The 72,089-nt window shown below is 44.3% G+C and overlaps 2 protein-coding genes across 7 annotated transcripts; one reads left to right on the top strand and one right to left on the bottom strand.

Moving 5' to 3' along the window:
* Positions 1-36,542: 36,542 nt before the first annotated feature.
* LOC142776150 (uncharacterized) lies at positions 36,543-48,225 on the bottom strand. Its single transcript, XM_075879265.1, has 4 exons — positions 46,606-48,225; positions 44,538-44,801; positions 42,369-42,629; positions 36,543-39,936 (listed from the first exon to the last, which is right to left on the bottom strand). The coding sequence occupies exons 1-2, from the start codon at positions 48,058-48,060 to the stop codon at positions 44,793-44,795; spliced, it is 1,464 nt and encodes a 487-aa protein (XP_075735380.1). The 5' UTR covers positions 48,061-48,225; the 3' UTR covers positions 36,543-39,936; positions 42,369-42,629; positions 44,538-44,792.
* Positions 48,226-50,740: 2,515 nt separating this feature from the next.
* On the top strand, positions 50,741-66,986 carry LOC142776149 (BEN domain-containing protein 5-like). Of its 6 annotated transcripts, none has more exons than XM_075879263.1 (8): positions 50,982-51,019; positions 52,434-52,534; positions 55,462-55,682; positions 59,703-59,803; positions 61,262-61,530; positions 65,238-65,288; positions 66,526-66,751; positions 66,862-66,986. In XM_075879263.1, exons 5-8 carry the CDS (start codon positions 61,342-61,344, stop codon positions 66,969-66,971), a joined length of 576 nt encoding a protein of 191 aa, XP_075735378.1. In that variant the 5' UTR covers positions 50,982-51,019; positions 52,434-52,534; positions 55,462-55,682; positions 59,703-59,803; positions 61,262-61,341; the 3' UTR covers positions 66,972-66,986. The 6 variants fall into 6 exon arrangements, with proteins under 6 accessions (XP_075735375.1, XP_075735376.1, XP_075735378.1 ...); XM_075879264.1 differs by having other exon boundaries at positions 59,703-59,841; XM_075879262.1 differs by having other exon boundaries at positions 59,703-61,530.
* The last annotated feature ends 5,103 nt before the right edge of the window (positions 66,987-72,089 follow it).

The raw sequence follows: 72,089 nt of genomic DNA, 5'->3' as shown, positions 1-72,089 counted from the left end.
ACACAGATTCTGCCAAATCAAACAGTAAAAAATATCCACATAGCAGGAGATCGTACAGCACTGAAACCTAGCAATCTGTTATTATTGTTCCTTCAAATACTGGTAAAGTGCAGGTCTCTAAGAATTGATACAGTGATCGATTCAATACTTATACCCTGCCGTTACAAATACATCTTTATCACCTAGCCAGGCAAGGTAGACTCAAGTAACAGCGTGAGAAACACTTCCAAACACCTGCCAGTGACATTCAACACTTTTCAGGGAAGGATACTGCTCAATGAAATTCGATAGCATCCTTGACGCAGAGCAGTAAATCCTTTGCGCTGGCAGGTTAATTATTGCATTGATATTTAATGACTTGTACTTGGCCTGTGCTGAAAAGAAAAAAAATATTAATTAAGTATTGATGACTTCTAGTGCTGTAAGATCCTCCTGCTCTGTGGATGATTTTTTGGTGTTTCACTTGGCAGAACTAGTAGGCTGGAAGTAGAATGTCGTGCCCACTTTGAAGCTCTCTTAAGATGTGCTCCAACTTCTTGAAATGGCATTGCTGCTTCTTGAATGAGGCAGGAATGAATTCTTGAACTCAAGGCGGTTTCTCAGAGAATAACTCATATTGGTGGTATGAACCTTGTGCTTGGAAGCCATTGCTGATTTTGTGTCGCGGTATTCAGAAGTGGCTAAAAGGCGGAACATGCACTTGCCTTTGCAGAATGCTCTGTGGCAATCGTCTCATTACAAACAAGGTGGATGATACATTCTCCGAGAAAACATCCCATTTTAAGATTGCGGGTTTCACTCAAGATGTGTTGTTGTTGGTAGCTGTGAGTTTGCGTACGAATGGGATGAATCCTAGGCGTGAAGAGGAGTGGCTGGCCACATCGAAGGCCCAAGAAAGGAATAAGGCAACTTTGTACATTGAATATACAGTGTCTCTCACAGACTCAAGTAGGTAGGAGGGAAAGTGTTGAAGTCCAGGCAGTATTCTTTCTTACCTTTGCATACCCAGCTCTTGAATGAACTAAAAAGGCTGCAGCTCTTACGACAGGCAGAAGTGTATAACATGTTTTAAACACATGGTGAACACAATCTCTTTAAAAAGAAAAATGAGCCTCTAAAATTTCCTTTTGTTCATTCATAGCGAGGGTCTCGTTCCTGTAGACTTAATGCCTTTAGGTAGTGAAGGAGGGCTTATTGTCAGCTACTAACACGTAAAAAGGTCACGTGCTAGGAACCGTGCCCACTAACATTCCCAGGTTTACGTGCTCGGTAACACTCGATAATGTCGGCAAGAGGACAGCCGCCACATTAGCTCAATTGATAAGGGCATCGAATGCATTATCTGAAGGTTGTAGGTTCAGTTTTTGCCGATGGAAAGTTGTCTGGTTGTCCGCCCTAATTTCTCAACATTTTAATCGTATTTGCTGTAATACAGTCAAAAAGCTACTAATAACGTCGCCCCGCCGTGGTGGCCTAGTGGCTAAGGTACTCGGCTGCAGACCCACAGGTCGCGGGTTCAAATCCCGGCTGCAGCGGCTGCATTCGATGGAGGCGGAAATGTTGTAGGTCCGTGTGGTCAAATTTGGGTGCACGTTAAAGAACCCCAGGTGGTCGAAATTTCCGGAGCCCTCCACTACGGCGTCTCTCATAATCATATGGGGGTTTTGGGACGTTAAACCCCACATATCAATCAATCAATCTTCGATTGGAGTAATTCATTGCTATCAAAAGTCACATTGCAACTGTAATGTCAATCAAGGTTCCGAGAAAGTCTGTCCGAAAAATAACGCGTGTGAAATCATGTTGTCAACGTGCAGCATAGCTTGAAAAAAGAAAAAGAAAATTCACCTATTGCGTACTGCAAGCATGCTCGGATGCGCGCAGTAACGTAAAAAATGTTGACTAAAAGCTATCACTGCTTTAAGGCCTGCTTGACATATGAAATTTAACATAAAAAAACTCATTCTATTAGGCATGCAGTCACAAACATTGAAAGTAGGAAATTCGCTCAGCATAGTAAGCAAAGCCGAAATGTAATTATGAATGGACAAAATCATGCTGCGTGTACTTCTCACTTCACGATGTAAGTGGAGCCGTGCTTTACAGTGAAATGCACGGTACTGGACCAGGGCTACTTCATCTAGGCTTTATTAATGATGTCTTCTCTGACCGGGCGGGTCATCGCAATGTTGCCTTTTAGAAGACTAGTCCATTCAAAGGTGCGACGAGAAGCCGTTGCTCGAAACGGCCACTCTACCTGTCGTTCACTGTACTTCACTGCGACTACCCTCTCTTTACAAGCATGCCCATGGCAAGGGGGGGGGGGGGGGGTCTCTTGACCTTCATATACACGTACACGTTCTGCTCAAACTACCGCCGATAGTGACTTCAGAGAAGAAAACTGCTGCCTGTGACCCCCCCCCCCCCCCATCCATACCGGTCGGGTTGGTGTGAGCCCCCCCCCCCCTTCCGAAAAAAAAAATTGCTGGCTACGCCCCTGTTGAGTGCTTAGATAGGCAGCAATGGAGACCCTGACGTAGTACAATCGTTAGCACATTGACCTGGACTATTTTGACTGATGCTATGATGCTATCCTTGAAGTGCCTGTGCTGTTACGGATGGAATACCTTGGTATGCTTGGATAGTATGTCAGCATCCATGAGGGAAACCTCGGCTACATAACCGAAAGCTACGCGGCGCTAGCGTCAATCAAATTGTTTCAGGAGACGCGGCGGAGCGTTCGTATACGTGACAATTTTACTGACGACTGCACATCCAAACAAGTTCGAATAAATGGCGTATACTCTTACTAGAGTACATAAATCAATGCTAATGCATGATTAATCAGCTGTCAAAGAGCCCGCGTGGTTGCGGACAAAATATAATCCGCTTACGTTCCAGTGGTGTTTCCGTTACTGTGTGCGGTTTGATTTAATGTGGGTTATTATTGCACGTCTTGTTTGTGCCTTGTCAAGAAAGGGTCGAATGAATCGCGTACTCGCTGCTGTTGTCTCAAACAGCTCGCTGCCCTCGCCACAGACTCGTATTGTCTCTTCGCATAGCGGAAGCGGCAGCTCTATGCCGACGCTTGGCTTCCGCGTTCCGCACCTCGGGGTTTACAACTCGACACCGATGCTTGGCTTGCGCTTCCATGGCCTGGAGTTCGGAATGGCGAGCATTGCGCTGCTGCTGTTCCGCGACGATCTTTGCCGACGTTGGAGTTCAACTGGCGCCGACGTTTACGGTACAAGTCATCTAAACGGGAGCGAAGCGAGAATGAAGGAAACCGACCGAACGCTCTTGTTTACATAAAATATGTGAGGTAGAGGAAGGGAGAGGAGGCTTATAGTCTGCAGCACCGGGGGTGGGGAGGGGGGAGAGTCACAAGGCGATTGAACTCCTACGTAAGGGAGGGGAATGGGACAGGGAGTTGGTGCATGCACAGTGGAGCGCGGACACCACAGGATAAAGCTTGCTCATAAAAAATGCGACGGATCTCCACGAAGTGAATAGAGACGAGTGGGCGAAGCTATATGTTCGAAGGTCCATAATGTGTACGTTGAGGTCGCCGACTAATACAAAAGACGAACAGATGAATGGACAGAAGGAAGGCGCAGTTGATCATGTACTTGCTCTCAAACTTGATTGATGCAATCATTAGGTTATTTTTTTACAAAGTTGTTTTCGTCTTTCGTTGTGCAGGTGTTCAGTTTCTCTTTTGTGTAGTGCGATGGACGCCGTCAAGGCTTCACCTAAATGACCATCGCTACTAAAAAAAAAAATAGTAGGGACTCCTATGCCGTTCTTTATCTAACAGCCTCGGTGTCACGCTTTCACAAATACGAAGTGAGATTCGGAACGAATGCCGACAAAGACAACGTGAACGTGCACCTCGCGGCACGTGATACTTGTGTGTCTTTTGTCGCCGACGGTTTATTACACTTCCATTTTAGCCACTTGAAGCATACACCGAAACACAATGCGGATATGCGTAAATATAAAACATCCCTATTTTAATGAGAATAGCGATTTCGCCGTAGGACGTACAAAACGACCACATTGTGATTGAGCCGAAAACAAAATTACGAGGGTTATTCAAAAAGTAAGCGCCGTTTGCTCCCCAGCAATAAATTATCACAGGGAAATTTTCTATTGCCGGTCAAGTTTCATACAATACCCGTCCACTTTACATAATCCCCGTAAACATCTAAACACTTTTCGTATACCACTGCACCAGCTTCTTCAGTCCCTCTGCGTAGAATTTCACCGCCTGTGTTGGCAACCAGCTTGCACACACTAAGTGAATTCTGAGCTTTCCAGATACAATCGTTGAAACTGTAGAGAGTCGCACAAAAGAAAATCCATCTCACAAACTACAAAACGTTTGTCGTCAATTTATTCAGAATACACGGTCAATTTGTCGAGCAATTTTACTGGTCTCCCCCCCCCCCCCAACTCTTCTTCGTGCAAGCTGTGCGACTATTTCTTAAGCATCAGCACCATTTTCTGAATCTTTTCTTCACTAATTACTGTAGGTCCATAAACTACGCACACCTCCCGATGAATTTGAGAAGTGGATGACCCTTTTATATTCAAAACTCGGATTACAGCCCGAACTTGCTAATTGGTGGAAATCAACGATTCTCTGGCTCAGTGCCATCTCTGCTGCGTCAAACAGACGACTACTGATCCAGAACAATAACTTCAGCACCTTGCTGCAGAATGAACGGATTACCTTGCATAAGTGAATCTTCATTCTGACGTGTGTATATTTAAATAATAGCAAACGGCCCTAACCTTTTGAGTCACCTTCGTACAAAGCACGTGTGATGAGTGTTTGCCGTCAAGAAGACACAGGTTCTTTGATATCATGCGAGGTTTTTTGAAACAAAAAGAAATAATAAAACTAGCAACAATATGAGAACTTGTGTGCAACTCAGCTCTTTCGAGTGCCTTGTAGCTTTGCATCTTGGAATTGGATGAACCTCCCATGTGTCAGGGAAAAGTAAAAATAAGATAAACATGATATCACGCTCGAGGTATCGAAAAGAAGAGGAAGTAGTGACTTAGAACAATTGTTCCTGTTTGGACTGGCTAAATCTGCCTGTGCCGTATGAGGCATCGCCGGCAAAGGCTTACTGCAGCTGCGCAAACTCTCTCCCATGACCCGCCATTCAACCCGGTGTTCCTGCTGCCCCTGGTGTTACTCCTGCGAGCTTTTTAATCCCATGCACCTAACTTTCTAATTGCTAACAGAGTAAAGAAAACATTAAAATTCAATCAAACAAAGGAACATGCAGGATTTTGAACAGGCTACTCAACAATCGACCACATTCATACTATCAATCAGGTAATAGAGAAATGCTGAGAATGTAACCAACCACTATACATAGCCTTCATAGATTACGAGAAGGCGTTTGATTCAGTAGAAATATCAGCCGTCATGCAGACTGCGGAATCAGGGTGTCGATGAAGCATATATAAACATCCTGGAAGAAATCTACAGGGGATCAACTGCTACCATAGTGCTTCTTAAAGAAAGCAACAGAATACTAATCAAGAAGGCTGTAAGGCAAGGGGACACATTTTCTCCAATGCTATTTACCGCGTGCTTCAGGAGGTTTTCAGAAGCCTAGAATGGGAACGGTTAGGGATAAGAGTTAATGAAGAGTACCTTAGTAACCTGCGCTTCGCCGATGACATTGCATTGCTGAGTAACTCAGGGGACGAATCGCAACTCATGATTACGGAGTTAGACAAGGAGAGAAGAAAGGTGGGTCTTAAAATTAACCTGCAGAGGACGAAAGTAATGTACAACAACCTCGGAAAAAACAGCGCTTCGAGATAGGTAATAGTGCACTTCAAGTTGTAAAAGGCTGCCTATTGAGGGCAGGTAATAACCGCGGAGCCTAACCACGAGACTGAAGTAACTAGAAGAATAATAATAGGGTGGAGCACATTTGGCAAGCACTCTCAAATTATGACAGGTATATAGATTGCCACTATGCCTCAAGAAGAAGGTATATAACAGCTGTATCTTGCCGGTACTTAGCTATAGAGCAGAAACCTGGAGACTTACAAAGAGGGTTCAGCTTAAATTGAGGACGACGCAGCGAGCAATGGAAAGAAAAATGGTAGGTGTAACCTCAAGAGACAAGAAAGGAGCAGAGTGGATTAGGGAACAAACGGGGGTTAAGGATATCATAGCTGAAATCAAGGAGAAGAAATGGACATGGGCCGGGCATGTAGCGCGTAGACAGGATAACCGCTGGTCATTAAGGGTAACTAATTGGATTCCCAGAGAAAGCAAGCGGGTTAGGGGGGACAGAAGGTTAGGTGGGCAGATGAGATTAAGAAGTTTGCGGGTAGAAATTGGCAGCAGCAACCACAGGACCGGGTTAACTGGCGGAACATGGGAGAGGCCTTCATCCTGCAGTGGACGTAGTCAGGCTGATGATGCTGATGACATAACTTTCAGTTTCCCCCTCGTACGCTTGCCGTCTCTGGGAATCCAGTCAGTCACCAGTCCAGCGGTTATCCTGCATACGTGCTACATGCCCGGCCCATGGACAAGGGACAACCAAAGACAGCGCCCATTCGTTAAAAAGCAATAGGCAGCGCTCTCGATGGACAGTGGGTTTATATTCACGTACATATGCTTTCTATCGCAATTACTATCCTTCTTCACTTCACACATGGACAATATTTAATGTTTTAAAGGAAAACTAGTGTAAGATGAAGCACTTTGGTTCGAATAAAAACTTGGACGCTCGAGCGTTGAGCAGTAGCGTAATCGGGTCCTGCGTGCATCTCCTTCAACCATGCCGCAAGGAAAAGAACATTCGGGTGCACAACATTGCCCATTTCAAGTACATGCAATTAGGATGTGCCCACTATACGCATCCGCAAAGTAACAACACGCGCAGCCGGACCCTTTTTAATCGCGCGATTCGCGTGTTCTGACAGATGCTGAGATGAAAATAACTTTTTTTTACGAAGCTGGTTTAAACACGAGCGCTCTGTGGTAGAACACATGATTGCCACAAGACTTGGGTTCGATTCTGACTCGAAATGAAGCTTCAAGATTTGTTTATTTGCAGCTAATAAAGGGCCACTCACCAGGCCCCATACCAAATTTTAGTTATTGGAAGTTGTTGGGTGTCCGATGAGGACCATTGTGCCACAAAAATTTTTTGAATCGGTTCATCACGAGCGGAGAAAACAGGTTCGTTGAAGCGGCGCGAGAGGAGGATGAGAGGAGGCGAGCTCGAAAGCCTTGCCGTTCGTCCGCGTAGCCATCGCAAGCGAAATCTCTTTCCCACCCTCTTCGGCATCCGACCATGAGGTGACATGCGCATGACGTGCCCAGACAAGTCCAACCTCCGCGCACGCAAGCGGCTTTGCTTTGTTGAACAGAGTTATTCTGTGGTCTTCTGCCTGTTTCTGCGGGATCATTTGAAACGCTGGCATAGACGCGGCAGAATAGATTAGCACAATGAGTGCGCGAACGCATAGGAGCGTTCCACGGAGGTCGTCTGCTCCTTGTGCTGACCACGGGGACACGAACACATGCGAAACGCCGACACATTAGCCCCGCATTTCGTTGAATTTGCGGGAGAAAAATGGAAAAAAAGGCACTCACATTCCCTTATTGCGCCTCAGTATTTATCTAGAGTTTTATTGATCTTTTCAAGCAACAAATTACATAAACATCGCATGCCGTGTTAAATAATTTTCGCCATATCGCGTGCCACTGTCTGCAACGTCAGAGCAAGAGTCGTCTACGTAGAGGACCAACGTCACTGCAACGCCGTGTACGTAGCGCCATTCATACGCGCACGTCATACCCTCATTCTCTAGGCGCGTGCCGGCAGAGGGGAGGGGGATCAGTGTTCATCTCGAAATTTGACCCATTTCCGCGGCGCGTACCATTGCAAATTTTGGCAGACGTGATCATGAACGCCTCGTCTACGCTTTACGCTTGTCAGCTCAAAATTGTATAACCTGGTGAGTGGCCCTTTAAGAATTTCCGATCACGGACGGCACCGCAATTTTTCGCTCACAATCAACACCACCAACATTAAAATTTCAGTGAAACAATGTCTTTAACATAATGGTCTTAACAGAAAAAAAGCGCATTACTTTGAAATTACCCTCATTCACAGCTCATGTTGGCATGATCCTGTCATGGGACAACCTACAGACTTTACAGAGGCTTTACAGACTTTACTTCATGTTACAGGAATGTACCTGAACCAGGGTAATAGCTGTTTAAAAAATCGCAAAGTACCAAGACTGTATCAGTCCATTGCTGTTCCCATTCTTTCTTACAGAAAAAAATTTTCCCCGTATCTGCATGTTAATTTTACATATTTCGTCGAAACACGATAGTATTGCGTATGGGGCGAGTGAACAAAACATTTATTTGATGTTCAGCGCAAGAATATCGGTGAATGGTATTCTGGAGGTGCTGCGTTAGAGTGGCTTGAGCGTGTGGTGGAGGCGAACGAGCGCATCAAATCATGTCACACGTGAGACAGGAGCGTCATCTGGTGGTTTTCTTGGAAAACGAACGCGTGGCTCTGAGACGGGTGTGCGCGCCCGACTCAGAGCTGATAAGGTGTAGAACGCAAGGCGACGGGTAGGTGCCACCACCGTCGCGTCTCAGCAAAGCGTTGAAAACACTCGCTTTTTCGTGCAAGCGTTGCATGGTCAGCGCAGCGTGAAAAGCGCTACGGTCCTTAAATTTACCTATGTATGCATTTCTAGTAAGAGAGGCATATGCATAATATATGCATGTTGTTATGGTGCCCCAGACATGCGCAATAATTGCTTTTCAATTGACAATTGCACAAGTATGAACGCTGAATCTTGAGCAACATTACCGAGCGACGCAGATGGGGTCGGCCGTTTAAAGTACCTGATGCCGTTAAGAGTGGACAAACGAAAATGTACAGACAGACAGACAGACAGACAGACAGACAGACAGACAGACAGACAGACAGACAGACAGACAGACAGACAGACAGACAGACAGACAGACAGACAGACAGACCAAAATTTTTGCGTCGAAGGTGCCCAAGAAAGACTATCGTTTTTAAAACTACGCTCTCAGACGCACACTTCTTCGATATGTACGTATACATCGCAGAATTGGAACCTTCGCGAATTGAAGTTTGCGTGTCTGCTGCAATACCGATAGAGTTCCATCTGCGATTGCATGGTTCTTGCCGAGCAGCTTGATGCAGGCTGGACAACAGGCGCAGAATGTGGCGTTGGGTTTCACGAATCCGTCGCAGGCTGCTGCTTCGCCAGGCTTGCACGGGCTCTGTTTTTCGCAGTAGTCTGTACCGAACAAGATGCCCTCGGTGTCAACGACAAACAACGCGAGCAATGTCGCTAGTGTCACAAATAAATAGTGGTGATCTTAGTGTCATGACTAACCGCCGCACAATATAAAGCTTTGCTATACGGGTCGCTCGCACTATTAAGGAACGTTGATCTGACGCGCTTGCTGGACTATATGGCACAACCTAGAATGAACGCTGCGCTCTATACTAAGAGACCTATATGTTAACGAGTCTATCGGGTGGCTCACCCACGCGCGTCCTATAGCTGATGCTGCTGTACATCTATACATTGTCTGTCATCAGTGCTTTTGGTCACGCTCACGTTCGGATATGTAAGAGCCCGTATGTGACATTGCCTAAAATTGTCGTTACAAGCGTTTAAGTCTTCAGGTGACACTCGGGGGTTCGTGATGTCGTATACAGTCTAGAGGGAATATTCAAAGAGAATTAGAGTGCGTGCCAGCCGATCAACAGCAACAAAAAAAGAAGACGTACGCAGTTGTTACAATAGCATAAAAACCGAAGCAGAAATCACGGTATACCTATTTGAAATTGCTGCTATATACTTCATGCTGTGTGTGATATGAATGCAAAAATGATTTTATCTAGTTAATAAAACCACAATAGTTCCAGCACTTGACAAGGCCTCCTTTTGCATTCGGCCCGAGTATAGCAAATCTCTACTCGACCAACCACGCAAACGAAGTGTCGCATTGTTTTAATCGGCGAAGTTGCAGTGAAAGTGTTATACACTTTTGTACTTTAAAGGGTTACCGCAAAATTGTGATGCCACTTGTACCTCACGGAACACGTGGAATTTAAAGGGCGAGAAAAATGTTCATACTGTGTCAAAAAAGAAACATTCGCAGAGAAAGAGTGGTATACATCATAATTATTTCGTCTATATATATCACGCTGTAAAAATTCCTAATCATTATATATATATATATATATATATATATATATATATATATATATATATATATATATATATATATATATATATATATATATATATATATAAGATCTAACAGACAATAATGCCAAGAAATGTATAGTGGAAGTGATTAGACCAACTGTAATGTAAATGTGAAGAAGAAAAAGTGGGCGAAAAGATAACTCACCGTGAGCAGGAATCGAAATCGCGACCTTCGAATAACGCGGTCGATGCTCTACCACTGAGCTACCACAGCGGCTATCTCCCCAGACACTTTATATCGTTTATATGTGAATTTAAACAGGGGAGTGTCAGTCAGCGTCATCTCTAGCCATTGCGGCGAATGTGACACAATCTTTATGAGCCTGTTTTGCTTCACGTAGCACGGGAACTTATTACGAGCTGGCAGCTGACCAATAGTCTTTCGTATACAGTCTAAGGGCACCAAGTCTGCCAGTAGGGTTACTGCTCACGGCAAATTATCTTTTCACCCACTTTTTTCTTCACATTTACATTACAATTGGTCAGATCAATTTCCCTATACATTCCTTGGCATTATTGTCTGTGACATCTCATTATTATTGTGTCAAAACACGGATATATTATTATCTTGAATTAGAACCGTTTTCCACCTCCGCACACTCTTGACGTTCTGCATGATGCCCAATACATTAGACAGCGCTCACATCTCGGGCTCCACCCGAAGGCCGTGGGATTGCGTCCCTGATAGTTATCGTGGTTGTGTATTTTAAGCCCTTATTATTATTATTATTATTATTATTATTATTATTATTATTATTATTTTATTATTAGGCTCAGTCCGTCTGTACGGATGATTGAAGATGTGCCGTTGTGCTGAGTTAAGACAGCGAAGAGGTGAAACCTTGTGGAGTACGAAGGCGCAACTTCCTTTCATTCTAACCGGTAGGAAAACTCTAAATGTTACTGAACTACCCGCAGATGCGTGTACCGATTATCTGTTTGAGGTCCAGTATGTTGCTATGCAAGCTCGCATGCGTGACCTCAAGGACTACGTCTCGTCACTCCGCAATTATTGTGCATTATTGATGGCTTCCACAATATCTAACAGACACATGGATAAAAAGTGCGGGCCTCTTAATTACTTCCTCTTCCTCCTCGTCTCTGCTATGCGTTTCGCGGGATTCCGCAAACCTCGGCCACGCTGCATGTCTCCGGTGTGTCTTGTCGACCATCGTGGGCGCCGAAAAGACCTCCGATTTTGGTGCTTCGAAAAACTGATTGGGCAAGTTGTCATGCTATCGCAAATGCGCACATTTGATCTCACGCGTGTTCGATGGAAAGACTTTGGTCGAGGCACTCTAATGCTTCTATATAAAGTACCTTTGAAATTCTCGCGAAATAGACATTTTCAATCCCTCATCTCTACATTCTCTGGCTTTGCGCGTTTGAAAAAGATGTTTTCCAATTCAGAGTACAATTTACTCTGCTAAGCTAGAGCCTCGTGCCATCCCGCTTTTTATACTAAGCGGGAAAAGAGTCGTTTAGAAAACGGGGTAACGAGAGCACTACGTACTCTACTATGGGAGAGCTGAATGCCGTCCCAATACTGTGCATTAGATTCATATGGATTCGGCACTTTGCATGTAAACGCTTATACCCGAATTTTTCACACCCACATTCATACGCGACCACGTTACATGGTCTAGGTTACGGTCTAAAAGAGCAACAAATTTAGTCGCTTAAAAAAATGCTTTAACGGCTTTTTCACATTAATACCAAGTTTGCTTCTTTCTAGAAAATGAATCGTTCATTAAAATTTGTAAGGGCAATGTCAATAATGCAGATATTGCAATATATTTTTCTTCGTTTGAACGCAAATGCTTGGTAACCGAAGAGCGCGCTTCTATTCGGGCACGAATTCTTGCAGTTTTCTGGAGATGGCGCCACGTGGCGTGCCGCGAAATGCACAGCGGCCTGTTGGTGTGTCGGGGTTTCATCGGTCTCATACGCTAAGCATATTTCAAGGCTTATCTGGCTCATGACATCAAGCAATGGCGTTTGTATTTGAGTGATTACGTACACAATGTGCTGTGGTGTAGTTTGGTGGATTGTATCCTGCAAACATTGTAGCTAGCACAATATCTAATCAATCTACTATCCTGGGGGAATGGTTAAGCTTAAATGTAATCTAGAGTACGAGAGGGTCAGACAATTTTCATATAAGGCACCATTTCCTTATCAAGAGCTTTTGGCAGCAAAAACTTCAGCATGATTTTGTCTTGTGATGCGCAAAGCCGTGTTGCGTCGCAGTGTGTGTGTGTGCGTGTGTGTGCGCGTGCGTGCGTGTGTGTCACCGTGTGTGTGTGTTTGCGTGTGTGTGTGTGTGTGTGTTTGCGTGTGTGTGTGTGTGCGCGCATGTGTGTGTGCGCGCGTGTGTGTTTGTGTGTGTGCGCGCGTGTGTGTGTGCGCGCGTGTGTGTTGCACGCGCGCGCGTGTGTGTGTGTGAGTGCGCGCGCGCGTGTGTGTGCGTGTGTGCTTTGCGTGTGTGTGTGTGTGTGCACGTGTGTGTGTGCGCGCGTGTGTGTGTGTGAGTGCGCGCGTGTGTGTGTTCGTGTGTGTGTGCGTGTGCGTGTGTGTTCGTGTGTGTGTGTGCGTGTTAGTGTGTGTGTGTGCGTGTGAGTGTGTGTATGTGTGTGTCTGTGCGTGTTAGTGTGTGCGTGTGAGTGTGTGTATGTGTGTGTGCCTGCGTGTGTGTGCGTGTGAGTGTGTGTATGTGTGTGCGTGTGTGTGTGTGTGTTCTTGTGTGTGTGTGAGTGTGTGCGTGTGAGTGTGTGTATGTGTGTGTGTGCGCGTGTGTGCGTGCATGTGCATGTGTGTGCGTGTGAGTGTGTGTATGTGTGTGTGTGCGTGTGAGTGTGTGGATGTGTGTTCGTGTGTGTGTGTTCGTGTGTGTGTGTGCGTGTGTGTGTGTGTGTGAGTGTTTGTGTGTGCGTGTTCGTGTGTGTGTGTGAGTGTGTGTGTGAGTGTGTGTGTGCGTGTGTGTGTGAGTGTGTGTGTATGTGTGCGTGTTCGTGTGTGCGTGTGAGTGTGTGTATGTGTGTGTGCGTGTGTGTGCGTGCGCGTGTGTGTTTGTGAGGTTGTGGAGAAGAAGGGGAGGGGCCTATGTAGTTTCTGCAGGGTGTAAGTGCAGGTGGGGCTTGAGTGCGCGCGAGGGCCGCTTTCGCGTCTGCCAAATATTTTTACTCAGTTATGGCCGAACTAGGTTTCGAACGACGATGGCGGCCTAAGGCCCCTGATGTTGCATATGAAGGACTATTTACTGTGGATTACATGAGTGATGAACATGCGTCCCTATCCGACACATTTTCTTAAATGCGAAGCATTTCTTAGCGAACTTCGGCTACATCTATCTATCTATCTATCTATCTATCTATCTATCTATCTATCTATCTATCTATCTATCTATCTATCTATCTATCTATCTATCTATCTATCTATCTATCTATCCGCCTACAACTTTGAGCTCTACTGGCCGTTTCGATAACGTTACCTACACTGAAATTGGTATGGAAGAACATGATGGATCTCTGTGACGAAAGAAAGCGAGTAATCATAACATAAAAATCAGGACATGTATGTCTTAAATGTCATGATTTACATTTCATGCTCTTGCTGCTGTTGCAGTGGTTTCATTTACATATTGCGAAAATGCCATGCTATGACATGACTTCATGGCGAACATAGGTGACAGACCCTAACGTGTAAATCATGACATGGGCACCATTCAAAGCATGACGACATGCTACGCTCATACTGTGCTCGTGGCCGTTTCGCCAGTTTCCCATATACCAAAATTAGGTGTTACGTGACGTGAATGGATGGCCAAGGTATATGACTGGTGCAAGCATGATGATCATGACGTGCACATCATGTAAAGCATAAATACATGCTACGCTCATAGTGTGCTCACAGCCGTTTCGCTATCTTCACATATACCAAGTTTGTAATTATGTGACGCGAATGAACGACAAAGGTATATGACTGGTGCAATCATGATAATCATGACATGCGTATCACGTGAAACATGACTACACGTGATACGCTCCTAGCGTGCCCGTGGCCGTTTCGCTGGCTTGATTTATGCCAAATTTGGTATTACCAGAGTCCTTGCATTACGTGACGTGAATGGATGACGAAGGTGTATGACTGGTGAAAACTCAATAATCATCACATGCGTGCCATGTAAGAACATGAAAACATACCACGCTCATGATGTACTCGAGGCTGTTTTGATAGCTTCACATATACCTAATTTGGTATTACGTGACATGAATGAACGATGAAAATAAATGACAGGTCCAAACATGATAATCATGATATGCATGTCATGTAAATGACGACTACATGCTATGCATGCCCATAGTGGGTTTGCAGTCGCTTTCTTACGTTCACTAATACAAAATTTGATATTACGTGACGTGAATGGACGACGAACACAAATGCCACGCGCATACATGATAATCATGACTTGAAAGCGGTGTACGTCATAATTTTAATGCCTACCACTGCTGGTGTTGTGTTGCAAACATTAGTGGTGCCGCCGTCACGTGACTATAAACAATATACCCGCATTTCATCTAGATACCTGAGGTCGCTTGACATTTCTGTTTGTGTTTGCTTTAAACGATATACGTACGCATCGTAATGTTATGCTGATATTAAAGTGACAGTGGCGGGAGGGGTCCGCGACGGCGTGCGCGAGGAAACAGTTTGATTGATTGATATGTAGGGTTTAACGTCCCAAAACTACTATATGATTATGAGAGACGCCGTAGTGGAGGGCTCCGGAAATGAGGAAACAGTTTCCCCTTAATGGGTGCGTCGGCTCTTTACCTTCGATCTTTCGCCCGTTTCCCCTCAATGGCTGTCAAGTGTTAGGCAAGCGTAAACACTTTGTATGTGCGCGTGAGAAGAAAAATATATAAGAAAAAAGAAAATAAAAAAGAAAGAAAGGCCAGTGTACACGTACGAGTCAGGCAGAAAAAACAAGCATGGTCTCCAGCTATCATCTTTGTCACCAATTTCCTCCTGGCTTTCTTCTCGTAGGCAGGAGAGTTTTCCGGCGTCCTCGTTGATGCCGACTACTTATGTTCTAAATTTGAAAATAAAATATGCCTCACGCTCATCGCGCTCGCGCCTATTTGAGAAACAGGACTGTAAAAGAGTGACGCTGATATTTTCAAAAGTGTGGTTTGGCAGGCGCAGGTGTCTAAATAAAGGTAGCTTTGGCTGTGAAGTGGCGTGGTACCGGTGATTATTGAACCGCAGCCGAAATGGCGTGTCTGTTTGGCCAATATATTCTTGTCCGCAGGTGTTGCAATGTAGCATGTTTATTACGTTACTGGAGTCACAATTAAGGCTTTCAGTTATGCAGAATTTTAAATCCGAGAAGTTCGCTTTGGATTCACGTGTTGTGTGACCATATGTGGGCATACCTTGCATCGAGCTTTTCCGCAGGGATGGCACCCTCATTGAATTTTGGGGGTGTTTGTTTTTGCTCTGACAAGAATGTCCTTCAGATTTTTATCCCTGCGGTACACGACGTGAGGTGGCTTCGCGAAAATAGAAGTTAGTCGTTTGCTTTGCCTGATTATGTTGAAATGGCGGGAAAGTATGTTGTTGATTCGTGGCGCTGATGAGGAGTAAGTTAGTACAAGGTTCGTTTGGGAAGTCGTTTTGGATACTCTGTTTGGTATCTTAATTATATCATTCCTGTTCACGTTGCGAGCGCATAGTATGGCATCGTAAATAATGTCTTCCGGAAAATTTTGTTTCAATAAGGAATGCTTTAGGTGTTCTGCGTGTCTGTCAAATTCCCGCATATGTGTGCATATTCTTCGGTACCGGTAGGCCTGAGAATATGGAATACCCGTTTTGCAATGCTTTGGTTGGCTGCTGTTGAAATGTAGGTACATTTGACGGTCTGTAGTCTTTTTGTAAAGGTTTATTGACAAGCGGTGATTCTTGACCATGACAGTGACGTCCAAGAAGTTAATGCTAGTTTTGGAAATTTTGTGCGTGAATTCAATTGACGGGTGGCACTTGTTAAAATCTTCTATAAAGCGGAAAGGACTTCTCTCATCGTGGTTCCATATCATAAAAATATCGTCTAAGTATCTTCTGTAGTAGAAAGGTTTCAAGGTGCGTCCCTCAATGAATGGGATTTCAAGTGAAGCCATAAAGGTGCTCGCGAAGTTTGGGGCCATTTTCATGCCCATTGCAGTGCCACTGACCTGAAGGAAATGCTTGCCATTGAACTCAAAATGGTTATAATTTAGTACAAGTTCAAGAAGTGTAAACAGTACCTCGCCACTTACACTAGCTGATGAGTCAGATTTTACATATTCAGAAACCATAGCCCCTATTTCGTCATGGTGGGGTATGTTGGTATACAGTGAGCAGACGTCCATGGTCACCAGAAAACTACCGCCTGGGATGTCGAGACTTGAAGTTTCGCAGTTGAAGTGGTTTGTGTCCTTTAGGTAATAGGGAAAATTTGGGGGAATGTTTTTTATTAAGGAATTGATGAATTTTGATATATTTTCTGTTGATGTGCTGTTACTGGATACTATCGGACGTCCCAAATTGCCTGCCTTGTGTATTTTGAGGGGCAAATAGAATCGACTAGGAACAGAATGGGCCGGTAACATTGCTTTTAACATTTTGCCGGTAATTTTCTCGACCCGGCGGAGATTATTTAGGGTTACTTTTATCTCCCTTTCAAATCATTCCAGAGCAGTCTAGGCAGCAGCAGCATCGAGCAGTACATAATCACTTCCTTTGCTTCGTGCAGCACTCCGACGAGCAACGGCGAATCCACGACGGTACCCGCTCGTGATATTGCCGGAGACATCCGACTTCGCTGCCACTTGACTACGCGTGCCGAAACTGTGAAGTGCGCCCCTCACATGGCCATCGAAAGTTACGCTCCCCGCTTGAACTACTGACGTCACCATAACGCTATAAAACCGCTGCCCACAGCAGACGGGTCATCATTCCAGAGCAGTCTAGGCAGCAGCAGCATCGAGCAGTGCATAACCCCTTCCTTTGCTTCGTGCAGGTACGTGCTCTGGCCTTGGCCACTTTGAATTTTTAAAATTAGGCTCCTAGATTGCTCTGTGAAGAAGTGTGATCATTTTGAACATGGTCGAAAAACAGCCTTCGACTGTGAAGGAACTGGCAAGGGCTCTTGCTGATTTAAGTGCTAGAATTAGTGACAACCATGGCGATCTAAAGAAGAACCTGAAGAAAATAATTGAGCAGAAAATTGAACCCGTCAAGGAGGGAATGGATTTTATAAATAAGAAGTTCGAGAAATTCAACACCGAGCTACTAACAGTGAAGAAGGAGCTTACCACTGTGAGGGCTGAGAATGCCGAGAATAAAAAAGATAATGACCGCCTCTCAAAGGAGTTAAACGAGGTGGAAAAGGAACTGACTATGTTAGAACAGTACAGTCGAAGTAATAACCTTGAAATCAAGGGAATCCCGATGACCTCATCGGAAAACCTAGTTTCAACAATGAAAACGATATGTAGCTGTGTAAAAGTAGACATAAAAGAATCGGACATTGATGTCATTCACCGCGTATCTTCAAGACGTGAGCAGACACAGAATATAGTAGTGAAATTTGCTACAAGGACTGTAAGGGAGAATTTCTTGAAGGTGGCTAGAAAATTGAGACTTAACACTTCAGTGTTGGGTTTTGAAGGTGAAAACAGCCCAGTTTACATTAATGAGCACCTTAGCACTGCCAACAAGGTACTTCTGGGATACGCCCTGAAGACTAAACGTGAAAAAAAGTGGAATTACACTTGGGTGTCCCAACAAAAAATTTTGATGAGGAAGACAAAGAACTCGCGCGTGATCCATATCACGTGCGCTAATGACCTTGCTAAAGTTATCTAAAATATTGTTGAGTGACCTCAACCACGCACTTCCTAATTATTTACAATGGCTCTGACTATCCCCCAAGTTGAAAAGGCATGGCAAGAGCAAGATAATGTCTCAATTTTGCATTGCAATGTTCGTAGCATTAGAAAGAACTTGGATAACCTACTAGTATATTTGACCCAACACAAATTCACATACGATATAATTGCCGTAACGGAAACATGGTGGAAAGAAGGCGAGACCGCTACTTTACCTGGTTACACTGTGGCATCTATGCCTCGCCCGAGTTCATCCCGTGGCGGAGGCGTTGCGCTGTTTATTAAAAATGAAATTGATTTTGACATTCTTCCTAAAAACTCTGTATCGACTCCCTCAGCCGAAACGATATTTGTTGAGATTAAGCGTGGAATCACAGTGGGCGTCGTCTATCGCCCACCTTCTTCAGCGGTCAATAAATTTATCTGCGTTATGGAATACCTGATGACATCTCTGATAGCCTCTCAAGTTTCAGTTGTTGCATGCGGAGACTTCAATATTGATTTGCTGAAAGATAGATCTGATTATTTATTTTTACTCGAATCACTTAACCTTAAAAATGTCATTTCAACTGCGACTCGTGTCACTGACCAATCTGAATCCATTATTGATCACATGATATGTCCCGCCGAATGGGACGTGAGTGTTGGGGTTTATGACGTAAGCGTTACCGATCATAACCCAACATTTCTGTTTATTTCATGTAAATACCTATCGAAGGTCGGTGCATCACGATTGCAGCGTTCGGCATATGTGGATTATGTTCAATTGAACCGATTGCTTCAGGATGTTGACTTTGAGAGCATATATGATAATGACATCGAAAAGGAATGTGCAAACTTCCTGGAGTCGATAAGCAATTTGATTAGGCAGTCGACACGTGAACGTACGCGTCGTAACTACAGTCACGCCATTTGTCCATGGATGACTAACGACCTCTTAGAAATATTGAAATTAAAGGATTCATACTATAATAAGTGGAAAACAATAGAAGCAACACATATTACCGCGAAAGCTTCAAGTTCTATAGGAATAAATCAGTTACTATGAAACGTAAATTGAAGAAGGAGTATTATACAAACAGTATTACACGGAACGGGAGCAATGCAAAGAAGGTGTGGCAAGTAGTCAGAGATGTTAGAGGCATAGGCCAGACAAAACGCATTCTTCCAGATACCATCTCCTGAAAGGTTGCAGAAGATTTCAATGCATATTTCACTAGTATTGGCGCTAACTTTGCTTCATAGTTTTGCTCGTCGATATCTGCTCCTTCTATCCCCAAATTAATTGATAATGATTTCAACCTTGCAGCTGTCACAACAGATGAAATCAAATCTGTCGTGGCTAAGATGCCGGTCAATAGAGCCACTGGTGATGTTAGAATACCAGTTAAGGTTATTAAAGATAACATTAACCTTCTTTGCATTCCGATATGTCATATTTTCAACCATGCATTTACCTGTCGTATATATCCATCTAGCTTAAAAAACGCCAAAGTAGTTCCTGTACACAAATCAGGGGACTCAAACAACCCTGAAAACTACAGACCGATCTCGGTTCTAAGCTGTCTTAATACACTTTTCGAGAAGATAATTGTCCTTCAATTAAAACGCTTTCTGGTTGACAATGACATCATATGCCTACAACAGCACGGATTCGTTCCCGCTAGGTCTACTGCTTCAGCCATTCTAGCCCTCTCGCACAACAAAATCACCGCGCTCCACAATGGTGAAATCGCAGTATCAGTCTTCCTAGATATTAAAAAGGCATTCGATACAGTTCCCCATGACATACTATTACAAAAACTTGAAAGTTATGGCTTCAGTGACAGTTCACTTCAGTTTTTCTCAAGCTACTTGTCCTCACGCAAATAAAAAGTGGTAATTAACAATAACGAATCAGCATACAGCACAATAGTGTGTGGAGTGCTCCAGGGATCCGTATTAGGCCCGGTACTTTTTTCTCTGTACATAAATGATTTCCCCAAAACACTAGTGTACTCTAAAGCATTGATGTGCGTGGACGATACCGCCATAGTATTCACAGGAGATAGTCTCTCAACACTGCAAGCCAACATAATGTCTGAATTGACACACGTAAGCAACTGGTTTATACAGAATAAATTGACACTACATTCGGGGAAAACGAAGTATGTTGTTTTTCGATCAAGGCGAAAGGATATTGACACGGCGTTTATGCAACTTTACCTGAACAACAGTCCTATCGAACAAGTGGTTTTTTTTAAATATTTAGGAGTGTTTTTTGACCAGCACCTTCACTGGGAAGAACAAATTCATAGTGTTTGTAGAAAGGTGGCTTATGGTTGTTATACCCTAATCAAAGCACGCGAATGCTTTCCCCCCAGCGTGCTTCGAACATTGTATTTTTCCTTCTGTCATTCACATATTAGTTATTGTATTGAATCGTGGGGTGTAACGTATACGACATACCTAGAGCCATTACTACGACTACAAAAGAGAGCCCTAAGCATAATAGGTGGAAACCATGGAAATTCATATAAAACTACATTTCAGGAACAACAAATCTTATCAGTTTGGGCACTTCGCGATTATAAGGTTGCCCTTTTTGTTCAGAAAATTATAGGCACTAGCTTTCCCCTCTCTTCCACTCTATTTACAATACCATCGGGAAACACTAGACACGCACCGAATGGCAATTTTAACTTACCTACAAGCTATAACTTATATGGAAAACGCTTATTGGAATTTCATGGGACTAAAATTTGCAACCGACTACCCTTAGAAGTTAAAGTGGCAAGAAATTTCAAGCACAGTGTGAAATTATTTTGCTTGCAGCATCAAGACATATAAATAGGTTTTTTTTCACTTTCTCCTGCGCTAATTAGTGCTTTTACCCAGTCACTTATTATATATGACGATGATGATGAAACAAGCTATATTTGGGTATGTTGTGAAAATGCATATATGTACACGCGCTTATGTATGTAGTATGTATGTGCATATGTGAATAGTTATATGTATAAATAATTGTGTATATATGTGTTTATTGCTAAATATGCTCTACTAAGCTGCTTTTATGTACTGCGATATGGACCGATCACTAGCCAATGTAAGCTAACAGTCCAGATATCTTGTAATCTTTTCTTTGGTTTGTAATAAAAATCAGATTGATTGATTGAAAAAAAATTCAGGAGTCGGGTCTGTTGGAAGTTCTTTGTAGAATTTTGTGTCTGATAATTGTCGTTCTGTTTCCTTTAAGTAGTCCGACGTGTTTAGAATCACTATGCAGCCCCCTTTATCAGCCGGTTTGATGGCAATTTCAGTGTTTTTTTCGTAGTTCATCGAGTGCCCTTCGTTCTGACTTTAACATGTTGTTTCGAGATGGCCGATTTTTTCATACGCTCTGATGATATCTTTTTGAACTGCCGATATATACATATAGAGGTGTTTGTTCTCTGCTCGCCTGGACACCATGATTTGTCACCACCAATCAATCTATTCTCGTCCGTACAGTCCTTGCGATCATGAAAGTATTCACGGAGGCGGAGATTACGCGCAAAGTTATTGAGGTCTTGGTACAGTTCAAATTCATTGAATCTACCGGAAGATGGACAAAAGGTTAAGCCTCTCGACAAAAGTTGAAGCTGAGCGGGCGTGAGCGTTGTGTTGGACAGATTGAGGACATTTTTCTCATAAGTTTTTGGCTGCTCTTGGCTATCACGTGGCACGGGAGTGTCAGCGTCATATTCGAGAGTAAGGGTGTTTTGATTAGGATTGCACTGCAGTTTCGAGTTCCCATTTTTCTTCTCAAAGTTCGGTTGCGGTACGGGTAGTCCCTGGCGTTCTTGTACGGCCTCATTCCTATTTTCCTGTTGCAGAGCAATGGAGCTTCTGCAGTCCCGATTGAATTTTCTATCTTTTACTACTGAAATTTCGCCTCTCTTTTTTAGTTCATGTCTTTCCAGTTCTCTTGCCTTATGCTCTCCGAGATTAGATACTAATTTCTGCGTGGCCTCCATGATACTGTATTCGGCGGCCTTACGCTCACTATGGTCCGCAATGACCCGAGTCACTTGCAAGGACGCTTCTAGTAATATTTTTTCCCATTTCCCCCTTTCTGCTTCATTTAGTGTAGACATTGAGGGGTTGCAGGCTAGGCGGAGGCCCTTAGGTGCAATTTCGTGAGATAGATATTTGGTTAGTTGTTTCGCGTGGTTTTCGTATTGCACCCGTTTTTCAATAATTTTTCTAATCGATAGAAATGAATGGGACCATGCGTGTTTAAGACTGCCCGTACCTTTTGTTTCCCTGTGTCATTTAGAAACCGCCGTGTCATTTGGAAGACGAGTATATATATACTCGTCTGCTCTGCCCGAGAAGCTCAGGCCATCCTGCATGGCACCCTATAACTGTATATAGGACTTACTTTAACCTTCGAATGCAAACATACCGCTTTACTGTAGTGCATAAAAAGCTTAATTACTCAATCGTAGTTGATTGGGCAACTGACATCGAAAGTTATCTTCTCACAAATGCTAACTAATGCTATCTCTCATTATGTCAGGGCCAGACTTGAGGAGTGCCGACTCATGCGAGATATTCGCGATTACCCTTTTGACACTCGGCCGAATTCAAAGGTTAAAAAAAGGAGGAGGAGGGGGAGGCGGAGGAAGGGAAGAAATGAAAGGCAGGGAGGTCAACCAGACCCACGTCCCGTTTGCTACCTTGCACTTGGGGAAGGGGTGAGGGGATTAAAGGAGAAGAGAGAGAGAAGTGAAGGGCAGCGTGTGTGTAGATGTGGCCTTGTCCATTGCACGCTTATAAGCGGTCACGTAGTCCGGTCGTCTTTAGAAAACTTAGCAATGCCCGCGTCGCTTTGCTGGCCTGCGATGCGTAGAGCCATGAACCAAGGATCTTCTCTTCGGAAAAAGGTCTACTCTCTATTGTCTGTAACGTTTCGCGTAGCAAGTTGCAGTCGCTCGCAAAACGTTCACATGAACACAGTAAATGTTCTATTGTCTCGTCGGTGTCGCACGATTCACCTCAGAAGCTATCCGCCATTCCTATGCGAAAGGAGTATGCCTTTGTAAAAGCTACTTCTAACCACAGGCGGCAAAGTAAAGTTGCATCCTGGCGGGAAAGGTCCGATAGAACTTGAAGCTTTCTCGATGGGTCCAATTTGTGTAGGCGGCGGTTCCTGACACTGGGGTTACTCAGCCAAGTTTCCGACATGGTGTTAGCGAACGAGGGAAGACCCCTTGCAGCGTCGGTTCTCAGTAATGGAATTAGGGTTGTCTGGGCATCCGCGTGGGCGGATCGGGCAGCATTATCAGCAAGGTTGTTACCGACAATACCACAATGTCCCGGTAACCACTGGAACCCCACGTGATGTCCTTTCGATAAAACGTCGTGAATCACTTCTCTTATTTCATTCACTAGTTGTTGATGCTCCCTTTGTCGTAAAGCTTATTGCAAGCTCTGAATGGATGCCTTGGAGTCGCAAAACACAGCCCATTTTTGAGGTCAGGCTTCCGTGATATAAAGTATAGCAGCACGTAAGGCGGCAAGCTCCGCTGCTGTAGATGTTGTCCTATGCGACAGTTTGAACTTTATAGTGACCTGGTACGTCGGGATGACAACAGCACCTGTGGAGCTGTCAGCCGAGACCGATCCATCGGTGTAAATGTGGGTCTTCTGGCCGTATTTTTCCTTGAGTAGCGACAATGTCACCTGTCGTAGGACCACTGTTGAATGGCGGCTCTTGTTCGTTATTCCCGGAATAGTGAGGCACACCTGTGGTTGTTGTAGGCACGACGGAGGTGACGCTGGGCTTGTTGCTGGAGTGAAGCCACAAGGAAGGCATTCTCTATGGGCAGAAATAATCTTTGAAGACGTCGCTTGTGGTCCTTGAAGTCGCAACAATGCAACATGGTGACCAGGGACTCGGCAGAGGTGTCTTATGTGGGCTCTCAAATTGTCAGTGGTGATGTATGTTTGAATTGAATGCTCTCTTGCAATCATAATTGCCCCGTAGGTTGAGGTGCATCGCGGCAATCCTAAGCACACGCGTAGTGCTTGTCCTTGCAGACTTTCGATGGTGCGGATGTTCGTGTTGCACGTACTTGCCAGTAACGGCAAGCTGTAGCGCAAAAATCCCAGAAACAGTTCCCTGTATAGCTGCATCATTGACCTTATCGATGTGCTCCAAGATTTTCCGCAGGGGAACCGTATTATATGGACAATGTAAGTTAGCCTTCTCTTCAGGTAATTGCAGTGGGCACTCCACGATAGGTCCCTGTCAATAATCACACCCAGGAAACGATGGTTCTTCTGGTATGGCATATTTTGTCCATTGATGGTAACGGGGTAGTGTGTCATGGTTCTGCGAGTAAACGCAACCAATGCACATTTCGCCGTTGAGACGAAAAGACCTTGCTTGCGGAGATATCAGCATGTCAGGGTGGCAGCCTGCTGGACTCATGCACGTACTTGTAGACGAGTTACAGCCGAAGTCCATAGACAAATATCGTCAGCATATATGGATATGAGGATAGTACTTGGCAAAATTTCACGAAGGCCTACCATCATGAGGTTAAATAAAGTGGGACTTAATACGGCGCCCTGAGGGACGCCACGGGAGGTATAGTAATTGGGGGTAGGTCCATTTGAGGTTTGTACAAAAAAAATGATCTTCTCGTCAAATAATCCTGGATTCATTGGAACATCCGACCACCGATTCCGACAGCTTCCAACGAGTCTACGATGGCTTTATGTGTTACGTTATCATAAGCCCCTTTGACGTCGAGGAAGAGTGCCAGTGGTATGCGCTTGAGGCTCTTCTGTTGCTGGATAAATGTTGTGAGATCAATCACGCTGTCAAGAGATGAACTACCTCGCCGAAAACCCGTCATGCAGTTTGGGTATACGTTGTAGCGCTCGAGGTACCTTTCTAGGCATGTAAGTATCATCCTTTTTATGACTTTTCCTACGCAACTTGCGAGGGCGATAGGGCGAAATGATGTCAAATCAAATGGTGACTTTCCTGCTTTGAGTAGTGGCACAAGTTGACTTACCTTCCAATTCTGGGGAACAATGCCCGCCTGCCATGAGTGGTTGTAATAGCATAAAAACTGTTCCTTGCGTCCTGTTGAAGGTTGGCTAGAGTGGCGTAGGTGATGCCATCGGGTCCTGGTGAAGATGATCGTCGGGAAGCCGCCAAAGATGCGTCAAGTTCTTCTATAGTGAAAAGATTGTCCATTTCAGAGATGCGGGGTTCAGGGATAACACTCCTAATGATGCCAGCGGACAAGGCGGACAAACCAGCGATTCTCGTACAAAACTCATTTGCCGCTTCAAGTTGGGTGCGGCCTAAATGTAGGGCTAAAGCCATGAAAGGATGTCTTTGTTGGGGAGTCGAGCGCAGGCCACGAATAGTGCTCCAGATGCGTGACAACGGCTTTCGGGGATCCAATGATTCGCAGAATGATTTCCAGCGTTCCTTTTGAAGTTTGTCTAAACGTCGTTGGACTTTTTTCTGTATGTGTCGTACCAGCCTCAAGTCGCATATTGCTTTCGTCCGCCTGTATCTCCTTTCCGCCCTTCGGCGAAGCGCACACAGTTTCTTCTAGTTCAACGTCGAAATCTGAACGCTTGCTGGTGAACGGAAGGAGACAGGAAGCTTCCCTCATTGCCTCTTTGGTGACATCCTCCAAGTTCTGGTCAGGGTCTTCATAGCATGTATTTTCCATGAGTCGCTGAAACTTGGACCAATCAATTCTTCGTGTTGTGGTCTTAGGAGAGAAGTTAGTAAGACCCCTTATTCGAATATAAGTTGAAATATGGCCACTGCCATGCTTTTCGATGTCTGAAAAGCAGTGCACTTGTGACCGGAAGTTTCTGGATACCAGAGTCAAATCGAGGCAACTGCTGTACGTAAGGTCCCGCAGGTATGTAGGACCACCATCATTTAAGAAACATGAGTCGTTCTTGGAGGCGAAGGACGTGAGGTTTCTTCCTTTAGCGTTGATTGTTGAACTACCGCAGATTAAGTGATGTGCGTTGAAGTCTCCAGCTATAACCCATGGGCCGTAGTTGTTAGTATGTCTCGTAGTCGGTCTCGTTCAAATCGTCCAGATGGTGATATGTAGACAAAAATAAGTGTGAATGGAACTTTTTCCTTTTTAACACGTAAGCAGACATATTAACTGTCATCATGTGGTTAAACTGCAGAGATGCACGTATGTGAAATCTGTGCGAACGTGAATAACCACTTGCTGTGTTCCTCGCACGTTGAAGAAACGAAAGCTTTATACACTGATAGTTTAGGAGGTTGTTGCACGTTTGGTTCACATATAACTATTATAGGAATACGATTCATGAATATATACTGACAGAATGAAGAGATGCGGGATCGCAGGCCTCTCGCGTTCCACTGCATTATCGACGCTTGTCGGACCTCGTTGCGGAAGGAGAAAATTGGTCGAGCCATTGTTGCTACTGGAGACTTGCAAATACTGGACATAGAGCATCCAGTACTTGTAGTGCACTCTGAGCGAGCAGAGACTTCAGGCTGCTGCACAGATTTCGCATGGAATCCAGCAGTGTTCGGAACATTCTGATGACTTCTGTGTCCTCTATGAGGCAGCTTGTCAGCGGCAGACTGGAGGGATGTGATTGTCGATGTGGGCTTGGAGTTTGCCGGCGGCTGTGATTTCGGCAATAAAGGCCAAACTGATTCATCTGCAACATTGTTGTTCGTTGGTTTGTTGACCGCGCTGGCCGCCTTTGGTCTGAGAGGCAAGGGCGGTGGAAGAGAAGGGTGGTGGAGTGGCGCTTTTGATGCAGCGTCTGTGGCATTCTGTGATGAACTGCGGCGAGGATGACGCCTCTTTCGGACGGTCTTGGCAGCCTCTCGATGCGATGAATTGTCTCTGGCCATTTGTTTCAATACCACTATTTCTCTTCGGATTTTGGGGCATTCTTTTAACGAAGCTGCATGTGACCCATGACAATTCAAGCATTTGAGGGTAGTTGCTTCGCAGTCATCTGCAGAATGGGCTTCCGCGCAACGATGACACACCGTCCTATTTTCGCATACGCTTCTCACGTGGCCTATCTTCAAGATATTATGACACTGTAAGGGCTTCGGTACGAAAGGTCGAAAAGAATGCCGAAAATGGCCCAGCCTTACGTGTGAAGGAAGAGAGTCACCCTTGAACATCATCTTCAAGCAGCGTGAGTTTCCCAAACGGACAACTTTTGCGATGACGCTGGCTTCATTTGCCGGTTTTAACAGAACATCGAAGTCGGAGCTGGGAATGGCAGTAACCACTTCGTAGATGACTGCAGTGACGGCGTTAGAGCTCACAGGATTGTAGGAGCGAACTTTGATTTCCCCCAGCTCGTTGACGTTGCGCAGTATATTAAGTGACGCAGCATGTAAAACGTCGATGGCCAGTACGTTCTTACACGTGTTCACTCTAATGTCTGTGACCTCGCTTGGCACTAGTCCTTCCAGCATCACCGAAACAGATTGCATGTTGAGGCGCTTCATGTTACCGTCCGGTAGCTCTGGGACAAAAAGGATAGTGTTTGTCACGGGTCTCCTTGGCACTCTGTCGTTCAACGTACTCGAAGACGAAGATGTTCTGACGTTCCGCCTCTTCGCTTTACGGCTCAGCACCAACTTAAAATTGTCGTCGTCAGAAGGTTCTTCGCTGCTCATTGAGTAAACAAGAGTTAAAAAAAGTTTCATAGTTCTATAGGGCAATAGCACCAGCAAAAAGACGTCATACTGCGAACGAAATCTGGTGAACTATGCGAAAGAGAGGCTGTGAAGTATGAAAAATCACAGCATATCCTTGGAGTGAATGACGATGAGTGGGGCGAAACATCCTTATAAGTGTGGCAGCTTGGGCTTGTTGGTATGACATGATGATAAATATAGCACGAGAACAAAACGACGACACAGAGACAAGGACACGAAGGACACGAGTGCTTCGCTTCCTTCGTGGCCTTCTTGTCTCTGTGTTGTCGTTTTGTTCTTGCTCTATAACTATCGTCATGCGAAACATCCGTCAGCCCGTACGTGCTTCCATCCGTCCGAGCCATCGTTCGTGCGCCAATTCATGCATCACTCCATCTGTCCATGCATCCATCCGTCTGCAACTCTGTCTGTCCGTCCGTCCATGCGTCCTTCCGTGCGTCCATGCGTCCTTCCGTGCGTCCATCTAGTGAACACTTCAATTACCGCCATCTCCCATCTCACAACCCCTGTGGCATATACCGGGTATGTGCGGGTATGTGCTACCAGGGGCTACATGCATGCATGCATGCATGCATGCATACATACATACATACATACTTACATACATACATACATACATACATACATACATACATACATACATACATACATACATACATACATACATACATACATACATACATACATACATACATACATACATACATACATACATACATACATACATACATACATACATACATACATACATATGGAGGAGGAGGGTGACAGACCCACGTCATAAGGAGCTTCGCCTCTAAAATATTACGTGATTAGACTACAATGGGCCCCACAAAGTGGCTTCACCGGCATTGCTGTGAGGTCACCAGATTTTATAATTCTCCTCCGGAAATATCGCTCATTTGGATGAATTATTTAGACTGCGTAAATTAGAGTTACCTGACCACGTTTCGGCAGTAGTGAGGGATTAATAATACAAAAATTTAAGCGGAGATCAATGGAACCCTGTAGACGAGAACTTAGAGACGTCAGTCCAGTGGTGATACCCGGCGTGCCTGACTTACTCACAATCTAAACAGGGTTTGCAAGCACGCATGGTGTTAGATCTTCTTCATCGCTTTACATAAGTTATCCAAGACGTGCGGCAAGGTTTTACGTTTTGACCAGGTGATTCCCAGCTGTGGAATGAAACACATGAAGCCATATGTGCAGCGTGCCGCAGGTACGGTTTACGAGATTGCCGTATCTCGTGGCAAAGTTTACACTGCTCAAGCTGGGCGTTGTATAACCAGGGCGCCAAGGAACATGAATGGTCTTTTAGATCAGTCGACATCGTTCCAGAACTTACCCGCCCTTCACGGCATTCGCACAAACTGTCAATCACGACTTCAGCATACCAAAACTCCTTGCAGAATTGCGACAAGTGTAGGCTCACTATACCTTTGCATTTGCGTGCCGGCATGCAAACATAAAATACAAAACAAAAGTTGATATATTTACACAAAGGTCACGTTATTTTATTGTTTCCTTGTTATTGCGCCCGCGTTCGTTGCCTTCATTTGCCATTGAACGCAGTGTGTGTGGTTTCGATGAGAGTAGTTGATTTAGCGCCCGTCCTGTCATGCACTCTTCCTTCCTGTCCCTATCAGAAGTAACGCTGCGACGTTTAAAGCAAGAATACATAAACAAGTGTCTTCTGTATGTTATTACAGAACCAGCTTTCCGGTTTTCGTAATAAGCTGCTAGTCGGAAGACAATCACAATACAACCAAAGTCGGTAGGTGCTGCATTCACATGATGGCACGAAACAATACGCACAGTTTTGAATGTTCTTTCTAAATTTAACTTCAGACCGGCTGGCAGTACTTTTGTCATAAATGGCTATATATATATATATATATATATATATATATTATACACTTGTTTTCTTTATTCATTAACGAGGGTCTCGTACTGGCAGACTTGGTGCCTGTAGGTGGTATACGAGGGATAATTGGTCAGCTGCCAGTTAGTATTAAGTTCACGTGCTACGTGACGCCAAACAGGCTCATAAAGAGTGTGCCACACTCGCCGCCATGGCTACTAGTTGTATCATATGTGATGAAAGCATATGTGCTATCTACATGCATGATTGCCTCGTGCGTACTCCTGGCCCTCACCGTTCCTAACTCTTTCCACCTTCGACTATAGCTAACAACGCAGAATAAAAGATGGGGTGCACTTGTTTTTCGACAACCCAGCTGTCCAGTGTGTCCATTCCACACGCGAAGGAAACACGGTGTCAGAAGTGGGCAGCGTATAAGCAACGACATAGATCACCCGAGGCCACCTGAACCGCTACGTTTGACAGCTGATGGAGGAAAGAACTGGACGAGGTTTCGTCAGCAGTTCGAATTTTTTCTACAAGCGACGGCATGACAAGCTAATCCGAGGTCGGTAGCAGCGAAAACGGCACTACTCCTTAGCGTTGCAGGGGGAGGAAGCCTTGGACGTTTTCAACAATTTTGTGTTTAGCCGAGAAGAAAACAAGTAGGATTTCAGCATCGTAATTGCCAAATTCGAAGATAACTGCCTAGAGCAACAAAATGAAATTCACGAGCGATACGTGTTCCGTTCCCGCAGTCAAGGTGAGGCGGAGCCCTTCGAGCAGTTTCTACGCGAGCTTAAAAAACAAGCGCCGCACTGCAACTTCGGGACCATGGCGGATGACATGGTGCGAGACAAAACTGTTTTTGGAACAAATTCGCTAAGGCTTCGAGAAAAGATGCTCAGGGACAAAAACTTGACCTTAGAAAAAGTAATCATCCTTTGCAAGGCGGCGGAAACATCAGCTCGTCAAAATGAATTTTGGCAGAAAACAAAAGAAGAACTTGATATGAACGCTGTCACAGCCAGTAAGAGCACCCCTAGAGGGTCCAGGAACGACCTAAAATGCAATCGTTGCAACCGAAGGCATGCCTACAGATGCTGCCTGGCATACGGAAAAGTATGTTACTCGTGTAATGGCCGCAACCACTTCACGTCTTGTTGCAGTGAGAAAGAGCGCGTGTATGAAGTGCAACATCAGAGCGACGACTTCGCAGTACTGAATGTCGCCAGCAGCTGCGCAAGCAGAGAACGGGACTGGCGTGTGAACGCATGCATTGGCGGCAAGTACATCGCCTTTAAGGTGGAAACAGGATCGCAGGCCAATGTTCTGCCACTTTTAATGTTTTGCAAGCTCAAGACGACAACCCTGATGCCCAGTAGCGCAGTTCTGAGATTATATGGTGGCAACACGATCAAGCCCATCGGCACGTTTTCAGCGCTTGCCCCGCCGTGGTGGTCTAGTGGCTAAGGTACTCGGCTGCTGACCCTCAGTGCGCGGGTTTGAATCCAGGCTGCGGCGGCTGCATTTCCGATGAAGGCGGAAATGTTGTTGGCCCGTCTGCTCAGATTTGCGTGCACGTTAAAGAAGCCCAGGTGGTCTAAATTTCCGAAGCCCTGCACTACGGCGTGTCTCATAATCATATAGTGGGTTTGGGACGTTAAACCCCGCATATCAATCAAGTTTTCAGCGCTTATCGAGATTGGTGGTCGCAAGGCGGGCACAAAATTGTTTCTAATAAAGAAAGACCACAGCACTATCTTAGGATTGGACATCCGCTAGAAGCTTGGAATCGTACAGCGGGCTGTTGACAGCGTGACGACGAACGACACCGAAGAAATTGTCAAAGAGTTTCCACGCCTTTTCCACGGAACAGGCTGCGCCCAACGTGAATACATGATTGAGCGGCACAGGGATGCCGTGCCAGTCGTCCAGCCAGCTCGGACGGTTCCCCTGTCCCTGCGTGAGCCTCTACGTACTGAACTGGACAGAATGAAAAAGGAGGTCATCATCCAGAAGGTCAGCAGCCCCACAGATTGGGTAAGCCCCCTTGTCATTGTAATAGAGAAAGACGGCCTATTGCGGGTCTGCATGGACATAGACGCATCAACGAAAACATCAAGAGGGAACACTACCAAATGCCGTGCCGGGGGGATATTGAACCAGACTTGGCAGGCGCGAAGTTCTTTTCGTGGCTCGACGCCTATGCGGGATCCCATCAAATCGCATTAGACGAACAATAGTCGATGATATGCACATTCGCCACGCCTTTCGGCCGGTATGGATTTCTTCGTGTACCGTTCGGTATAGCGTCAGCGAGCGAAGCGTTCAAAAGGCCCTAACGAAATTTTTGATGGTCTTGCCGGTGTACGCGTGTACGTAGACGATGTGTTGATTTGGGGAGGGACCAGGGCTGAGCATGGTGAGAGGCTGCGAAGAGCATTAGAAACAACTGAAAAAGCAGGCCTTACCTTCAATGCATCAAAATTTCGCTTCAGCCAACAAGAAGTGCTCTTTTTTGGTGACATCATTAGCGACAAGGGTATTAGGCCGAGTCCTGATCTTGTTGACGGTCTTTTGAAAATGCCAAGACCTCAGGACAAATTGGCTGTTCAAAGGCTACTGGGAGTAGTTAACTACGTCAGCAAGTAACTACCAGCTCTCTCACAGCGTACGTCTACTTTACGTTCTCTCATGAAACCTGGTGCCATCTTTGATTGGACACCAAACCATCAAAGCGAATGGCAGGCGATACGCCGGGATTTAATTAATGCCCCAGTGCTTGCTATATTTGATACAAATCGGGAGACAAAGGTTACTGCAGATGCCTCTCAAAGTGGCGTCAGCGTGGCACTTCTGCAACGTCATGGAGACTGCTGGCAGCCGGTAGCCTATGCGTTGAGAGCTTTAACAGAATCGGAGCAAAGATATTCACAGAGTGAAAAAAAGGCTTTGGCTTCAGTTTTTGGTTGTGAAAAATTCAATCATTTTGTCTATGGCCGCACCATCACCCTCGAGAGTGATCAAGTCCACTGATAGACATATCAAAGAAAGGCATAAGTGATATGCCACCCAGAGTGCAACAATTTTTCTTGAGATTGATGAAATATGATTACACGCTGACGTACATTTCTCGAAAACAGATGGCCCTTGCTGATATGCTGTCCCGATCACCTGTTCCTGGAATCAAGGGAGCTGCAGGCACGAGTGACGTCGAGATATATGCCGTCACGGTCGTATCAGCACTCGTAAGTGAAGCGACAGCTAGAAAACTTGCACAGGAAACAGCTCTCGATCCATACCTTGGCACAGTGCTAAGAAAGCTTGCGAAGGGAGAGCCTGTCGATGGCCCCCTGAAACCGGTGGCCGCCGAGCTATCCGTAGTAAACGGCATACTACTGAAAGGCACTAAAGTGGTGATGCTGACAAGCATGCGTAGCGACATGTTGAAACGGATCCACGCAGGCCATCTTGGCCAGGTAAAGTGTCAAGCTAGAGCAAGACAAATGGTGTACTGGCCGAATATAAACTCGGAAATTCAGTCCTTGATCCAAAGATGTCCACCTTCCAAGACAAACGCTTATAAGCAGCCATCGGAGCGTTTAATATTGCAACCAACGCCTACTCAGCCATGGTACCGCATCGGTGTCGATCTCTTTCATTACTCGGGAAGACATTATTTGTGCGCCTATGACTTGATGTCCAATTTCCATGAGGTGGCGCTACTGTGTGATACAACAGCCAGTACCGTCATCGATAGACTGAGTGCAATATTTCCAAGGTACGGCATACCAGTCGAGGTTTCTACTGATAATGGCTGACATTTTATCAGCCAAGAGTTCAATATATTCACAAAGCGTTACAACTTACCCGCAACCGAACGAGCTCGAAGAAAAGGGTGTACAAGTTGTAAAACGCATCCTAAAGAAAACAAAACCTGCAGGAGAGTGTTTCTGGCTGGGCTTGTTGAATTACAGGGCGAGTCCTGTTGAAGATGGCCGGTCTCCGGGCGAATTCTTGCAAGGAAGGCGGCTACGTACACCATTGCCAGACTTCAATCCACTCTCAGCAACGCTCGTGAAAAAACACCGGCAGAGAAGTCATCATAGGCGCACCCTACCTGGCCTCTGCGACAATGACGTGGTTCGCTTGAATAGGACACCATGGGCAATGAAAGCCAAAGTGATCAGATCAGCCGGCCCACGGTCCTTCTACGTACGCACAGAGAACAACACCGTGCTGAGGCGCAACCGTCGGCACCTTCTGGCGACGAAGGAACCATATGGTGTTGGTCCATCAGACGACGAAGATTTTGCCAACAACCACATCCCATTTCAAGGTGAGGCGTCATCGATTACCACAGCCTCGCCCGCGGAAGCTCGGCAGCCGTCGCCTCAACCACTGAGATGCAGTCGATGACAGACGCGGCCGCCAGGGCGTCTGGGTTATGAGCAGCAGTTCCAGCAGACAAGCCAGCGGCATTAATTTCGTCAACTGCTTGGAAGGAGGATGTATCTTATCTGATGAAAGCACACCCTACTGAAAAAACCCATATAATTTCATACAGGATCCGTATGCTTCAATACAGGGGTTACAGGGGTTAATACAGGAGCTGTGGGAGGACCAAATGGGGTATATAGGGCTTATACAGGACCCTCGTGGTGCTATGTAGGAGCTGAATGGGACGTATATAGGGGTATGTAGGAGCTATGTAGGAGCTGAATGGGACCTGGGAAGAACATATAGGGGTATGTAGGAGCTATGGGAATGCTATGTAGGTCGCATCTAGCACAATATAGGAGCTAATGGGGCTGAATGGAGACCATCTATAGGACTTGCATAGGGCTCAATGTCACCCTTAAGAATGAATGTAGAACATGAATAGAACTTATTAGACTGAATATCTAGGCAAGTATAACTTTTTCTGGTATTGAAGTACCCAAATTTTCTTCAGCTCTATTAGTTAGCTGTACACATGCAACCCCAAGAAATAACCAATTTTAATTAGTATATATCATGAGATGCAAATATATGCTACAGCAAATTAGATAAGTATATCATATAATTATCAAAGTAATTTCATTTGTGATCACCTTAGTTGTATGCATACTTACATTTGCACAATTTATGTTATGATATTTATGCAAAAGATCATTCAAATGTATTTGTGCAATGAATAATCCTTTCATTATACTGGTAAATAGTAAATAACTTCCTATTATATACACAATACACAAAAAATATAACAGACAATTCAACCTGAATTATATTCCGGAGAGATACGTACACCTAGTCTCACTCACATGCTCTGGCATTGCCTCAAGGCACAAGGAGCCAGGATTACCAAGGAAAAGTGCGAATGATCTCTATGCACCTCGAATCTTGAGGCACAGCTCTAGGCTATCTATAAGAGGGCATGACACGGTCGAGGGGCAAGGCCTCTCACTTCTGACGTAGCAGCTGCCCTCTGTGCTCTGAACACTGAAAGACCTCAATAATGCCATTCATCCATCTTACTTCCCCTCAATAAAAAAGCACATAAAATTTTATTATAAAAAGTTAAAAAAAGGTTTTGCAGTACTAGGTTGTTGAAACAAAACTACGTCAAATTTTCAGTTTAAGTTTTCACGCATTGCTTGAAATGGTCAATCGGAGAGTTTCGTTGGCTTGGCACAAGCTTGCTCATTTAAGAACCGTACTTGGCTGTGTTTATTTGTCTGAATATGAATAAGAGCAAAAAACTTTTGTTTCATGTGCTTTCACCTGAACCTTTGAAAACAGCTTGTTGTACGTACGTATGCATGTATGTACCGGTGAACCATGTATTTCCAACGGCACTTATGTATTAAAACAAAATTGGTTCAAATATTCAGTTCAAGTTTCAATGCATTTCTTTAAATAGTTCAATGGTGTTTGGGTTACACAAGCTTGCTTGCTCCTGAAATGTACTTGGCTGTGCTTAAAAGCTGAATACGAGCAAATAGTTCTAGAGATTGTGTTTTGTGTGCTTCCATGTTAACCTTTGAAAACATGAAGAGCCTAAAAATGCCAAATCTCTTAACTCAATTAGTTTTATGTATATTTTTTTCTGAAGTAACTCACGCAAGACATGTATAACATTCCTTTGAAATTAGAAGGGCCTAAAAAGGACCATAAGTTTTTTAGCTCAATTACTTTTTGGTCCTTTTACATGAAGTAAACAATTTTTATTTTGTATATATCATGACAATAAGGTATATCCCAAAGCATATAAGATATATTCCCAAAACCTTTTAGTTACGTTTGTGATTAGCTTACTTGCCCACATGTTCAAGTCCATTTACATAATTTGTGCTGTCTACACAAGCCAATTCATACAAATGTTGTAAATGTGCTACTGATTGATGTTCCTTAATCCTAACGAAAAAGAGTGAATTATGCAACTATATCGGGCTAAATGTTGACATAGTTTAGAATACATGTGGAGGGTCTCTGGATAGGTAAAATAGCCTACAGCCTGCTCTTGCTTGGTATATATTTTAGTGTTGTGTCAGAGTGAAACTTATGTATGTCTATGCCATTTATTATATTTTATGTCTCATTCATATGGCATGTGAAAAGGTTTAAAAATTTGAGCACTTTGTAATGAAGTTTTCAGTCCTCGTAGCAAATTGCTTTCCACACAAAAAGATGAAAAACATGTTTTTTTATTTTTACATATGAACTGGTCAATTCTGTACGAGTCAGATTCAGAGGACATGCTTCTACTCCAGTACAGTTAATACATAAAATCTCGAAATTAATACAATGCAAGGCAAGAAAATATTAAGATAGCTTTGTACTATTGGTGCAACATACTCCCCACTCAGTACAACTAGTACATAAAACCTCAAAAATAAACATTGACACTCAGTACAGCTACTACAGGAAACCTCCAAAAACAAACATTGCCACAATGCAAGGCTAGAAAAAATAGCTGCGGCTATTGAGGTTTTCTGCGGCTTACTACAAAATGATGCATGGCTTCAATTACATACAGGCTTATATCCACATTCCACAGCAATGGAATGCAGAGCCATCATGTAATTTATTTATTTGTTCATACACACAACACCGCCAAGACAATAGTTGCAGTTACAATGCTGTAATATACAAAAGCACAAATAACAAGGCCATCAAAATGATTACCCTAAATGAAGATTTTAAAATGCAACAAAAAAATGAAAGTCAGCTGTTTACAAATCATTGGTTTGCCCGATACTGAAATACACTTCAACTGTTCAGCCACCTCACAGTATGACACAATTGCATAAATACTATGAAATAAGTTAATAAAAAAGCAATAAGAGTCATTTACACTTGTTACATTCACATTTTTTCAGCTTCATTGCATGCTTATGTTTTATTATTGCAGACATTGAAATGTGGGTGCTTACAACAACGAATTGTTATGCTGTGCAGGATCATTCACACTTATAATCACATTCAGGAACCTCTCTCTTTCATATATTCCAGTGTATGTACAACCTGACATTGCATATGGACTGTTCCTTACCGGTCACACTTGAACTGCTTTAAAAAATTTTGTTCTACTGATAGTTAAAATCTCGAACTACTCTACATACTGCTTTTCCAAAAGTTTGTTGAGCAAATTACAGAACTACATCACCTGTTAATTTGTTTTGTATTGCCATATTCTTTTCTCAAGCTTTGTTATTGCACTACTTTACTACCAGTGATTCTCAGCACAAACAGCACCTGCGATGTTCAAGAAGCTTCAAGACTGCAGTAGATCACTTTGTCAAGATTACGCCCACTTCTGGAACATTGCAGAATATTCTGGAACCTAGGTAACTGCTAACGAGAATGCTAGAATAGTCGATGGCAAATGTATAAATGCTGATGCACCTCACCACTTGCCAGTTAATCAACGGCCAACATTCTGTTTACTACTATCAGAGCCAGTGGGAATCGCTGTAATCTGACCTTCAGTTTATGGGCCACAAGTTCAGCCGAATAAACAATTTCATCTCGCAATCACAGTCTGCTCCCATTGTCCCCGTCACGCCCCCGTGACATCTGGTGGAGGTGCTGCTTCTTTCATGTGCTAGACTCCCCCGTCAAGCCGTGAACCCATTCCACGTCGTGGTGAAGACACCCACGCTGGCCACAAGCAGCGAACAAGCCGCAGGCAGCAATGTTTACCACCAGAGTACGAACCTCTACAAAACAAGGCTCGAAAGACCATTATGGCCGTAGTGCGGGAAGAACTTCGCTGAATGTTTCTGTCATGCCAGCCACAAGTTTCATCAATCGCAGACATTGTCAGACAGAAAATCCGGCTCTCAATAAATATCGCTGAGACATCGCAACCGCAGCCCCAAGCCATGAGCTATGCTGCTGCTGCCCGACACTACACTCCACCTCTCTTTGTTCAGAAACTCTTTGTTCAGAAAGAAAACTGCCTCCTTGAAAGGCAAACAAAATATTCTGTATATTTAAAAAGTACACTTTACAAAAGAAAATAATTACATATTTGAAGTAAGCACACAAATATACATAAACTGACCAAGTTTCATGAACATTGATCAAGAAATCAAAAACATTTTTGAGTTCCATGTTATACAGATGTTTGTTTACTGAAAGTTCACTGCAGCTTGCACGTGCCAGCTAGGCACGACTAACTTTTTTTTACTCAGCCATCCGGAACTTCCTACAAGCATGGGTGGACAAATCTATCTTAGATTACTTTCAGGACCTTTCGCAAGACCACGAAGTGACTACTGTGTTTGGAGCAACACACTCACTTTTACGCCAGGCCATATGGAACGCCTCAATGTACGATGTTGTTCGAGCTCGCTGTTCAACGTTTTTGGCCACAACATGCTCATGTAGAGACAAATAAAAGTAATCTATGAGTTCACATACTACCATTCATGACAAGAACGAACCTGCCATATCAAAATCAGCTCATTCAGTTACTTGTGTGGTTCGCAGCAATGTGTACCTGCCTTAACTGGATATGTTTCTCATCTGCCACGGAGGTTTGGTAGTTATGATGCTCGACTGCAGACCAAGAGGTCACGGGATCATATGCTGCCCACGGCGGCTGCATTTTGATAAAGGCAGAAACTACTGAACCACTTGCTTGGATTAAGGTGCACATTGAAGTACACCGAAGAGTCAAAACTTTTAAAGCCTTCCATTACAGCATCCCTCGTAATCATATCGTGGTTTTGAAATGTATTTCTTTACCACTTCTGTGTCTGCCTGTGAAATTAATGTAACCTTAGTCACGTTCCACCATGTTAGGAACTGCACAAATGTAGTCTTCTTTGTCATTCAAAGAGACCAGAACACATGCTTTGCCAATGTCGTTCATAGTTAGAGGGAGGGGCGAATACACTAAAGAAAAAAAAAACAGTCGGAAATGTGTGGCGGGAGTCCTGCAACGTTGTTTCCAGCAACTATCCTTGTGCAAAGAAGGACAGTCCCACCATTTAAAGCACAAGTTGGATCTGTCCCCTCAAGTATTCTTTTAATAGAATAAAAGCCTCCAGTTTTGCTCTCGAACACAGAGCTGTTTTTCTTTCCAGCTTCGTACGATTCACTGTGAAAGATTGTGCCCAAAATAGAAAATCTGAAATGTTCTTGAACGATTGGAACTTGTCCACACCATGTCTGCAAGCAAGAAGACTCCTGATGACTGAGAGAAAGAACTTGTTTCGGTGTTCCAAACAACCATGCAGCTCCAATGTGCCGTGCATGCTCAGTGATTGGGTTACCAAGCATGTTACTACAAAAACTGAGCACTTTTGATGGCAATGGAAGCCCTGCAAGCAATAACTGGAGCTCTTGTGTCATCACTACTCTTTCCAGCACCTGCGCAGGCACAGCTTTTGCAGCACTAACAAGTTTTAAAAGGTAACCATTACTGTTTTCGAATGCGAAAGCAGAATGGGCCCACAAAGGACCAAACTGTCTCACAGCATCAGCCAGGTGGAGAAGCTGATGCACATTAAAGCTCATACGTCGCTGTCTATAGAGCCCGGCTGCCTGGGATACAAAGGATGTCAGAAGCCGTCCTGAAAAATGCAATAAACAACTATTTCCTCAACGATGCTATAGAATATTACAACACCTTTTTCTTGCAGCCTCTCTTGTTTCAAAGAAGTAACATTTACTGTGCATAAGCCACCAGTGAAGAGATGAACGTATTAAAAAAGCTGTATTTAAATACTTTCAAAAGTGGAATGGCCTAAAATAAACATTACGAAGCAAGCGTTTTGTTGAAATCTATAAATATCGCAAAAATGCCAAAGTTCGCCTTTAAGCGTCATCACGCACTGGTGACAAGAATTTCAAAATATTGTGTAGAGCATCACAGGTGTACACAGGAGTTATCTTTCAGTAGAGGAGGGGGGGGGGGGGGTGAAAGTTCATAGCAGCATCCCCTTCCAAATACATCAATTTACGGGGCTGCCTTTGTGCACCCCCCCCCCAGTCACAGACCCCTTTCCTCTCTATTACATCAATGTTAGGGCTGGCTTTGCACCCCCCCCCCCTTATGCACACAAGGGCATTGCGATTATTAGCCAATACATGCCTCACGTCGATATGCCTTACATATATGTCTACATAAACACATGCGAACCTGTGCATACTACACCAGGTCGAGCCTCTGACATGGTGGCTATTCACCCAGTTTAAATTATAGTATGCTAGTATGGGGCACTACAAATGAGAAGAATTTAAATAAACTAGAAATCTCACAGAAGAAAGTTCTCCGCCTATTCAATGATTATTATGACAACGCAAGGGAGATTCCTAGCGGTCCATTATTCATAAAACATGGTATACTCAAAGCAAGATAGGTGTATGAATATAAGCTATTACTTTACATTTATAAAAATAAACTCCACACTACTACGGCACCGGAAGGCGCACTCAAATACTCGCTCCGTAGGCAACAATTTCGCGTTCCTGCTACTAGGACTGGATATGGCAGAGCCCTGATTGCATACCACGCCCCACAGCTTATAAATCATTTAGGTGAATAATTAAATTTTAACCTCTCATTAACACAATTCAAATATCAGATAAAACATCTCCTCATTAATTGAGTATATTAAACATCATGTTTTCAATAAACTTCTGGCTAGGTTACACATATGCTCTCACCGTTGGGTACAAAACGCGTGTATATACAGTAGTATGTACGTACATATGGGCACATGTATGTATTAATATGCGAGTGTATTATATGAATATATAAATACGTATGTGATTGTTTTTTTTAATATGTAATGAAAAGAGCCTCGATGTCTGATTCTGTGTCTATGCAGCCTATTTTTTGTACTTATATACCACCTATTTTTGCTTTTATGCTATTTCTGTGTTTCTATTATTATGCTGCTCCTTGTATTGTGATAATTATTATTCAATGTAGCACTGTTTGCTGAAATTTTTTCGCGTAGCGAAGCCACGTCAGGCCGAATGGCCTTTAGCTTCACTTCGTTTTTCTGTATTCTCTCCAGAAAGAAAATCTGTTAATTTCATTTCATTTCAAATCTCGACACAGAGGGCAACTTGCGACTGACCCTATCGCCACATCGTCTTCTCAGCTTTCGCTCTCCCTCTCCCCCAGTGGTGGTCAAGTGCTGTTGGATGCTTTTCTTTTGCTTCACCAGCAGCTACTCCTTAGTGTCGAATCGCAGTCAGAGGGGCGCGTTCTGAGCTCGTTCGCAAGGCCGCAAAATAGGCCCTTTTCCTGGACCTGGGGACCATAAACTAACCTTTTTATGCTTCTGAAAATTTCGTTCGTAACAAGCACACAGCTACAATGCAACTCACGGAGTCCCGGCCACTGCAAGTAGACGGTGTTTCAAGCAGCGCGTCAGCACTGACATATGCCAGGTGAGATTGAGAGGAGCAAGAGAGGGGTGCTCATCGAAAGGGTAAAGCAGCTTTAGGAGAGTATACCATGAAGGGAAGTGCAGAAGAGAACGAAAGGAATGATCGTCACGGTTTCGATAATCAAACGCGTCTAACTCCACTATTACAGCACCGTTTCGAAAAATTCTCACAGCTCCGTGTTTGTCATACACTCGTTCACAATTCCCCACCACAATTGAATTTCGACCTCTCGGTGGTTTACGAGCCCTCTAAAAGGAAGGGGTCTGCAACGCTTTTTCTTCTGAATTCTGCAGCACTGAAGTTTGTGTAGTGCTGAATACTGATGAACACAAAAAGAATTATCAAAATTGGAACACGGTAAAGGACGTTATTAGCCTTCAAAGTTCAAAACCTCAGCAGACAAAAAAAAAAAACAATCCCTTTCCCATTTCACTCTGAGTCTCCCACTAACATCAAAGGCCATTTCAAATCACCTCTTATAGAGACAGTCTTCTTGAGAACTTGATTATTCTTTCAATGGCACGATTGTTTTTTACTGTGAACTGAAGACAGTTTCGTAAAATGCAAGTGATTGTGCTTTCAGTTGTCAACGTGTTCTTACCTGCACGATCAATGTGGTGAGATGACAGCTCTTGCAAAAGCAAGAGAAAAATTGCCTCAGACAGGAGGGCGAAGTGGCGGAAATATCTTGGCAGTAGCACAGGGTAGCAGCATGGTAAACAGTAAAATAGCAGCCAGTTTCGCCACTCGTGCGCCTTCCAATAGCACCTCTCTCGTAGCGTGCGAGGCAGCCGGGTGAAATGATGTGGAGGACGAATGTTCAGCAGGCGTTTGTTGATCACCCTCAATGTGCTTGGACGTCCTGTAGGGGGGCAGCAAACAGTTCTAGTCAACTACTAGTAAGAAATTCTCCATATGATTTAATGGTCCCCTGAAGCATTCCAAAGGAAGCTTTTTATGCAACACTAAAAACATCATTACATGGCAACTTCATGCATTCATGTTACTGCTGCGGACAGTGACATAGTGGACGCGGTGTTGTTTGCTGACCCAATAGACATGAGTTTGATCCCATGCATAGTAGTACCATTTTGACAAAGGCGAAGTGCTAGAAGTGCAAGTGCTGCATGATATCAGGGCATGCTTAAAGAAGCACTGACATCAAATTTCAAGATCAAGATATGCCCATGATTCGATCGCTTGGTATGAGTAGGCCTTTTTGGCCAAATTTGAATGGCATGGAATGCGAGGAAGTTATTTTAATTCGATGTCAAACAGCGTAGAGAAGCTAAGGAGAGAAAACTGGAAATATACTGCCCTGCGACATCAACACAAGAGCTGCGTGTTCGATGTGATACATTCCACAAATACCACCCTGAGTGACGATACGCTAGTAACAATGACGTCGACGATCTGAGTGTGTTTGGAGCCGACTCCCAGCCATGCTCTCACTATTGACTCTCCTTGCCGTGTTGAAGCGTGCGTGCAATTCATAGTATTGCATCGACTGATTTTGCATGTGTTCCGCAGCATGAGTACTATCATTCAATGTGACAATACGTGCCAGAATGTCGAGGAACTGCTGCGCAGTGACAACCGGCACGTCGAGGCCTGGAAAAAGAGAAAATAGCGTGGCGTTTCATGCCTTTCCAAGCCACGAACCTCAACATAGCCAGTGAGTTGATGCGCTGAAGGACAGAGAGACTAGACGCCTAAGAATAGCCACATTTGCTCGCTTCACTTTGCGCCGAGCTGCTCCAGGGTAAATTCTGTGTTGGCGAATAAGGTGGGTTTCACTGGCAGTATGAGGCTCCTTTTGAGGGCCGGGGCTAAAGGAAGAGGGGAAGAACGAGTTGGCACTGCTTAAGCTAGCCGGCCGAAAATGCATGGAGAGGCTTTAGTCTACATAATCAGAGACACAGCTGGACTGACTGCACGTGTGCTCCTAGCAGACGAAACGCCAGTGTGCGTGACGCCATCATCTTTTGTGAAAGCAACATCAGCTATGCAGCGGCCTAGGTGTGGCCGCGAGGTAGCGCTGACAGCACTACAATTTGACGGCTTTTGACTCATTTTGAACCTCAATCGATAGCAGATATATAAATCAATATTACAGATATTCATTCGTACCTCAGATGCGTTTTAGGTCGCGAGTCGCTACTAAAGGGACGATAGCTACTCGTTGACGCGGAAATCTGGACATGAGTAAACTTGATGTCAGTGCTCCTTTAAGAGCTCCAGGTAGTAAATATTTCCAGAAACCTCAACTAGGCTTGATAATCATATGGTGTGCTTGATAACCATATGGTGATTCTGGCATGTGAAACCCCCAAAACAACATTCCTGTTACAGCTAGACATTACGCTAGGTGGCATTAGTATTCTTGTTTGAGAAAACAATGTGCTGTTTACATTTGAACACTAGAAGGGGCACTTTGAAAAAAGCCTTGGCTGGTTTCGTGGACCTAGATTGATTTATCCATAGACTACGTGCCATTGTTCACTACAGTATTTTCTACATTGGTCAAATGCCAGGCTTTTCTGATACCAACTTCCATCATTTTCCAAAAGAAGCTTTCGAGAAAAAAAAAGTATCGCCCGTTCAAGCAAGCAAACCTTCAAATAGCGGAAGATGCCAAACTGTACATGAGACGGCATCATATAAACACATGTATGTCAAAAATTTGGCAGCAATACAAAAGTGGGCCATATGCACTGTTCTAAAATATTTATCCGTAATACTTCAACCATGAGGTGTACGGTGCACTCACCCATGTAGTATGGCTCATTGCTGTTTGACGAGTCGAACCAATACTCAGCAAACTGCCTTGTTACGCCCAACAGAACACTATGCATATACTCCACTGTATAGCCCCACACAAGGTGTGGGACGAAGTGTGGGAGTTTCACCAGTGGTGACACCCCTTTCAAGCCATTGACTGGGGTCTTTAGTCTAGATGCCAGGGTCATGTCTCTTCGGATGCCTGCTGATGTCCTCTCCACATCAGGTTCTGCATTCAAGTATATTAGGCGCCCTGCAATGAAATAAAGCAGAAACAAGATAAGTATTTCACTGAGTAAATGCTATAGAGATTCCTTAAGGGTGCAAGCACCACCAAACAGGCGCACAAGCTACTTGTTCATGGGAAAGTGGGTACGCCCCAACAACTGCCATGACAAGCACACTGCCTTCACACGTTTACCTTTGAACCTGTACCGTGCCAGCACTTTTGAAATCAAGCCAATTTTGCAAGGTGCAGCATATTGCAGTGTATTCAGTCGTGAATTTCTGTGTTCACCTTCGATAGTGTCTGTCTGTGATTTCCGCTGTCAAGTGTTTATGTGTGCCACTGTTGAACCAGCTGAGTAGTTCTGAAGTATCGTTTTTCTTTTTTTTTCACCCGTTTGCTATATGGCATGGATTAAAACAAAAAGATTCAAGTTGATTGATATGTGGTGTTTAGTGTCCCGAAACCACCAAATGATTATGAGAGACACCATAGTGAAAGGCTCCGGAAATTTCGACCACCTGTGGTTCTTTAACGTGCACCCAAATCTGAGCACACGGGCCTACAACATTTCCGCCTCCATCGGAAATGCAGCTGCCACAGCCGGGATAAAAAAAAAAGGAGGATTCAAGTCAGCTTCTTAGATAACGTCCAGGATCAGTCAATGAAATTCACGGATGCATTTGGAATAAATGTTCATGAACACTCAATGAGCAAAGGCGAGGTTCTGTTGAGAATGTGAGAGCGTACAGTTTCAATTTATTAAAATGAGATACCTAATCTAGACAGTTAGCTTTCATCCCCACTAGAAGCAACAAATGATGACCATCTACCACCCTTTGTTCGTTTTAACAGCAGGTGTTGGATTTTACAGATGCCGATGGTGTTGTGAAGTGTTTGCGCAAAGGTGACCATAATACCGTAGATATATGTACTGACATAAGCAATATGAGATGAAACACTAATATTACTGTTTAAATGCAGTTGGTGAGTGCGATATTGTACATGAAATTGACTGCTCTATAGAGAGAAACGATATCTTTAGCAACGCCATAGTGTCACGGGTTCGATCTCAACTGCAGTGGTTGCATTTCTATGAATGCAAAATGGTAGGGGCCTGTGTGTTCCCAGTGCAGGTTAGAGGAACATAAAATGGTTGAAATTTCCACAGCCCTCCATCACGGCATCCCTCATTTTCATATGGTTTTTAGGATGTTAAATACTACATGTACTTATATTTACTGTTAATATTATTGCGCTTACGTCACATTCACCTCTGTACAAGCTAGAGGGTGGAGCACCGGACCTGTGCACCACCCGGGAAATTTTATTTTGTTGTGGCACAAAACAAAAAAAAATACCATTTCAAAAATGTGACTTTACTACCTTCCCTCCTTCCAAGAAATTTCTGGCTATGCCTCTGTCGTTGACTAAACATCAATTTGGTATTTCAACTCATATTGCTCACAATGCCTTTTGACAATATCGGCACAATGAGCACATACTGCTCAAATGCCATATTCGACATACATTCTTTCGGTAGTACCTACACTGACTGAATTATTTTTTTCAAATTTTGCGCACAGAGAAGACACATGTAGGTGCATTTGTAAGAATATTCACTAAATGGCAACATGTCCTTTTTTTTTGCACTCCCACACACTGAACGAGCAGTGAGCTGCTGCAAAGTGTACTTGCGCCACACAAACACTTTTCCTCAAACAGAACTATTGGGCATTCTCGAATTGCCTGAAAAAAAGACTACTGATGATGCTCAAGCATTATGAAAGCTTGTTTAGGCACTCTGCTTTATGAATTTTCGTGCACTTACCCTCTTGGCTTTCTCCACAAGCCAGGCACCACGGGCAGCCAAAAAGCTGTTGAACTGAACTTGGTTTCCAACTGCTGCCCTCGCCGGTGCATCAACACCGACACAGATGGTGTAAATCTTGCTGTGAATAACAGTTGAAGAGTATTTCCAAATAAGTTCGCCAGTCCTACACAAGGATTCAACGAACTTCTCCAGAAAGACCAGCATGTTGGGGTGTTTTCGTCCGTACCATACGCCTCCAAGAATAACATTCTTATACCTGTAGGGCGCAGGAAGTTCATTTATTATCATTTGTATGGGCCATTTTGAGGAATTAGATGATTTGTATAAAGGGCTGCCATCGGTGTTCAAGGTAATAGTCAAATCGCTCCACCTTAACACACCCTTTTCTCGCAAAGTGCGGTGCATCATGCCACTAGTGATGTCACGAATCAAGTGGCACCCGACTTCTGCCTGCTGCTTCAACTTGCTGAGGTTCTCAAACAAAACACCAGAGAGACTTTCTATAGTGCTGGAAAGTTGCATTCCAACATCCAGAATGGAAAAAAATGTGCCCCCGCTTTTTACGTCCGACACCTTCACAGTACTCCGGCAGACATTGCAAGTCAGGTGGATTTTGTCGCTAGAAATGTCGAGCAGTTTGCCACACTGACTACAGCAATAATGGTATTTGCTGACGGAATCGCAGTTCGCGGACCACAATTTCCTCAGTAGGTATTTCGACTGCGGCAGGCCGCACTTTTCGAAACCGAACAAGGCTTCCACAAGTTTCAACAAGTCGTCCACATCAGACCAGGAAAGGCCGTGAGCCGCTATGAACGACATTATTAGAACGATAGCGACTGCAATTGTGGTTGCTGATCCCGGAAGTGTTTTTGTTCCAAAATCCGCGATGCATCTGGCAAGCAATTCTGATTCGTCGAACGAGGGCACAGAACTACGGTCGCCAGAAATATCTCCTTCGGCTCCAGGGTTTTGGTCTCGATTTACAGAAGCGCCGTCTCCACAAAGATAGTCACCACTATCTTCTTCGGTTCCGGAGCTTGGGTCTTGATCTGTATCTCGGAAAGGTCGAGTGTCACCGTCTTCACTGTCATTTTCTGAATGATTGCTTTCGTTGTCAGGGCATTCTTCGGGGCTTTGGTATGCATTGTCGCCTACGCCATGCGCGCTGTTGAAAAAGTCGTCGCTTCCTTCTGGCACCTCTGTTCGTACTCCTATAGAACTCGTGTCAACAGAACAGCCGTCCGTGAGACATCGATCTCCTGGTGATGTCTGGGACGCGTGAGAACTGTCTGGTGGCGAGTTCAAAACACCCGCGAGACGAGTCGTAGCGGTCGCCGAAGCACTGCTGGTCGACTGCTGGCTGTACCATCGCGTCGAACGGGGTACTACAAATTCAGTGTCTGGTCCTAAATACAGCTTTCGACGTTTCTTTGCAGTTAGTTGACTCATGACTAGCTAAGCAAAGCACAACTGAAGACCACGATACGATGGTGGAGGTAACGATACGGCTGACGACGGATGAATGACAGCATTAACCGCAGTAGCAATATAGTCGGTATAGTGCCTGGAATGTAAACGTATGAAAAATAAACATAGTGGCGGAATGCAGACAATGTAAAAGCAAAACATGTGACGATCAGCAACCCACTAAATAAAAGTAGGCGCTGTGGTAGATAGTGGTGTTTAGATTCTTGCAATTGACGTGTACTTTTGCTCTGTAGAGCACGAAACAGGTGGTCATAAAAGTAGTCGCTTCAAGGAATGCACTATTTTTGTTATCTGCAAGTTTATCACTGCACAGACTTTTTTTTAAACAAAGGACGGGACCGAGAGATTGTCTGTCCATGGTTAGAGTTTCATAAAATAATGTTCTGCTCATAACTGTTATTATTGCCCACTGATATGGCTACCTAAAAGTACTTTCCTTCATAAGCCCATCATTGAATGCCTCTGTATAAAGAGCCAGCTCCGAAACGAGAATTTTCCACCGGCAGCTGTCGATTGTCGAAATTTGTCATGTCTCAACAGCACTTCCCGGAAACCTGACCCCAAAGTTTATCCGCTGAATCAACTAAAAGAGCCAGAAAAAGAACTAAGTAAAATCACTAAACACTACCGATCCTGTATATTCGTCTTTTCTCCATGTTTGCAGTTCTCTGAGCGCAATTCTTCAAGCCCACATATCTACTTTCCACGCGCTCGAGCCACCCCAGGTCACACCAGCATTACTACCATGCAGGTCACTGCAGAAGCTAGGGGGGGGGGGGTCAAACTCCTGCCCCCACCCCAAAAGAAATCTTTGGCTGCATCCTGGGTCCTGGGTACAGGTAGACACCTCGGATAACCTGAGATAGTGAACACGCTGGAGATTGACGTAAGAAAATGTTGCCGCTTATAGTTGCTCTCAGTGCACATGCATATATTTGCATTAATTTAACATGTAAAGATGCAGACGTGATTGCTGGCCAATGTCGACATGCAACTATTTCAATTTCGGTTTAGTTATGCCGCAGGGCACCATCGATCGCTGCCGCATTACTGTTGGTCCTCCTTTGCCGATCTGAAGTACATGTACATGTTACTCACATGAGTATACTCACGGGATAAAACGTGCTATTATTATTTTTTTTTGCTTTGACGACTTGTACGCGCAAGTACTCGAGATAGAAATATTATGTCGTGACGAATGTGGTTTCTATAAAGGCAATGTTGGCTCTGATCTTCGCGTCCGAGTCGAAATTATATGCCGATATTTCAAGACAGGCTCATTACTTAATAAACAATTGTATCGGACCAGTTCTTATGAATCCATCTGTGTAGAAAGCGCAGTCACTATTACACAGAACAAACAACACAAGCGCTTAAGAGACGTTAATAATGAAGAGCCCGCCGAACTAGAAATGTAAGTCAATAAACAATTGTATCGGGCCAGTTGGCATGAATCCATCTTGGTAGGAAGTGCAGGCACTATTACACAGAAGACACAACACAAGCGCTTGTGTTGTGTGTCCTGTGTAATAGTGGCTGCACTTCCTACCAAGATGGACTCAATACTTATCCCTAAATTAGCCTAATACAATCCCGAAGGTGGACATTCACATGCCGTGTGGCATGTGCATCAATTCTTTCCCGTTGCTCCACTGCTGATCCCGAAGGTCTGTGTTTGAATCCGGATTTCTAGTAGAGGCGAATATGCTTGAGGCCCTTGTACTTAGATTTCGGTGGACGTTTATGGATTCCATGTGGTCGCCGCTAAGGCGCATCTCTCATTTGTCATCGTTTTGGAACGTTAAACACCAACATTTATATTGTTATTGCGAGTGTTATTATTCCGTAATTACATTTCCAATATGCGAATGCATATCGTTTCGATAATTATAGCAAGCCGTGCGCTTTTCTTTTTTATCGTGTCGTTCAGTCAATATCGCATAAAAGCAGTGCAGTGGTTCATAGGCTGGTTTCTTCATTAATTGATTGGTATTATCTTGTCGTGCCTGTATATCCATAAATAACATTATGGGTGATGTGTAAAACACGCACGTCTACCAACGTCTTGAAAAATAAGCAAGAAAAAAAAAGATGCAATCAAGTACATTTTATTTATTCCTCCAGTGTCCTGTTAAGGGGTAGATGTGGCGTGTGTTCGCATTTTGGATCCGAGCAAACTACAAGTTTTGTAATGTTCCAGCTGGTATCGTAACTCATTTCCTTAAACATAACGCTACCTTATAACATGTTCGCCCCACAAACCCACGAGCCCTTTCTCTAAATAGAAGTAAAAAACACCCTCAAGAAGCAATACAGGTAAGTAAACTAAAAATACTAAGCAGACCTTTCGAGTTGAATGAGTTGTGATTACATTGTTCTACAACAGTCCAAATCATCAAAACTCAAGCACAATCCTTTCTTTTTAAAAACTTACTAGTAAGTTCCGTCATCAAGTGACAAAAATGCATTATTTTACGCGCACATTTACTTCAAAATACACAAATTATGGTATATTTCCTACACAATAGGTGGCGCAACAAGCACTAAACGTTTTCCAAGTCGGGTCGTTGGCTTGTTCAGTTTAGCCAATCCAAGAGCAGTACTCTACGTTTGAAGTACTGGATGTTTTGGATGAGTCCTGTGAGACGTGCCACGGCAGTAGTCCCTGCAGTCTTTCTTTTTTGTTTTTGAAGGCGAGTGTTGATTTTGCGCTCCCACTTAATTATGCCGGCAGCACCGAAGGTGGCCTACGTCGTTTACGACGATGGCTACTGGGCTATAGTGAGCGTGAAGCTCATTAAGGACTTCAAGCCGGCGAGTGTGGCTGACTGCCAAAAACACAAAGAAATATATTGGAAGACCAATGAAGCAGGGCACGTCGACGAAGGGTATTATCGAGGAGACGTCATCCTCCTTGGTGGTGAGTTCTGTCTTCTTTGAGGTGTTAATTTTGGTGGCGTTTAGGAATCCGTTTTACAATACAGGAAAAATGTGTGGCAGACGTCGCTGCTTGCACGTGTGTTATTCGGTGCGTAGTCAAAAGAAGACGCACGGAATGGCTTCTGTGTTTTCAGTGTGCCTTATTTGACCCGTTGGTGGTGGTTGCGCAACTACTGCTAAGTTCATGCTTATCAGCCCACGTAGCTCTTTTCGTGTGCACGTGGTGGTCGTCTCGGGCACTCAATTTATGATTTGGAATACGGTATGACCTTGCGGGCTGCTATACAAAGAGGCAAAACATTTTTCATGTATACTCTAAATGTCATTGGAATGTTTCAGCAGTCTTTCAGTCCACAAACGCACCACAATTGGGCTTAATCAAAACACGTGCGCAGCAGGAAAAACAGCGAGCAAGTGATCATTCTGTAATGTAGAAAACCAGAAGACAAATTGTGCACTTATTCACAGTGACAGTCATCCCGGTGGACGCAAAGATAATTAGAATGTCCGTGGAATGTTATATTGTGCAGCTGGTCGAGTAATTTAAAGCGTGCGGTCCGTCGGCATATAGGCAGTTCAGGCTGGTTAGGCCTGTTCGGTAATGCGGGTATGTACTTTGTAACAACGCCATAAATGTCATCATCTGCCTTTCAAGGTCGTATTATTAATCATCTTTAATGCTAAAACAACTCTTACTGCTTATTGTTAACCTAAATAAAACCCCACCTCTTGTGTAATGCCCCTCCTAGAAAGGGGGGCCTTTAAGGTAATAAACTGAACTGAATGCCCAACTTGCGATCAGCTGAGCTACACATATTTTCTGATTATCTTGTTCTAGTTTGAACTTGATGCAATCTTTGCACCTAGACATTTCAATTGACAAGATCTTTGAACTGCTGCATGCGGAAGCTATAAGTAAATGGCAATGCCAAAATTATTTTGTTGAGTTTAATATAATTGATATTTTTTTCTCTGGAATAGATTGCAATGGTAACAAAATAAAACTTCAAAAAGCTACTGCGGGACAGTTAATAAGCATTACTAGAAATGGTGTTGCTCACACAGACTGAATTACGTTCAAAAGCTTTGACTAATTGTTTGGATGTGTTCCAATAGCTTATATGTGATCACCTGGTAAATTAATTGAGATTGTGCTATAACTAGCAACATGTGGTTTGTCTCAAGGTTTAAATACTTGCATAACTCTTACCATCAGCCATTGACTTGCATCATCTAGAAGCGAATGCATGTACAGCACAGCTTTCTTTCTGCAGAACCAAGCTTTTGTGGTAGAATAGATATGTAGTTGTACTTTGCATGCATTTGTGGTCTTCATACCACATTGGTGCTTTAGTGGCCTGCTAAAATTTAATTTCGTTTGATAATTTCTGTAGCCACCTTCAGTGACCTGATCCAGAAGATGGGCAAGAAACGGCTGTCGGTTCCTGACACTGTCTTTTACGACATAGAAAGTGAAGAAGAGACAACTGAAAAGGTAACATACATGAAACTTTGTTTTCTTGAAAATGTCCGTGACCTGCATCAGGCACTTGGGGAAGAAGTGACTACTGCATTTTCAAATATAGGTGCTAATACTATGCTGCCAGATTTGGTACTTATAGCACTTATAACTGTATTGAAATGGCATATTTCTAAATTTCATGAAGCTGCAAAACAAGGACGACATGTTCCCCCGTGACTGTGTTTGGCAGTTTTACAGCAGTGGAAGTTGCTCAGAAGTTCTTTGAAAGGACAAAAGTCTTGGAGAGCTCTTCTTACGGGGCACTATGTGTAGATAATGCAGCTAGTGTACACTGAGCATCAATTTTGAAGTGGTGATCAAATTACAGCTTCTTGAATAATCACCCTCCCAGTGGACAATTCCCATTTCGCGGTTTTATATCGAGCAACAGTCTTCTGATGTGTACGGGACACAGGAGATGCAAAGTCAGGGTTGCAGCACTCTTACAACCGATAGGTGGCAAAACATACTGAGAAACTCTCCCATTGCTTTCGCAACAGTTGAGAAGGCCTTAAGGAAAGGAGCATGCATGTGCAGTCTGTTGTGGCCATTGTCTGACAAAGAGGGGAGGGTTGTCCTTACAGGGTATTAGGACAAAAAGTGCTGTAGAATACTGGTTATAACTTGAATATTTATGAAAAAGTCAATGATAACTGGTAATCAATGACAAGTAAACCTAATTGAGTTACCCAGAATTTTAGTTTTGGAAAAGTAATTGATTTATTTGAAACTTGTGTATAAATCTGATCAGTGTACACTAAGCTAGGTAGGCATAATATGGCTGCTTGTTACACAAATGGTAACTTTGCCTTGCACAGAGTGATATTAGAGAGAATAGCAGGCACAGAGCAGCAACTTCCAGGATTTTGGTTACAATTTACATTGTGACCTATGTTAAATTTCACAGATATGCATTTGTCAGCTTTTTAGATGACATTGTGTGTTAGTGTTGTTGCTTTTATCCTATTATGTGGCAAAAGTTGGTGTGGCATAGTTGTTTTTGTTGCAGTCATGGTAACTATGTGTTTATTGATGTTGTGATGCAGCTAAGAATTTTTCTTGACAATTTAGCGCAAGTCTGGGGTGTGTGGAAATTGCACTGTTTGAAATCGAATATCATTGCAACTGTGGTGGCTGTGGTGGTTATCAGGGCGTTTTGCAATGTGAGAGATGTTATACCCTTGTCACATGGCAAATTCAATGCCATTCACAACAAACTACATTAAGCGGACCTAATTTCATTTTACCTGCGTGCTGTCCCATGACAAAAACAAATGTCATTTTGAAATGATGACCATGACATCAGCCCTCCTGACCCATGGCTTTGGGAAAAATAAACATATAATAAAACTTGTATGTAACATGCGTGTATCCACAAAAATAATTTTTATGGGTGGAAAGGTGCACCTATAATAAAAAAAGTGGCCGTTTTGAATAAAAACTTGCCACAGCTGCACGACACACTCGAATGCCGTTGGCCCATGGTATGACCGGGCATAAGTACAGTCAACTGAAGCAAGGTGCACAACCTACTCCCCCGCTGCAGAAATGAGACGGCAGCAACGATTTCATGTGGTCACCACCTTAGTCACCACATGATTAATATCCACGATACAGGCAATAATGACAACAGGGCACAAACGAAACATGCCCTGCGTTCAGCTGCTGTCATGGAGAGTAGCTTCTTTTTAACGCTATGGCATTAGAGAGCTCGATTTGCAGAAATTCCGGCGTAGGCATCATTGGTTGTGAGCGAAAAATCATCTTATGCGCTACTGAAAAACTGAGAATGATGCAAATAAAATAAACAATAAAATTCTTGAGACGCAGTTCGTTCGCATGGCAAGCGGATGTTCTACCCCACGGCCACGCATCTGTTTGGAAATACAATGAACGAACTTCCTCTGCTTGGAAATGCAGTGGAATTACCTTTCATACTTAACAAACACACACATCCTATATACATGCTTTACAATGCAACATGAAATATTGCAGTAATAATGCGTGGTACAACCTGCCATTTCTAGCGGGCGTCATAACATGTCATTATCATAATGCCTTGGAGGTTTAAAACTGGTCACCCACTAACAAAGGCACATGCGCTACTGTACCTATTCCCTTAAGGCCACGTAGTGGGTGCGTAAGAAGTTCGAAAAGGTTTCATGCACCAAGTGTTCGATGCATGTAGTAGCAACAGGATATCCTTATTGCCTTCAACTCCTAAAAACAAAGCTTTAGGGTCCCTGAATTTGTTTTTTTTAACTTTTGCACCTGCTATCATGTCATCAAACCAGTAATAAGTTGAGCTAGTAAGGAACGAGATCTTCATAAATAATAAAATGTATATATACTGAAGTTATAGCCATTTCCCTAAAAGTCCCTGACATTGAGACTACTCAGTCAGAAATCGAATGCGATTGTGTTGCAGGAACTCGTTCCGCAGAAAAGGTCGTTTTCATCAAATGGCATTAGTTTCCCCGTGTGACAGCAAAGAAAGGATATTGCAAACGAAGGACATTAGATTTGCTGTGTGACAGGGTGTTAGAATGCTCACTAGTCATGGCTGGAATATGCTACATATCATTTTAACATATGGTGTAGTAGCGCAAATTTGATGGGGACACTGAGGACAAGAAAACACTGCACTCGCTAGTCTCACAAACAGTGGCGTGTTTTCTTGTCCTCAGGTCCTCGTCGAGGTTGCACTGCTATACCATATGTTGAAATGATATCTCACCAACTAGCCCAGCTTTCAACCCTACTGAACTTCATATGCTAGGTAGTTGCTACAACCTGAATTATGTTTGTATCAATGGAGCGTGTATGTTTCCTGGCATATTTGCTCGTTTTCGGCTTCTAATCAGTGATGTTGGCTTTGGGTTGATGTGTTTATTTGCTAGCATTCAAAAAAGAAAAAAGAAAAAAAATCAGCAACCAAGAACAAAGAGGCGCCGAAGCAGTGCGAGTTCCGAAGAAGAGCTTGTCGAACTGAGTCGGCTCGAAAAAGAGAGGAACATTACGAGGCAGCTCAAGAAAAAAAAAAACAAAAGACTAGAGGAAAGAATAGAAGTACTCGAGAAAAGAAATGACAAGCTGCAAGACATGCTGCAAAACGAACTCAGTAAGTTATATTTATTCCATGCTGCCTTTTAGATTTTTTTTAATTTTCATGCAGTCAGTGAGTGCTGTGGTTATGTGTACCCTAACACATTTACTTTGGCATCTTCATGTTATTTCGATGCTTTTTGTTCCACAATAAGGATGTAGTACCTGAAATAGCCCTTTGGATTAATGTTGTACAGTCGACATCCGATTTCGCGGACACTCAAGGGATTGCGAAAGGTCCGGAAAATCAGGCAGTCTGGAAAAACGAATGCAAGTAAAATTACACTTTTTGAATAGGTATTTTTCACTGGCGGAAAAGGTCACAGCAGGAGTACAGGATTCTCGTTGCAATTCAGCAAGTGCATCATTTAGGTTGCCCCGAAAAGAGCCGTTTGTAATAAAAAAAAGCGAAAAGAAAACATTTTATGTGATCGACGCTACTGCATTTGTAAAAATTAGGTGCTAAAAGGACTCTCTTATTTTCGTTTGCACGGAGTTCCACTTGCCCCGATTATGTTTGCCTCAATATCAGCTGATGTCATGCTGTCACTGTACACCTATGACGATGTCATGCTCGCGTCAACACCGAACTTGTTGCCCGTGTAGGCTCTGCCTCTTTGATCTATGTGTCGGAGTTGTCGAAACCTTTAGTAACTTGAATGATTTCATCACCGGTAAATTCCGCACACAGCTCAAGATTTTCGCTAGCGTCGGCAAAGCCCTCCAAGGTTATCTTGGCTGAAATCGAAACACCAGCACTGTGTGGGTCGTTGAAGCAACGACCGCATTTGGAAGTTCTTTACACACGCTGCCCTCTCTAGCTGAGACTGTCGTCTCGGCGTACATTTTAAAGCTGGCGTGGCAAAAACAGTTCCTGGGAGTCTGTTGTGTTACCTCCTTCTATGAGTCGGGAAGCATGCCGGCGGCAGACTATAGGTCAACAGCGTAGCTTTCCCGCCGAATCACAGCCTTATAGTAACATTAGTAACAGCACCATGCAGTTGTGGCCACAGGTTTGTCTAAGCCACGGCTGGCTACAAATTGGCGTGCGCTGGATTCCGGCATTTGCGGTGTCAAAGGTACGGCAGCCACGTCACAGTGGGTTCGAGGGTACGAAAAGAACCAAACTAGTGGTGCTGATTGTGACTTCAATTCCGCTGTTAGCAGTAAAAAGTTAGCAGGAAAATCGGACGGTGAAAGCTATAAATGTCCGAAATTTTGGACTTTTTAATACATTGACTGTATGGGGAACTTGATGGTGCCACAGATCAGTCCGAGAAATCAGGCATGTCCAGGATTTCGGTAGTCCGAGAAGTCGGACGTTCAGAGTTAAGAAAACCAAAACAATGCAGCCCTTTATAGAATCAGATTTGTGTGAGAGAGTGGCCACTTAGTATGGAAACAGCTGTGATAATTGCTGAATGTTGTTTCCTTCTACGACAGTGCAGTAGTTACAGCAGCACTAGCATGAAACAGCAGCCAGCAAAGCTTATGTTCTGTATGAATGGACTCCGCTCCTCCTACCCTTTTTCACCAAACTCTAGACGGCTCCAGCAAGGTAACAGAAAAAATTGTGGCTTCAGGCACGATGCTATCAGACACCACCCATCAAAGTGCATTCTTTCTCATTATATTCATATGTACCTGGGGGGGGGGGGATTCAGGCGGCTTAGCAGAGGAGGAGCATATAACGTCATGACCCACCCTGCTGGAACTATTAGTTTTCTTCAAAAAAATTCCGTAACAAAAATGAATCTCTTTAGTAGGAATCGACCATTAGAGAGGACTGCCTTTGAAAACTATAAGGAACAGTTTGAATTGTCTGACACTTAGAGGAGTTGTTAGTGTACAACTGTCTCAAGAGCAGGGCTGGGCAGTATCGCGATAGTATTTCAGAGATACTTTTGAGTGTCTGTATTGCTGTATCGAGATACTTCTTAAAAATGTATTTGTATCTCAGTAGTGAAATACTTTTACGATGTATCGCCCGTATCGCAATACTATCCAGGGCATGGGTATGTGGTTACTTCTTTTTTTGGAAATGAGCTGAGACGTGTTTACAATGGCAAAAAAAAACATATGCTGTGGCCTTAGCATTGTGTGGCGAGATATGCACCCACCACTTCTTCATTTATTCTCAGGGGGTAACTGACTCCTACCTTCTTGATAGTGAGCTAGTTGCTTTTCTACCCGCATTTCATTGTGCATGCAGAACTGGAATGTGTTTGAATAATCACCTGCTTGGGAGCTTGCCAATAATGTTATGCTGCCATTTTGAATTCCAGCAGCGAGGAGCATTGAATATGGCACATTGGGCGCCAACCAACAGCGTCGTTTTTAAAATGTGTTCCCTCATGCCAATTTAACGAGCAGTGCTTCTTTTTTTCTCGTTTTTTTCTTGTTTTTTGCGGCATCTATTTGAAAAAGCGGAACTTATCGAGGAAGCCACAAACCACCCAAAAAATTTGGTGTGTGGTGCCGTGTGCCATCAACGATACTTCTTTCTCCAAAGCATTTCTGGAAGACAGCAAGTGCGGCCACACGCTTGCTAGTCCTAGTCAAATGTGACCAGCGCAGTTTGAAGTTTCCCGTCTGCAGAAAAAAACACACAACATCAGGTACCGGCATTGACTTGGTGCAACTGACAAACCAGAATATATCGGTGGTTGTGTCACTTGTCGCTAGAACCAATAGCATCTGCACAATGCAGACTAGCAGGGCTGCTGACCTACAGCAAGTGCACAGAGATCTATTAGCATCCGGCTACTCGAACTCTGGTTAAACGCCAGCTCTTTCAGTCGCAAAGATCTGATCGTGTGTTCCCAAGATAACGTGCCGCTATACTGTACGTGTCTGATGCGTGCGAGTCAGGCACTAGTTCAAAAACCATTACGATGTCCAAGTAGTTCCGTTCCTACAAATTGCATTATCGGCTGGTAAAGATGAAGGACAAAAAAGAAAGGTATCTTGATGCTTATTGGATACTTTGTAGACTGTGATTGTGTATATATCAGTGAGACTGGAAATTTTGAACATCAGGTCAGACAGCATGTAAAATGATGTCAATGAGGTAAAGGTGTCTTCCAATGCCTTGGCAAAACACCCTGCCCCGCCGGGGTGGTCTAGTGGCTAAGGTACTCGGCTGCTAACCCGCAGGGCGCGGGTTGGAATCCCGGCTGCGACGGCTGCATTTCCGATGGAGGCGGAAATGTTGTAGGCCCGTGTGCTCAGATTTGGGTGCACGATAAAGAACCCCAGGTGATCGAAATTTCCGGAGCCCTCCACTACGGCATCTCTCATAATCATATGGTGGTTTTGGGAGGTTAAACCCCACATATCAATCAATGGCAAAACACCCTGAAAACTTGAGCAATAAAACAGATTAGCATAACGGCATAAGCTTAGAAAAAAAAAAACTCTTCAGGACACCACTTGCAATCAATGCTGATTTAAACAATGGATACACATAACACATGGAACCATTGATAACACATGGAACCTTCATTCTTATCTACACTCGCGGTTTTGAGTCACTTTTGAAGTCCCCATAAGCATATTTTCACTCCGTCTAGTTGTCACTCTGAACAAGACTCCCATCATGAGAGCTGAAATATCTTATTTGTATTCCTTTTTATGGTTGGTGTCATTAATTTATCATGTTCTCACCCTAACAGGCTTCAGTCAATATCTCAACTTCACCCATTTTTTTGAGTAGAATGTATACTACACTATGCATGGGATTAATTTCCTTTTGTTTATAACACGTTTTCTAGAGAGTAAATTGGTAAGGCAACTTGGTTGGAGCCCTTCAGAGTATGAAAGAGTTTAAGGCACCCGAGGATTTTAGCAAAAAGCACTCCGGTAAAATCGGGCAAAATATCAGCCTGACGCGCTGGTGTAGCTATGAGCAAATACAACATAATTATGTTTGTATTAATCATGTTGTAATATATTGAAGTTCTGAAAAAGTAATGCTTCGTTCAGGATGCAATTAAGAAATGTGCGCTCTTTATTTTTCACATTTGCTCTCTTACAGAAACATTGGCCAGCCGTTCCTGTTGCGGCCACCAATGCAGCACATCTACTAATCATGGCGCCTATGAACATGAGGCCACCCACAGGAGCATTCAAGAGAAAGTATGAGCTTATGACAACGCATTAAGATGCTTCATCAAGTGAGAAAAGTGGCCGTCAGCACCAACAAAAGTGACAAATAATAACTTGTGATGCCATCGTCGTGGCATCAGAAATAAGTTTCCCAAATTGGTCGTGTCATCATGACGTCACATTATGTCATTGCTTGTTCTAAGGTTGCCTATCCCCGAGGCACTTGCGAAACAACTGGGAGTGCAGAAAGCTGTTGGGAGTCGTGGCGGGTCAATACAATCAACTTAAAGGAAAAGGAAGATTTTCGTTATCTGTTGTTTTAAAGCAGCCGTGAAGGGGAATGAAGCTGTGCCCAGTTGTTATTTTCCTGCTTCAGTAATGATTAGACATACCGATTTCAAAACATTTCGATGCAATATTCAGTCAACCGTGTGCATCATCACACATTGCTGCACAACTTATGAAAGAGGAAATATCTTTATGGTGGCACAATCGAACCAGTATGGTACTACAAACCTCACTCAACTATGACTTGGCAAACATGGCTGTGCTGCCATGTTTTGTTAACGGAGACTTCTCATAGGTCGACTTGAAGTGATGTCAGCAGTACAGTTGAGGCAAATGTGCGAGCTGGAGAATCAAAGTTGTCGACCTTTATTGTTGGATTACCGGTCCAGAAGCCTTTTGTGCCAAAAGAAGTGCTTATTTTGAAATAAAATCGTGTTTTAGTGGTGTGTATCAGCTAGTGCACTTTAATTTACCCGCCTCAAGAAGCGGAAAGTCTCACGTCACTGTTGCCGTGCACAACGTTGCCCGGCTTTTTATTGTACGGTCGCCGACACTACTAGCGAAACTAAAGCACCAGGACCGCATCAGCAACAGCGGCCATCGATCAATTTCCTACAATAGGCTCCGAAATGGCAGACATGTTTTGGCTCAAGATGGCACGGCCTGTCTAGTTTAACCAGGAAAAAGTTGAATTTTCTAACCACTTGCGCTATTCTCCATTGTAACTCCCGGCGGTTCTTTTTTCATGAGAAACAACTCAACAAGCAGCATTTTTTTACGTCTGTTGATACTTGGAAGGTTCTTTATTTAGTGAGCTAGTTTGATTACCAGTGATTAGTTGTAGGCAGTTTGTCTGACGTCATAAGGATCAGTTCGCGAACGTCCTACTGCGGCGCATTTGTTCCCGTGCATTTACCTCAATTTCTCGGTAAGTAGGGCACTGCTGTTGATCATACTGTCGTTTTAGATGACATACATTGAGCTGTCACTGTCCCCTGAATTGTTATTTGTTAATTAAGCATGTTTGAGTTAATGAGATTTCACTGTATTGCACCAAAAACAAAGGGACAAAAGCATAATGGAGTGAGTTTAGACAAGTTAGATACAATTATAAAACTGACAAAAACAAATTCGATTCAACTTGCAAAAAGCAAGCTGTATGCTTCAAAAGAGTAATTTAGATTTTTTTTGCATTTTCAGGCAAGGCCGTTGCAGTTCATGCAGCCATCGCCACCGTCGCCACCACCACCGTCGCCACCACTACCGTCGCCACCACCACTATGGCCGTGCTCGCCGTTGTCTCCACAAGGGTGGTCAGCAACGCTGCCTTTGCCACCGCCGCAGCACTTATTGCTACCAGAGCCTCCGTCGCCTTCTTCAGAGCAGCCACGGATGCAGCCATGCCCATTGATGCCACCGGTACCACACCCTGGAACCACTTCAAGTGGTTCTCAAGAACCTACCACCAGGTGTGTACTTTATAATTGAAATGGCTGTTTCTTTTTTTTTTTCAATCCGATTTAGGGGTTATATTGTCAGGCTAGCCTCCTGTACATTTTCAGTTTGTTTATTTATTCAATATACATCTAGTAATTGTTAGTGGTATGTAGACAAGTATTTTAAAGTTGAGCCAATGCAGTGTGACCATCTGTCAATGTCGAATCGCACTGGTTGAGCAGGATAAAAATTTTCTTGCCGGGTTCTCCTGGTCAATTCGGAGCAATTTCCCGCTTTCTACTGGCAGATTCGGAGCAAACCACTCCGCAATGGGGCTTCCATGTTGTTTCGTATGGCAAAGGTAGATTTTTCTGGAACTCCGGCAATGCAGGGCTGTCATTTTTGGTACGATCGGGGACTAAGGTTGTCTTCAACGTTTTTTTAGGTGGTGTCTCATCACCCTATGGATATCTTTACATTTTAAAAATGGCATCGTTTGACTTTGCTGAATGAACTGGCGGTTAAGTTTTGACAGTTGTAGCAGCAGCGACCACAAACCGTGTGTGGAAGCTAATTTTAAGAACAAGTTGCCCGACCGGCTGTGCAGATGCCCGAAGATCATTGGCTACGTCGAAAAAGTTCAGGAGCCGGTTTAAGTGTCGTAAGCATAAACAGCTTCTGGACACCCCATGCACAGCATTCATGTGTTCCAGTGGCAGATTTGGCTTGGTGTAAGACGTTTTTAGATACTGTCAGTTGGGTAAGCACGCGCTGTCGCAGCCGCGAGGACTGCCCCCTCTCGTATCCGGTTGAGGCGGCGCTGCTGTCGCTTTGAGATTGGTGAAGGAGCGTCGTCTGCTACCTCTGCATGTGAAACAGCAGGAAATTAGTTTCCAAATTGCGACAAGAGAGGAGAGGATGCGGCGGAATTAAGGGCGACCTTGAAAACCAAAACGCATGAGAAGGAGGCAGGTTGGGTAGCTTGCTTGATAGGTCCGCGAAACTCGCACGTAGAAAAACTTGGAAAGAGTGCCTGCGCGCGCAGAAGTCAAAGCATGGCCGCCTGGATCAGTGCGCGGGGGTGTTCGAACAATCGGCAGCCGTGGTCAAAAAATTTTTTGTTGCGCCGGCGAGTTTGCGTGGCCTCACAAACTTCGATATTTCGCTGTTCGTCCCGCGCAAATTAACAGCCGTTTTCGTGCCCCGCCGCGGTGGTCTAGTGGCTAAGGTACTCGGCTGCTGACCCGCAGGGCGCGGGTTTGAATCCCGGCTGTGGCGGCTGCATTTCCGATGGAGGCAGAAATGTTGTAGGCCCGTGTGCTCAGATTTGGGTGCACGTTAAAGAACCCCAGGTGGTCTAAATTTCCGGAGCCCTCCACTACGGCGTCTCTCATAATCATATAGTGGTTTTGGGACGTTAAACCCCACATATCAATCAACAGCCGTTTTCGTGCTTCCGCACGTGAGCGGAAGGCATGCCGAGTCGAGTGGTAAGCGAGCGAAAACAAGTCCTTGACACGAAACGAATCACAAAATATCAGAGTCGGTGGGGTAGCGTACGCCCGTGCACTAGACGCAGACTATCGGATACAGTCGGTGGCCGACGATGTTGACAAATGGTCTGGTCACTCCAGGCCGGCAATGCCAACGACAGGACCAGCGATTAAAAACGGGGTAGATGGCCGACCGGTCTTCGAAAGATCGGTGGCAGTGTGAAAACGCGGGCCTCGTCTGGCTCAGGGCAGCGGGGGGACAAAGGACGGAGGGGTGCATAACAAAAAGCAGTCGGCACTTTCCTTTCTTCATGGGTTGGGGAGCAGCAACTAGAGGCTCGCGGGGGCAGGGTCAGCGTTTAAAAATAAGAATGTATAGGCACCTCGCTGATGCCTGATCGGTGGTCGAAATTGGTTTCCCGGGTAGTCGGGAGACCGCTGACTGTTCGCTGTAACCGATCAGCGGCGCTCGGAGACGTTTGTTGTAAGAGCGATTTTGTGCCGTTGAACCAATATATATTTTCATGGTCACGCGGATAGTGTTCGTTTGAAGCGAAAGTTCGTTTTAAGTGGGGCCGTTATATGTGGGCTTGACTGTACTACTTAGTGATGAATAAGGTTCGGGCCTGTACCTAAGAAATGTATGATTATTTATGTATGTTTTGACCATTACCTGCAAGACTTTTCATGGAATAGCAGCTGTTCAGTCCTTGAGAACTGCAGGGTAATCGGGGGGTTTGAAGAAGTACTGCTGATCACAAGTGTTTTCCTCATAGGCATAGCCACTTAGACAGCCTGGCGCACTGAAGGTCAGCATGTTTACTGTGTTAAACTGCTAATTCACTCAAGCTTGCTTGATTGTTGTGTACCATGTTAAATACGATTTGCGTGACAGAAATCTAACCTTCAAGCTCCCGCCTCTGTAATCCGAGCAAGCAAACTAAAAGGAAAAAACAAATTCAACGCTGCCGCGGGAAGTCAGCGGTAGCTCGTTCTCAAAGCTACGTTAGCACCGCGCCCCTCTGAGCGTGTAAGAGTCGGTGCCGCCTCCATAGCGGGCTTTCCCAACTGACAGTATCTAAAAACGGTGTAAGCCGTGTGCTCGCTTCAAGACTTGGGCGGCTGTTCTGGATCTCTCAGTCGAATTCAACATAATAATAGTTGTACACGTAGCTTTACTCACCATAAAACCTAAATGTAAATTTACAAAGATTTTTAAGCTACCTAATTGCATATGCTTTTTGCATTAACAAACATTCTTGACAAGCTATTTTTAGGAGATGAAATTCAAGTGTGTGGAGTAAGTTCTATAATTTAATCACTGTAAAGTAGGATGTCATTCTGCCATAGTTAATGTATGTTTAGGTGTAAGGAAGTTGTAATTATGGGCAAACTTTGCACAATTATTATTTTTGAACATTTTATATAACTCAGTTCACACAAAAGCTGGTTTGAATACCGTTATGATTAAGTGATAACAAGTCAGATGCAAGTAGTATGAAGTTAGCCTAGACAAGGTTAGCAGCATTAGAGTAAAAAGAACTGTTGGTAATAATGTGTATGTCCTGAATGTTCTCCTGAATGTTCTCCTGAATTGAGTGTTCTCCTGTATGTCCTGAATTATGTGTATTATGAATGTTCTCTATTAGCAAAAGATTATTGTTATGCATATTTGCCCATGTAATAATGTTAGGTGATTTGACTGTTTATGAAAGCAGGGCAACAGTAAGGCATCACAAGAGATAAATAAAGAAGATTTAATGAGGGCTCGTACACCGAAGGCAGTTTTTTGTTTAGCATAAGCAATATGATGGGTGAACTTCACGTTAGGCTCAAGTTTTTGGCCTAGAAAACACACCGAATTGCAGGAACTAAATTGTGATAGTCAATTAAAAGGGAGCTTTGTTTTAGAAACTGTATAAACCATGAACTTAATTTTTAGTGGGATTAAAATTAGGTTGTTTTAATAACACAATGTAGAACACTGATCAGTTCGTTGTGCAGCTCAGTGATTGGGCTTTTAACAATTTATGGAGCGTAAGCTGGAAAAACAATAGGGTTAAAAGTTTCAGCAGCTGTTATTGGGCTGAACAAAGCACAAATGACGGCTGATAGTTATGTTGTGTCTGAAAATAAAAAAAAGTTTTGGAAATGATGCTTAACTTTCATACCTGGAAGCCATGCTGGCATATGTGTGCCTAATATTTTTTATAGCTGATCGACTTTTCCTTTGTTCTGCCTTTTAGGGCTTGGGTGCCAGTGATGAACTGCCGCTGTTTTTCCAGGTGGACAATCAAGTAAGTAGCTTTACAGTAGCTTGGATAGTTAGGCTAGTTGGTATTCGTTCATCTTTTAACAGAATAAGGGCACATACAGACACTTGAACACCGCTTATGTTGTGTGCATTTTCTTCTTCTAGTGTCCTCTCTGTGTGCATGCCCTTATTCAGTTAAACGATGAAGTAGCTCTACTTTTTGTAAATTTATGTTTATTCAGTGCAATACTTTCACTACTGGGTTGAATACATGGTTATGCAACTTGCATTGCACTTTCACTTCTTTGTATGTTTATGCTTAGTTTATTCATCTACTACGGATAATTTTGTAAATTATGAACTGGTGAATTTAGACATTCAGGAGGTTATTTCACGAATGACCAGTGCAATCTTCTGCATTACCCTTTTTTGGAATGTCACGGCATTCAGTAAAAGCTTCATAAATATTTTTGTGACAAGTCCTAATGTCAAGAAAAAGGGGAATGAATTGAGGCTTTGTCTTTTTGATTCCTGAGTTCCTCATTATTGGAGTTGACAAAAGAAATTTTTATCTGCAATGTGCCGGAGAACTTTTTGTCAGTGCCAGCTCTAAGTGCCTTTTAGGGTGTCTAGTGGTCTTTAGTAGAATATTATGGACTCAACATTACTAACAACTGTAACACAACTGTAAAATATGTTACATAGTTGTTAATTTAACTTTCACACATATCTAGAGCACTCAAAATTGTAAATATGCTTTTTTCTTAAAATGTCTTACAGCTTCTCACAAACTGTTCAGGTGAGACGTAAAGACAGCAATGATGTATGTGATTTGCTTTTCATTGATCATTGAAACGAATGCTTTTTTGTTTCGCTGGAGCCACATTAGTGTAAAATTTCTAAATAGGGATTGTGTTGATGTTTTTCTAACTTACTATGCCACCCCACTTTTTGCCCAGTCTTTTAGTATCTAAAAATTAATGATTCTCCTTGTGAAGGCTGGTGTAGTATTGCCATTAATGAGCACTATATGCACCTGTAGACTTACATACATTCTGTGAACTGTATTTGCTTTAGAAAAAGAATATTTGGATAACGTTTAGTATGCCAGTGTTATACAAGATGGCATGCAGTTGCAGAAGTGAATTGTAAGATTCCTCAGAACTATTTGAATACAAACCAGCAAAACTATACTCACACGACCAAAGAGCGCAAATAACATTTTCAAAAACAAGATATCTCTTGAGTCCTTTATTATGATTCCACATTTTTTCGCGCAGATTCACCTAGGAAACGGCATATTCCTGGAGCGGGAAAAATGGGCATGGCTGCTTTTGCGTCCGAGAGACAGCTTGTTCTGTAAGGAGGCGACAAAGCTTCTGTGGGGTGTGAGTGCCCTCCACAACAGGAGCATCACAGGAGCCCCTTGTCGGCGCTATGTGCGCTCAGAAAACCAGGCACCACCCAGGAGGGCACTCACGCCTAAGAAATTGGAGGCAGTCGGAAGTAAGTGTTTCATGCTTAGTATATTTTGCTGAATTTAGGGACAATAAAATTTATCATTTATATGAACCAGTAAGTCCCTAATTGCTACATATTCCTGCTCATTTTTACAGATGCCTTCAGCAAGTACATTGCTGGGAGACCTAGTGAAACGGCACCAATGGAGAGGTTACGAAAAATGAACAGATTCATTGCTGAAATGTTGAACGACCTAAATAAATGAGTCGTCAAAACATTACTCTAGCCTCATCGTGTTTATTTGATATCATTGCAGCATGCCTACATTACATTGTTTATTTTACTGTGTGCTTCATGAACTAGCATGCCTTTCTTAATGTATACATTCTTTTACTGCATGTTAATTTTGACCCAAATAGCTAATCCAACCCATATCACCTGCATAACCTCTAATACCCATACATTTGTTACACTTATACCACCCGCATGACCCGCACCACCCGCATGACCCGCACCACCCGCATGACCCGTATTCAATAACATCGTATGTACAGGTCCTGTACATGTAATAATTTTCAGTAGGGCATGTGCTATCTACATGCATTATTGCCTCGTGCGTACTCCTGGCCCTCACCTTTTCTAACCCTTTCCACCTTCGACTATAACTATCAACGCAGAATAAACGATGGGGTACGTGCACTTGTTTCTCGACAACCCAGCTGTCCAGTCTGTTCATTCCACACGCGAATGAAACACTAGTGGCGCTGACTGACACTGCCACGTTTGAATTGACGTAGACACCCAATAAAGTGGCTTGGTGGATAGCTGTCGTGGTAGCTCAGTGGTAGAGTGTCGAACACGTTAATCGAAGGTCGCAGGTTCGGATCCTGCCCACGGAAAGTTATCTTTTCACCCACTTTATTTTCTTCTTTACATTACAGTTGGACTAATAACTTCCCCAATACCTTCCTTGGCATTATTGTCTGTTAGATCTCATTAATATTGTGTAAAACACGAAAAACGAGCCCTTAAGTATACACTTGTTTCCCTTATTCATTACCGAGGGTCTCGTACTGGCAGACTTGGTGCCTTTAGGTTGTATACGGGGGACAATTGGTCAGCTGCCAGTTAGTAATAAGTTCACGTGTTACGTGAAGCCAAACAGGCTCATAAAGAGTGTGCCACACTCGCCGCCATGGCTACTAGTGGCGCTGACTGACACTCCCACGTATAAATTGATGTAGATACCCAATAAAGTGGCTTGGGGGATAGCTGTCGTGGTAGCTCCGTGGTAGAGCATCGAACGCGTTATTCGAAGGTCACAGCTTCGGATCCTGCCCATGGCAAGTTATCTGTTCGGCCACATTTATTTCTTCTAATTTACATTTCAATTGGCCTAATATTTTCCCCAATACCTTCCTTGGCATTATTGTCTGTTAGATCTCAATATTATATATATATATATATATATATATATATATGCTCACTCACGGCGTTTCTTTGATAACCGCCGCAAATGTCTCACAAGCGTTTCCGGTCCACGCCAAGCGCGTTCTTGTAGCCATTTCGATCATCGCTGCTATCACGCACTCCGCACTGTCTTCATCTCACGGCCACCGCAAGCGAGCTTGGAGCAAACTCGGCTGCCGGAGAAGCTTGGGCTATCCTGCATTGCACCCCTGTGGAGGGCTGCAGCGATTTTGACCACCTGAGGTTTTGAGGGAAAAAAAACGTAGTGATTGCTTCGACTTTGAGCTTGGTTTGTAAATAGTAGCGGTCGTTCCCCCCTACTCATCATCATCATCAGCCTGACTACGTCCACTGCAGGACAAAGGCCTCTCCCATGTTCCGCCAGTTAACTCGGTCCTGTGCTTGCTGCTGCCAATTTATACCCGCAAACGTCTTAATCTCATCTGCCCACTCAACCTTCTGTCTCAACCTAACTCGCTTGCGTTCTCTGGGAATCCAGTTAGTTACTCTTAACGACCAGCGGTTATCCTGTTGTAAGGAAAGGACACAAAAGTGCTGTGCTTAGGTACGATTTGTGGCTAAAAGGACTTGAAAGCGCCGAGGGACGCCAAACCGAAACTGAAGAAGACGAGCGGAGGGCAGGTGGCACGAAGGCGATAACAAGAAAGGAAAAAGAAGAGGAGAAGAAGGAACGTGCGAAAGCGAGCTCGAGCGTGGATGCCACGAAGGCAGACGAAGCAGTGCGCCGCTCGAGAGGACGTGTTACTGGGAGCGTTCCTGAGCCGGACGTGGGACCCGTACGTGTCGGCCAGGTCGAGCTCCGGCGTGTTCGCTCGGGGTCGAGTCCGCCGGCCGGTACAAGGTGCAAGGACGGGGCCTGCTGAACGGCTCCTGCCTGGGTGCAGTGGCCGGGAGCAGGTTCGTGGGCGAGGCCTACCGGGCGTGGTCCTCGTGAGCCGGGGCCTGACCCTGAACCTCAGGAGTTGCGACCCTGACTGCTGGCTGCGACGTCTGACTAAACGGCGCTGCACACGGTAGCGCATCCGTGTGCCGTCAGCCGTTCCAGCCGCTCCAGCCGTGCCACCTTTGCCCTCGCGCACGTCGACGATCGCATCATGTCGGGACGACGGGGACCCAAACTGTGAGGCAGCGTTTTCCTCTTGCGAACTGAGAACTCTACGCGCTGGACTCGGAGTAAGCGTAGCCGCGAGCTCTCCGCATGCTAGAGGTCTGACTCTCGTACATGTTGCGTGACGCGTGGCGTGTAGGGTTTGACATATAGTTTTATTTTCACCTGCCACTTCGTTCTCTAGTGTATAATATAACGCTTCTTTTTGTTCGCATCCATTGTTGATGTTAATCCTTTTTCGTCCGCTATCAACAAACACAGTGACGAACGTCCTTAACCATCACAATTTTGGCGTCCGCGACAGGACTAAGCTCTCGCCTCACATCTGAGAGCCTCGCGTTGTTTGTGTGTGGCGGACGAGGATGGACGACAAGAGAAAGCTAGTTGAGCTAGGGAAGGAGATGGGGCTGAGTGGTGAGGCTCTGCTGGCATGGGTGAGCACGGAGGAAAAAGAAATGAGGGACCAGAGAGCGAAAGATCGAGAGGAGGCACGGCTAGCAGCACAGGTGGAGCATGAGCGGGAAATAGCTCGCATGGAGGCTGAAAGGCTCCTGCTCGAGGAGCGACGTCGTGTCGCAGAAGCGCAGCGGCCGAGCACGAGTTCTGCGGACGATAGTATGGGTGGTGGTCAGAGTGTTCGCAGCCCACACAAAATGATTCCGCCCTACAATGAGAGTAGGGACGAACTGGATGCGTACATCCAGAGATTTGAGAGGGTTGCCATGAGCCAAGGCTGGCCAACCGACAAGTGGGCCCTGTCACTGAGCTTGTGTCTAACGGGTGAAGCCTTGACCGTGGTAGGACGGATGTCTGCAGAAGACTCTACGGACTACGCAAAGCTCAAGCAGACGCTCCTCCAGCGGTTCCGTTATACAGAGGAGGGATACCGCACGAAGTTTAGGGATGCCCGGCCCGAGAATACTGAGACAGGTCGACAGTTCGCGGGACGTCTCTGTGGATACTTCGACCAATGGCAGGAGCTGGCGAAGACTCCCAAAACATATGATGCACTGCGAGACAAGATGGTGTCCGAGCAATTCCTCAGGCGGTGCGACGAGAAGTTGGCTGTCTTCCTGAAGGAGCGAGGATGTCATAACCTGGACACGTTGGCAACGACGGCTGATCAATATTTGGAAGCTCAGGGAATTGTGAATCTCGCTAGAGGAAAAGACGAAAAAGGGAAACCGATGGCTACAGCTAAAGTTGACACTGTCAGCGAAAGCAAAGGAAAACCGCTTTGTTTTCTGTGCAACAAGCCGGGTCATCGAGCTTCCGATTGCTGGACAAAGTCTCGAGCACCCAAGTCGACGTCGTGCTGGATCTGTAAGAAGTCAGGGCACAGATCCGATAGTTGTCCCTCAAACTCGGGAAAACGTAGAGAGGCATCATGTTCCGTCTTGGGAAACCAGAAAGCGCAGCATGAGAAATCAATGGAAGATGCGCCTGACAATCAGGATGAGAAACATTGTCATGACATGTGTGATGGGACCCAAAGCAACGCAACTTGCGACAACGGGTCAAAACAAATGCCAACTGTAAAGGGCTATCTCGAAGGGAAGCGGATTACCGTATTGCGGGATACCGGTTGCAATACAGTAGTGGTGAAACGATCGCTAGTTCCTGACTGCAACTTGACTGGCAACACCCGTACCGTTCGCTTATTGGACCGATCTGCAAAAGTCTTACCAGAAGCAGAGGTGTACATAGATTCTCCGTTTTTCAGAGGTCATGTGCTTGCTGTTTGTATGGAGAATCCATTGTATGAAGTCGTGCTTGGCAACATTGCGGGTGTACTGTCAGCTGCCCGACCAGCCCCGAAGCAGCCAGCAGGACGTCCAAAACTAGCACAGATTCACCGTGATCCAGTATGCACTCAAGAAGAACCTGAAGATGCAACCTCATCAGATAGAAGACGACAAGATGACATGTCGGCGGCTGCAGGAAAAGAAAGGAAAAAGCCCAGTGAACTGATTGTTCCTCGGATCCAACCCCTGGATATCAGCCGGGAAGCGCTAAAGAATTTACAGCACGCAGATCCCACGCTGGAAACCTGCTTCACCGCATTGGGAAAGATCATATCTAAGAAGCCAGCAGTCACTGAGTTTGTGCTGGTACGCGACATTCTTTTCCGGCGCCACCGCACGGCAGAAAGGCGAGACTTGGAGCAACTTGTGGTACCCAAGGATCTTCGGAACACCGTAATGAAGATGGCTCATGAAGGCCTTCTGTCTGGTCACCAAGGGCAAAGAAGGACAACAGACCGTGTCCTTACAGAGTTTTATTGGCCGGGTGTACGGGCTGATGTGATACGGTTCGTGAAGTCGTGCGACGTATGTCAGAGGACCGTGCCTAAACACCTCGTCGGACGAGTTCCATTGGGAAATATGCCTATCATAGACACACCTTTTCAGCGGGTCGCCATCGATATTATTGGCCCGCTGTCACCAACGTCATCCAAGGGCAACAAGTATGTCTTAACGATGGTAGACTTCGCTACGCGTTACCCGGATGCGGTGGCACTACCGAGCATCGAGACAGAGCGCATAGCGGAAGCACTAGTAGAGATGTTCTCCCGCATTGGAGTGCCCCGTGAGATAGTGAGCGACCGTGGAAAGTCGTTCACCTCGAGTCTCATGCAAGAACTCGGTCGGCTACTTTCATTTCGTCAGCTACCCACAACGCCTTATCACCCCATGGCCAACGGACTTGTGGAGAGATTTAATGGCACTCTCAAACAAATGGTTCGCCGCATGTGTCAAGAACGGCCGCAACATTGGGACAGAT

This window comes from Rhipicephalus microplus, chromosome X (genome assembly GCF_043290135.1).
Source record: "Rhipicephalus microplus isolate Deutch F79 chromosome X, USDA_Rmic, whole genome shotgun sequence".
NCBI lineage: Eukaryota > Metazoa > Arthropoda > Arachnida > Ixodida > Ixodidae > Rhipicephalus > Rhipicephalus microplus.
The sequence above is the reverse complement of the archived record's forward strand: the minus strand, read 5'-3'. Positions and strand labels throughout refer to the sequence as shown.

Coding starts and splice junctions, on each gene's coding strand:
- LOC142776149 (XM_075879259.1), top strand. CDS start 55,334: ATGCTAGGTAGTTGCTACAACCTGAATTATGTTTGTATCAATGGAGCG. Junction 59,804..61,261: donor ACAGGAGCATTCAAGAGAAA/GTATGAGCTTAT, acceptor TTGCATTTTCAG/GCAAGGCCGTTGCAGTTCAT. Junction 61,531..65,237: donor TCTCAAGAACCTACCACCAG/GTGTGTACTTTA, acceptor TCTGCCTTTTAG/GGCTTGGGTGCCAGTGATGA.
- LOC142776150 (XM_075879265.1), bottom strand. CDS start 48,060: ATGAGTCAACTAACTGCAAAGAAACGTCGAAAGCTGTATTTAGGACCA.